Raw genomic sequence first — 62902 nt, forward strand, 5'->3', positions numbered from 1 at the left:
TGAGCTGGGAGGGGCTCAGGGCCTGGGGTGGAGCTGGGCCTGTGAGGGTGTTGAGGGTGCTGGCCAAGGGCCCAGCTGGGAAGGTCAGAGAAACTGAGGCAGTGTACTGACAATTTTTGTAGTTGTCACAGCAGACGGATGGGGGTGGCAGTTACCTTGATGAGGCTGGCCCTAGACCCTTACTCACTCATAGAAGGTCTATATTTTTTCACGAATTCAATCACTCATACAGGCACTCATTCACTTCTTTATTCAATGAACCAACATTTGCTGGGTGCCTTCTATATGCCAGATCTTGCGCTCTGCCCTGGGGATATGTGAGTGACCAAGACGCTTGCAGCCTAATTAAGGGAGAGAGAGGGACCACACAATCCAGCATGCTGCCTGCTGTGACCAGGGGTGGCATAGGAGTTTCCTCAGAGGACAGAAAGAGGAAGAGGTGTGTCAGAGGATGCTTCCCTGGGGACACAGAGCCGGGCCTTGAGCAATGAATGGACGTTCACCATTCTGAGGGTTAGGGAAACTCCCTGGATATGGAAGCTATAGGCTTTGGAGTAAAGGGACAGGGAAAGTGACCCTATGCTATGGCCTTTCCCAGGGCTGGGGCAAGGGCTGGCCCGGACCCCTCTCTGTGTATCTAGCTGCATGCAGACCCTGCCACTGAGAGAGACCAAACACAGTGAGTCCAAATTTTTTTTTTTTTTTTTTGCTGGTACGTGGGCCTCTCACTGTTGCGGCCTCTCCCGTTGCGGAGCACAGGCTCCGGACGCGCAGGCTCACCGGCCATGGCTCACGGGCCCAGCCAATCCGCAGCATGTGGGATCTTCCCGGACTGGGGCACGAACCCGTGTCGCCAGCATCGGCAGGCAGACTCTCAACCACTGCGCCACTAGGGAAGCCCGTGAGTCCAAATTCTAATGCCGCCTACCCCAGCCTCCGCCCCATCCCTCGTTCCCTCCCTGCGTATTATCGCCAGCATCAAGCCAGGAACCTAGGTGTCCTCCTGAACACCTCTTTTTCCCTGAAGCTCTAGTGCCAATCGGTCACCAGGCTCTTGCCACCATTTCTCTTGTCTTCCCCTCCCCCATACCCCCTCTTGGTGCGGTCCTGTGCCTGGGGGGCTGCACAGGCACCCTGTCTACCATCTTGCCTCTGGCCTTTCCTTCACTGCATCCTTTGCGAGATCTCCAGCACTGGTCACAGGGCCTGGCCACAGTGAGGGCTCAATCCCTCCATGCCTGTTCTCAGAAACCATCTGATTTGATCTTTACATTGTTCAAATGGGAAAGCAGAAGCCCAGAGGGGTGCAGACACTTGTCTGAGGTCAAACCGCGGGAGAGACTTGAACTTGGTCCTTCTGACTTGCAGGCTCTTTTTCTCAGTGCCAGGGCCACACAGGTGCTGTTCCTTTGAGTTCAGGAGGGTGGCTTGGGAGTGAGCAGTCAGCAGGAGGTACAGGCCTGGGAAATGGCTGGGCTCAGGGTCTGAAGGGAGGGAGGACCTGGGAGTGAAGATGGGGCCTCATTCAAACTCTTCTTTTTTCATCACCAGAAATCCCCCTTTAGTTTGAGTAACTGGACCCCCGAATCTCACCCTGCCCGCATCCCTCTGGCTGATAATCCATATGCCTTATGTTTCCTCGCCCTGCCGGGGTAGCCACCGGGGGCTCTGGATCTGGGTGGTGGGTCAGACTTCCCCAGCACCCCAGGGCCCCAGGCCCTCCACTTGCTCCACTCCCGCCCGCATCTGCCCTGGCTTGCTCTGTCTCCTTGGGGCAGCTGGCTTTTGTCCCAGCGGAGCATGTGAACAGCTAGGGTGGGGCCACAGGAGGGGCTCCCCAGTAGGCCTCACTTCTCCCATCTCACATGGTTCCCATTCTGTACCCAAGGATGTCTGGAAGCCCACATACGGACCTCTGAGCCCTCCTGCCTGCCCTTCCACTCTCTGGGGCCCACAGGATGGCTGGGTGTCGGGGGGAAACTGAGGGAGAAAATCTGTGGATGTGGGGACCAGGAGACCCTGTGTGACCCAGGGCGCATCCTCCTTCGAAGATCAGTTTCCCCAGCTACAAAAAAAAAGGAGCTGAGTGCTGGGATTCTATAAAGTAGGCAGATAGATGTGAGTCCAGCTGGAGCTTCCACCCTGGCCACCCTGGAATCTGAGTCAGGAGATCTTTGAAAAGAATACCTCCTGATAACGGATCACCTACTCTGTGCTAGGCACTGCATCAGGAAGTTTGTGTGCATTACCTTCTGGAATCTTACAACAGTTCTCTGGGATAGGTCTTATTAGCATCCACGTCTTATAGAAGAGAATACTGAGGACCAGAGAGGTTAAGTACCAGGTCCAAGGAGACACAGCTAGTAAGCTGTAGAGGCTGGATTTGAATTAGGTCTCCTGGACTTGGAGTCTGTGCTCTTCATTCTGGCAGTAGAGGCTCAGGCAGAGACGCGTGACCTTAGAGGGCAGAGCCTAGCCCTTGGCAGAAGCCCGTCCTCCCTGTTGGATCTGAGGGTAGTGGGTTTCCCACCCCGGAGACTGTGTGCAGGCCCGCCTGGACTGCTCCTTTTCCATCCTCCTTCCGCTTGGGGGTGGCGGTGGGGGTGGGGGTGGGGCTATGTGGTTCTGAGCGGACGTTTCTAGGCTGAGATACCAGCCGTTCTGCCCTGAAGCCCTGGGGGCCCTCGGCATGGCACATCATTTCCGGGCCTCAGTTTCTTATCAACCAAATGGACACACTTCTGGTGCTACTGGGTTTTAAAGGCTCCAGTGTCTCACGGATCTCGGGTGAAAAACCACCTTAGTGTCCATCATAGAATAATTAATAAAATGTCTTGGCTGGAGTGGGAGCAGAGGAAGTAAGTGGGCGGAGGCCGAGGTGACAGCTGGCTAGAGAGGTGGAGCCAGGGAATGGGTGGGGAGGGGCGGGCCAGGCGGGCCAGAGCTCCGGGGCACAGTTAGAGACGCACCCAAGGAGCAGGCAGTCCGCATCCCGCATCCATCAACCGCCCTGCACCATGAGCCGTAAGTCCAGCCCTGGTGGCCCCAGAATCCCCTTTGCCTCCTGGTGGAGCCTTGAATGCCAGGCTCAGCCCTTCATCTCTCTCCCTCTGCAGGGCGGAGTGTCTCACTCCGGTTCCTGCTGCTTCTGCTGCTGCTGCCGCCATCCCCTGTCCTGCCAGCGGCCCCCGGGTCACCCGCGCCGGGTAGGCGGCCCCTTTCCTGCCCCCGAAGAGCCCCAGGTCCTGCGTCCCTGGCCTGGCCCCCACCCGCCTCTTCCCTCCGGCCGGCCCAGCTTCCCCTTTTCGGCTCGCGGTGCCTGGGAGTGGGGAGGGGGCTGAGTCTGTCGGTGGGATGGGGGCTCTCTGCACACCCCCGGGGGGTGTGGCTTTGGCTAGGACGCCACTGGGTTCTTTTCGGGGGGGGAAAGGGCAGACTGGGATCTCGGGCCGGCTTTGGGAAAAGGGACAGCCTCTCTCCAGGCCCTCACCTGTTCTGGGCCCCCAGCGGTCCAAGCTCACCCCCAACGATCCCGCTGTTTCCCCTGCGGGCCACTTTCGGAGGAAGCAGCAGGCTTCAGGGGAAGGCGGGCTGGCGAGCTCTCTTGCTCCAGCCTCTAACTTTCTGGTGCCCTTCCGGATTCCCAGCCCCAGTGGGGAAGATCTCCCTCGGTGAGGACCTGGGACACACCAGCCGTTCCGGAGAGAGCGGAGGTGGAAATACACTTACAGGGCTGGGTTGCTTCCCCTGAGGTTTAAATCCTCACCTGTGAGGTCCCCACTGGGCGGATGAATTAACTGAGGCTCAGGTAGGGGCTATAACCCTCTCAAGCTCACACAGTGCATGGTGGGCTCAGGGTTGGAAGCTGGATCTACCTGACTATAGGCATTTTGCAGGGTCTTTCCTCAGAGTCCTCCCTGCCCTTCTCACCCCCTGCCAATGGACCCTGGTTTCATCACCCCGAAGAAGACGGGGAAAGTCAGATCCTGTAAAATTCACACCTTCCTCCCCCTCCACCATGCATGTACTAGGTTCCAGGTGAAGGACTGCAGTTCCTCCTTCGGACGGCCTCCCTCCCCCAGCTTACTGCTTGTGTGTGTGTGTGTCTGTGTTTGTGTGTGTGTGTGTGTGTGTGTGTGTGTCTGTGTATCTGTGTGTCTGTGTGTCTGTGCAGGGTCTGGACAGAGCTTCCTTCATCACATAGCTGTGTGAGCTCTGGGTCTCCATTTCCCATCTGCAAAATGGGGTCAACAGAGGATGGTGGGGAGGGGATCTGAGCCTTCTGTTGTGATGCTCAGAGGAGAGAGAAAGGGTACCTATGTGAACTGGGAATCAGACCAGGTTTCCTGGAGGAGAGGGTTTGAGAGGGTGGCATTTGGGGAGTCAAGGAAAGGATGGAGGATGCTGGGCACGAGCAAAGGTCTAGTTTGTGGGAAGAAGAGGAGGAAGACCCACGTGGCCAGCACTTTACAGTTTACAAAACCAGGCTGTGGGCACCTCTGTTGTTGGTGCTCACAACAGCCCTGCCAGGGAGATGTTAGTCCCATTCTACAGAAGGGAACTCTGAGGCCCAGAGGGGTGAGCCCATTTGTCTGACACCCCAGTAGCAGAGCCGAGGCTGACTAGGCTGACCCAGTGGCCCCTTTTGTTAGCCCCTGGATCAGCGCAGCACTTCCTCTGAAGCCCCATTCAGCCCCATCCAGGCCCCTAGGGTACCCAGGGCTCACCCTGCCTGTCCTCCTGTGTCTGTTCACCAGTACTTAGTGAGCCATGGTCTGTGCCATTTTGCTTTTAGCCTTTTCTACTTATCTTTATATTGCGTTTAAACAGAATTGTTTTCTTCACGCCACAGACATTCCCAGGGGATTGCTTTATGCCAGTCTTTGGCTGCAGCCTGGAGACAGAGCTGGGAGGAGCTCGCAGTCTGGTGGAGGAGATAGAAATGCCCACAGACTGTCATCCAAGGGGGTCAGGGCCATGACTGAGGGAAGCACAGGGGTGTGCGGGGCTCGGGGGTGGGGGGCAGTTATCTCTCGTCCCTTACATGTGAGGAATTTCGGGAGGCTTCTTGGAGGTGGTGACGTTTGACCGGGACCCCAAAGGAGGTGGTGAGTTGGTGGAAATCCTGTGAGGTTTTACTATGAAACTCTGGAAGGGGTCTTCCTGGCAGAAGCAAGGGCATGAGCTGAAGCCTAAAGGTCTGAACTGTGGGAGTGGAAGGGCACACAGGGAGCAGTAGGACAGAGGCAGCTGCTGGTGGACACGGGCCTTTGGATGCAGAATGAGGAGAGGGACTGGGGCCTCAGGGTAACTGGGAACAGAAGAGTGAGATTGGGCGGATGACTTGGAGGTGAGACTGGAGGCTGGGGAACCATTAAGGAGGCTGCTGCAAGGGTCAAGGAAAGAACAGAGGATCAGCTGGGTTTTGGGGCAGAAGGTTTGGGCTGCCTTCCTGTTTCCACATCTCTGGGTGAACTGAGGTCCAAGATGCCTGGACATTCAGGGGAGGCATCTGCCCTGGAAACCCAAAGCCTGTGTTTTGTCCCCAGAGCGGCAGCAAAGGCTGATTCCCCCAGGAGATGAGGGCTGCAAGCTTATGTGGGGGCAGGTGGCGGGAGAGAATGTTGCTTCTGCCTCTCTTGTGACGGACGAGGTGGAGTCCGGCTTGGAGGACAGGGATGTGCCAGGGCTTCCTTAATGCTCAAGTTCATCCCCTCCAGTTCCTGGACTGGGCTTAGTGCCCTCTCTTTGGCTAGGGATAGGGCATGACCTGGCAACCGGAGCTCCATGCCAGGCAGAGGGGCCTGAGGCCAGCTAACCCTGGAACGTGGGGCGGGAACCCCGCCTGTGCCAAACCTTCCTGCTGCCTGCAGCCTCCTATCTGCGGCACCAGAGGAGTCTGTGGGCTGGGAGAGGACTTCCTCTTCCAGCCATCGGGGCCTGCTGCGGTGGTGCCTGGCGGCTGGCTGCTGACCTGGTAGGGTGTAGGGCCTGGGGCCCAGGTCTGGCTGATCAGGGCCCCCCCTTTTTTTCTCTTTGGCTGCCAAGCTCCTGGAGCTTCTCTAAATATTATTCTTACGGAATTTCAGTCCAGCCTCTTTCTTTAACGGGCCCTCTTGCTGCCTGGTGCTTCCAAGTCCTGACGACTTGGTGTTCCCTCACTGTGCCTGGATCCCTGACTCCTGGGCTGGGGAACATTTCCTTGCCGGATCCTCAGAAAGTTCTGGAGCCGGGAAGTCCTAAACAGTTCCTCATCAGTGGGAATGTGTGCAGTGTGGGCTTGCTGATCAGCCCCACCTCTGGGCTGGCTTGAAGACGCAGTGAGAGCAAGCTGCAAGGTTCTCTGCTGGTGGGGCTAGGGAATCATATTGATGCAAATAACCCAGATATTTGGAGATAGATTGGCTTTGCCCAGAGTTGAGAAGAGAAGGGGAGGGAATCATATTGATGCAAATAACCCAGATATTTGGAGATAGATTGGCTTTGCCCAGAGTTGAGAAGAGAAGGGGAGGGAATCATATTGATGCAAATAACCCAGATATTTGGAGATAGATTGGCTTTGCCCAGAGTTGAGAAGAGAAGGGGAGGGAATCATATTGATGCAAATAACCCAGATATTTGGAGATAGATTGGCTTTGCCCAGAGTTGAGAAGAGAAGGGGAGGGAATCATATTGATGCAAATAACCCAGATATTTGGAGATAGATTGGCTTTGCCCAGAGTTGAGAAGAGAAGGGGAGGCAGAGAGGGAGGTTTTTCCTTAGAGCCTGTCTGTCCCCTCCCCTTCCTGGAAAACGCTGAAAAATAAGGCCCAGAGGGTACAGGGTACTTGCCCAAGGACACACAGCCAGTAAAGAGCAGTCATTCTCCCATAGATCTTCACCCAGCCCCTACTTGGTGCCTCGCCCTGTGCTGGGTGTGGGAACTCAAGACACTTTAGACTTTGTGTCTGCATCTCCCTAGTTCTCTTTCTTGATGTTTTATTATACAGGGTGTCCTCCGCTGGGCACATGAAAGCATGTGGGATTTAAGTTAGACTGAAGGAAGGCCTTCCTTTGTGACTAGTTCCCAGAGCTCTGGTCGCAGTAGGGGATGGCGCTCCCTCTGGGGTCCTGGTTTCATTCATTCTGGATTTTCAGGTCCACCTTGAAGGAAAGGTAACAAACCTATCTCACCTGGGGTCATCCCCAGCCTGTGGTACAAAGTGACTCTCCCTCTGCATCCCTTCCCCAAATCCAGGCCTGGGCACCTCCAGGAGGAGGAAGGGCAGGGAAGAGAAGGGAGTTCATCTTGGCTCTGCAACTTTCAAGCAGTGGGGCCTGGGCGAGTCTCCTCATCTGTGGCAGCGTTGGGGGTGGGTGGCAGGGGTAGCGGGGAGTCTCACCCAGCCACCAGGGAGTGCTGAGCAGATAAACGAGGTGGATATGCAAGGTTGCAGGGTCAGCCGGAGCCCTGGCTTCCGGGGCCGCCAGCGGCAGCTGCTATCCTTGCTGGGGAGAACTTTCCCCCCCCTGGGACCGCCGGTGTTTATGGAAAGATCGCAGAAGAGGAGGGAGGGAAAGTTGGGCAGCAGATCTGGGAGGGAGGGACCTTTGCCCGCGCCAGGCACACAGACTCTCCTGACAGGAGAGGGAGCGGGATGCGGGCAGGAGTTTCTGCGTCAGGGGCCGCAGCTCTGCTGCCTGCTGAAGCCCTCAAGCCAGACTTCAGAGCCAGCTGCGGGGGTGCTGGGGGAATCAGGGAGTCCCTTTGGCCAAGCTTGGGCTGGCTGGTCTCCTCGCTGCAGTTTAAATTCCACAAACATTTAAGCTCTGGCCACCTCATCTGGATTCCCTGGGTGGCTGGATCTCTCCAGGACATGGGTTGAGCCCCAGCTGTGTGCACGGCCTCTGTGAGGGAGGAGAAAGTCAGGGAAAGCCCTTTTCCTTGGAGGCTTGTGGTGGAGCAGAGCAGGTCGAGCTGGAACGTGGAGCAGGGGCGAGAGAGAGCGGCGGAGTGTGGACATTTAGGGGGCGGCTTTCTGGTGCATGCGCAGTGGGCAGGGTTAGGTAGATCCGGAGGGAATTTACTAGGGAGGAGCCGCAGCCTGGGTCAAGGAGGGAGCAGAGCAGAGCTTTCTGCTTTGGGGCCGCAGGATGGGCTGCCCCAGAACAGAGCTCCTTCTGGGATCCCTGCTGGGGGAGGGGTGGGGAAACAGCCCAGAGAAGGGCCGCACCTCAGCCCCTGTGCCCGCTGAGTGGTAGGGCGACCCGTTGGTGACAGAGGGCCTGGTGCGCCAGGGTCGGGAGCTGGGCAGTGTGGCGCCACTGGAGCTCCTGGGCGGAACGGCAGAGTGTCCTGAGCAGGAGGGATCGATGAGATCCCAGGTCCCTGAGCCCGCTGCACGGCTGAGCCTGAGCTCCCTGGCATTTCTGGGCCTGTGGCTGTAGGAGGGGAGGGGGTCCTGCCAGGCCCCTGCCCTGGGCCCCACCTGCCGGTCCGCCTGCGTTGGTCTGATAAGGCCTTTTTGTTCAGACTTCTTCCCATGGGTTCCTTCTTTTTATACCCTGCAAGGGTCACAGAGATGCTATCGTGGGGCTGTGGGGAGTTGCCAGGGCTTAAGCAAGACTGTTTGCATGATTCTGCGATGTGAGGAGCCCTAAACCAGAGGGTCCTGCCCTGTGACCACAGCAGGTGGTCAGCCTGCAGCGGCTTCTCAGCCTCCTACCGCCCGTTGCTATCCTCTTGACCCCCTATAATCAGATGCACAAAGAATCAGAGTTCCCTGTAACGTTGGCTCTGAGCCCAGTTAAGGAAGTGTGTTTGCAGGAGGGACCTGGTGTTTTCTGTGGAAGGCCAGGGAAGGAGCTGCTGCCAGGAGCCAGGAGCCCTGGGTTTGCAGGAGGCCTGGCTCTCTTCCTTGGTCTTGGCCAAGTCGCCACCTCTTCCCGAGCCTCGGTGTCCCTCGCTGAGCTGTGAAAGAGCACTGAGGGAGCTCCAAGGAGACTCTGACCTTGCTGTTGGAGAATCATTGAAGCTGTGGTTAGGGACATCTGGGTTAGACACAAGGAGGGACTTCCTGTGGGGGGGGGTTCTCCAGGGGGTTGGTGGGGGTGATGCTAGAGCTCCACTCACCCTCTGGAGAGAGTTTTCCGGCCATATCTCTCCTGTTCTCGTGGTGCCTGACCTCCCTCAAGATCCTAGAGCCCATACTCCACCCTGATGTGAGCCGGGGCTGGGTCTTTCAGGATGGGAGCTGAGACTCCCCTCAAACCCATTCTCTGTCTTCTGGGTTCTGGGAAACGTCTTACCTTGGACTTGACAGCTGAGTGTCTGGGGGTGGGGTGGAAGTGAAGGGATGGGCAGTTGGTCTGGTGCCACTTGCTGGGTGACCCATCTGGGTTTCCCCTTATTTGGCCTCAGTCACCCCACCCCATCTGCCTATAACTGGACGTTGTGATACCTGCTCTTCCTTCCCTTCTGCAAAAATAAAGGAATGGTAGGGCCTGGTGCCCAGAGGTTGGGGGTTGGTCTGAGAACCCCTATCCTTTTCCCTTTACCGAGCCCCACAAACTCTGCTCTTGGTGCTGAGCTCTGACCTGGCAGAAAGTGAATGCTCTAGAAAAGCCTGTGGCTGCAGTGTCTTATCAGCTGTTTCCTAGCCTTTGATGTCACAGCCTGGGGCCTGGACTCTTCTCCTGCCCCACTTTGGTGGCAGCAGGGAGGGAGGGGGGGACTTCCCCTGGTGGCCTGATGTGGGGAAGACTGGAAACCCAGAGCAAGGTCTGGAAACGGAAGGGCCAGGGGCTTTCTGTCCATAGCTGTGGGGACAGAGAGGACCCTTGGGGAACACAGGAGTCCAGTAAGTTAGGAGAGAGCTGTGACTGGACTCCATGCCTCTGGCCCCAACGAGAGGTCACCCCGGAGTGGTCTCTGATCTCTGTTTCTCCCCACAGTGAACCCCTGTTGTTACTATCCATGCCAGCACCGGGGTATCTGTGTCCGCTTCGGCCTTGACCGCTACCAGTGTGACTGCACCCGCACGGGCTATTCTGGCCCCAACTGCACCATCCGTGAGCTGGGCCTCCAGCCCCAATCCTTCTCCCCTGGTCTCATCCTTCAAGACCCCCATTTCCTACCCTCGCCTCTGGCCGTGGCCCTGTTCTCTTTTCTTGCCTGCCTTTGACCTCTGACACTGCCCCTGACCTGGCTCCAGCCCAAGCCCTCACTCCTGGCACACCCCACTCCCTGCTTCTGGGCTCTGTAGTGAGTTTTCACTGCCCAGCTCCGGCCTTACTGACCTCAGTCCCTGGTCCTGTCCCCTGTCCTCACGTCTGGTTCTGGCTCTGTCACGTGCCATCACTCCCAAGGTTCCATCCTTACCCCTGCCCCAGAGGTTCTACCCTGTTCCATCCTGGCCCTCGTCCCCCGTTCCCATCTTCCACTCTGGCTGCTTCTGGTCCTGCCAGGAGGGCCTGACTGAATGGCTCCCACTGCCCTCACAGCTGAGCTATGGACCTGGCTCCGGACTACTTTGCGGCCCAGCCCCTCTTTCCTCCACTTCCTGCTGACGCATGGCCGCTGGTTCTGGGAGTTTGTCAATGCCACCTACATCCGGGACATGCTCATGCGTCTGGTACTCATAGGTGGGTGGGGGCGGGGCCCTCCTAATCTAGGGGAGCAAGAAATCCTGCCACTTCCTGGAATTCTTGGCGTATGATAAGGGCAGGGGTTGGGGGCGGGGGGCTTCTAGGGTGCCAAATAAAAAAAGAACAACCCAAGGAATCCCCTGGCCGTCCAGTGGGTAGAACTCCGTGCTTTCACTGCCGAGGTGCGGGTTCAATCCCTGGTCGGGGAAGTAAGATTTTGGCCGCATGGGGGGACCAAAAATAGAATAACCCAAGAAGAGGCGGGGAAGGGGGTGTGTAACTGGGGGCAGGAACCCCTGGTCACTATTATTTTCACCCTCTGCAGCGCGTTCCAACCTCATCCCCAGCCCCCACACCTACAACGCAGCGCATGACTACATCAGCTGGGAGTCCTTCTCCAACGTGAGCTACTATACGCGTATTCTGCCCTCTGTGCCCCGAGACTGTCCCACGCCCATGGGGACCAAAGGTAATGGCGATGGGGTGAGGGGGCTGGGCCTGGGCTGTGTCACAGGAGATGCTTAGTTCTTCTGTTTGGGAAAAAACAAGTAGAAAAGCAGTTACTGACCCATTTCACAGATGGGTGGACCAAGGCAAGACATATGCATATGCAGAGCCAGGGATGAGGACAGGAAGAGGTTGTGGAGGGGTCTTGCCTGAGGTCAGTGGCAGAGTCAGACTAGTGCTTCCATATTTCCAGGGTGCCTCTTTGCCTGAACCTTGTCTACTAAATGGGTGGGATCCTGCTGGGATGGGGGTGACTTTAAAGTTGAAATGGAGGAAGGAAAGAATCGTGAGCTATTTACTGGGTGCTAACTCTGAGTTTGGGTCTTTACTAATGTAAACAGTCTTATGTGCTTCATCGGCGCAGTTTACACATAAAGTCAAATTTTTTCTTTAGTTGTTCAAGACCCCCACTTGGTCTCATTGGCAGGGGTCTTCTTCCCAAGACCTTATCCACTCCTGTGATTGTCTTCAAACAGGGGGCTTTGAGCCATCAATTTAGAGCCATCAGTTCAGTTTCAAGTACACAAAGGACAATACAGTCACATTCCTTAGGTATCACCTGTGGCCGCTTTCCTGCCGCATCAGCCAAGCTGAGCAGGTGCGACAGAGACCACATGTTGGCAGAGCCTAAGATATTGACTATCTGGACTTGGACAGAAAAAGTTTGCTGACCCTTGGTCTAAAAGATTCCATCTCACCAGTTTTCTGCCAGTTACATTGGCACTCCTCAAATCCACTGCATAAAATAGATATCATTTGCCCTATACTATAGAAGAAGAAATTGAGGGTCAGAAAGATGGGATGACTTCTCCACGTTCACACAGTTAGTAATGGCATAACCCATTTCTCCAGGGCTGGGGAGTCCAAATCCTTCTGTTTGTTTGTTTTCTCTTTCTTCTCTGGGGGGAGAAGGGTTAACTTGTACAAAGCAGCAAACATACACAAAAGTTGAGAGAAAAGTAGACGGAAGTCCTATGCATCCATCTCTGGGTTTCAAGATTTGTCCACAATTTGCCAATGTTATTTCCTCCGTCCCCTCTCACCTTACTTTTTATGGAGTTTTTAAAAACAGATTCCAGATATCATGCCATTTCACCCATAAGTACTTCTGGAGTCTTTTGGTAGAGAAAGTGCAAGGGGCCATCAGGTGGGAGGGAGGTGGTCCTTGCGGAGGCCGCTCTGGGCTTCCTGCGTGGACCAGTTCGGTCTGGCGAGCCTGGAAAGCCCTGAGGCAGGAAGATCCAGACAGGAAGCAGCTACTGCTCTGTCCCACCTCCCCGACCAGGGAAGAAGCATTTGCCAGATGCCGAGCTCCTGAGCCGTCACTTCCTGCTCAGAAGGCAGTTCATCCCCGACCCCCAAGGCAGCAACCTCATGTTCGCCTTCTTTGCACAACACTTCACACATCAGTTCTTCAAAACTTCTGGCAAGATGGGTCCTGGCTTCACCAAGGCTTTGGGCCATGGGGTGAGTACCTGGGAAGGGCTCGGGACTTCTCTGGGCTGCACTTGGCACATGGAGGTTGTTACAGGTGGGGCAGGACCCAGAGGTCTGAGTGGACCATCTCTCTGTCTTCAGGTCGACCTTGGCCACATTTATGGAGACAATCTGGAACGTCAGTATCACCTGCGGCTCTTTAAGGATGGGAAACTCAAGTACCAGGTAGCACTGGGTCTTGGGATGGGGCGTTGGGAAGAACCTTCCATGGTCTTCCCTGGCAGAAGCTGTTGGTGGGGGCCTCCAGGGTGTCCTGAGATGGCCAGCTGCAGAAGCTGGAGGTGTGTGGTCGGAGGAGAGACAGCAAACCCTGGGAAAGGGTGCCAAGCAAGAGAAGCAGACAAGGAGCAGACGTAGCCTCTCGTGTTCTCCTGGGAGGTGGGTTTTGGGGCTCCACAGGAGATGAACATTTCCAGCCTGCATTTATTCATTTAATTATTCTACAATATTAATTGGGCACTATGACGTGCCTGGCACAGGGGAGCAGTGGCCGTGATAGTTATGGGCCCTACCCTCAAGCTCCTCAGGGACCACAGACACAAACAGTAGGGTGCTAGTTCCATGAGGACTTTTCACCTGAACTCACACTGTTCAGTGGTGCTAGAGCCACATAGGTAATTGTCTCATGCACTTCTCAAATCCACTGCATAAAATAGGCATCATTTGCCCTGTTTCATTGCTGTGAGCCACATCTAAGTTATCTGAAGTTTTCTAGTGGCCACATTAAAAAAGGTAAAAAGCAACAGGCAAAATTGATTTTAATAATATAATTTTTAATTTAACCCAATATATCCAGAATCTTATCATTTCAACATGTAATCAACACAAAAATTGTCAATAAAATATCTCACTGTTTGTGCTAAATCTTCAAAATCTGACCTGTATCTTACACTTATAGCACATCTCAATTTGGGTGCCAGATTTTTGTTGGAGATTCTGATCTGAATTTAGATTTCATAAAATTTACAGTTGAGAAAGTAGATTCACATGTCCAAGTTGTTCTAAGCATAAAGACTTCCCAATAGCTGAGGTATCTGTTTTAAAATTTAAATCTAAAGAAAAAAATTAAAAATCCAGTTCCTCATTCACACCGACCACGTTTCTAGAGCTTAGTAGCTGCACGTAGCTAGTGGCTACCATACTGGACCATACAAATCTAAACAAACAAAAACCAAGACAGAAAGTTCATTGCTGAATCTTTTGGGCTAAGAAGAGTATTTGGCATATGGTAGGTCCTCGGTGGATATTTATTGAGTGAATGATGACACTGCCATATAATTAATTACACTTGTGACAGCTGCCACCAGGGAGAAGCCACGAGAGTGTGCAAAGGATGAGGAAGGCTTCCTTAGGAAGTACGAATAAACCAAGAGTTGCATGAATGATGATGAGAAGTTAGGGAGGCCAAGAAGGGCACAGGACAGGCCAGGTTAATCAGGCATCAAGGCTGGAGAAGGGAAGTCAGCTTGAGTGAATTCAAGGGAGGAAAATGAGGGAGATGCTGCTGGACACCTGAGTGATTCCCGATGAGCGAGGGTCGCGTTAAGGATTTCTGATTTCTGCCAAGAGCAGAGAGAGGACTTGGAAGGGTTTTAAGTCAGGGTGTGATGCTCGATTTGGGTGTTTTAAAGGATTGCTCTGGCTGCAGAGCCGAGAATGGACTGTCTGAGGGGATGGAGCCACTTATGAGGGGAGTCAGGGTGGAAGATGAGGGTGGGTTGGAAGAGGGTGGCGGCAGAGCGGAGAGAGAAAGGATCTCACTTTAGGAGGTAGAATCCACAGGCCTTGGTCAGGGAGGCCGGGCGGCCACCCTGCGTGTTACAGGCAGCTGTCAGTAGGAGTGGAAGGCTGTCAGCTGCGCAGGTGCAGGCACCCGGCCCCTCCCCAGGTTACCAGGTGGCCCCATCCTGCAGGTGCTGGACGGAGAGATGTACCCGCCATCGGTGGAAGAGGCGCCTGTGCTGATGCACTACCCCCGGGGCATCCCGCCCCAGAGCCAGATGGCAGTGGGCCAGGAGGTGTTCGGGCTGCTTCCTGGGCTCATGCTCTACGCCACACTCTGGCTGCGTGAGCACAACCGAGTGTGTGACCTGCTGAAGGCTGAGCACCCCACCTGGGGCGATGAGCAACTCTTCCAGACGGCCCGCCTCATCCTCATCGGTGAGGACTCCAAGCCAGCCTTGTCCTGGAAGGTCATGCCCTCTGTCCTGAGAAGCGGAGTGGAGGGTTTGGGGACAGAGAGATTCGAATTCTGAACAGGGTCCTTCCCCTGTGTGAGCCTCACTTTCCAAATCTATACATTGGGAATAATGATGGTGGTAAGGATTTGTTGAGATGATGAATGGGAAAGTACTTAGCACATAGTAGGCCTTCGGAAAACGGAGGGCTGCGGTAGCTGATTATTAGCTGGGTGACTAGCAGCAAATCTGATTAGCCACCCCAAATCTCAGTTTCCCCATCATCCCAGGAGAACTCAGGGACATCCTCAGCAAATACCCCAGCTTGCCTGGGCTTCGGGAATCCTTATGTTCCCTGCCCTGCGTGCATCTGCCTTCCTGGAGGTTGGTAGCTTCTGGGTGCCTCAGGGACAAGATATTTTTGTGTCCCCTACAGGGGTGAGCCTGCAGCCTAAAATGTCAGATGGTTTTTGGCCTGGGAGCTTGGCCCCCGACACCCCTGTCCAGACCGTATTCACTCTGTGTCACCAGTGAGCCTCTGCCCCTGCCTCAGCATCACTGGGCGTGACTGTTCCCAATTATAGTGCCTGATTCATTGGTTCCTGGAAGAGCCATGCACTGGGGTTAGGAACGGCCTAAAGAACGAGAAGGGGCTGGTTCAGAAGTCCCAGTATTTTTTTTTTTTTCTTAACATCTTTATTGGAGTATAATTGCTTTACAATGGGGAAGTCCCAGTATTATAGAGACTTTGATCAGAGAGGGCAAGTCTGTGTCTGCAGCCTGCCCAGCATACTGACTGGTGATGAAGCTGTGGCCAGAGGCGGGACTCCTAGGGCCCTGCACCTCCAGTGCTTGATTCAACCCTCCCCGACAGCCTTATGACCCAGATAGGATTACCCTTTGTTGTGAAGATTAAGTGGCAGAGAGGGTAAGTGACTTCTCCAAGGCCATTCAGTGAAGAGAGACTTGAACCAGGTCTGGCTGCCACCACAGTTTATGCTGCTTCCACCACATCTTGAGGGGAGTGCTTTCCTGAGTGGGGAGGGGGTGTGAGCCTTAATCTACTCTTTTGTGACGTGTGCGTATGGGGAGGGGATTCTCCCCTCACACCTCCACGTAGTGTTCCCACTTCCACACATATTGACCCTCTGTGTCATGCCAGGCCCTGTACCAAGAGGTTCAGATGCATCCATCGTCTACTCCTCTTAGCAACCCTGTGAATATTGTTATACTGGTATGATTCTAGTACACATTTTACAGATAAGGAGAGTGAACTTCAGCGAGAGTAAGTAGCACAGCCCCAGCTCGGGTGGCTAGAAACGGTGAAGCCAAGATTTAAACCCAGGTCTGCTGATTGCAGTTCCAGTGGCTCCAGATCAATTTGCTACAAGTCAGTTTGTCTAGTGGTTAGTTGGCCAAAATATCAGTTTCTTCTAATTCTAGTTGACCAGTTTTCATTGTGTTATGCAATGTTCCTTTTGTGTCTTCCCTGGCTCTTTGCTCTGTAGCTTGTTCCCGAGGGGGCAGAGGAATTTGATACATAGGAAGACAGGAGGGTTATATTTGGGACGAGATTCACTTATGTCTCCAGTGTCCCTTGTTTGCTGCTGCAGCTCTTAGAATGGTCTCTTGGGAGCTCCCCTCACCCCCCATCATCTTAGGCACGCTGAGATTCCCTCACTAAGTTAATCTCTACGTGCCCACCTTTTGTGGTGTCTCCAGCCTCTTTTAATGGGCTGTGGGAAGGTGGCCACCAGAGGGTCACAAAACCCATCCTCAGACACTTCCTTTGCGTGTCCTGCTCAGCCCGGCCTGTGACCTCCCCGGGGAACATGGGACTAGCAGATGGCTCCTGTCTTGGGACATCAGTGCGGCCTGAGACAGAAAGTTCCATTTTCACGCCCCGTGACAAAAAGGCAGTGAAAGTGGCCAAATAAAATCAAACAACCATTACAATGATAAAGAGGCCAAATCAAGCCCTTTGCATGAACTGGCCCACTTCCCAAGCCTGGTGGCTAAGTCCCTGTGCTCTGTTGACCCCATTCCCCATCCTTCGTCCCAGGGGAGACCATCAAGATTGTGATCGAGGAGTACGTGCAGCAGCTGAGTGGCTACTTCCTGAAGCTCAAGTTCGACCCGGAGCTGCTGTTAGGCACACAGTTCCAGTACCGTAACCGAATTGCCATGGAGTTCAATCACCTCTACCACTGGCACCCGCTCATGCCCGACTCCTTCTGGGTGGGCCCCCAGAACTACAGCTATGAGCAGTTCCTGTTCAACACCTCCATGCTGGTGGACTATGGGGTCGAGGCCCTGGTGGACGCCTTCTCTCGCCAGCCCGCGGGACAGGTGAGCCTCAGAGGAGCGCTGGGGAGGGCCGCTGGGCTCTGGGATCCAAACCCCTGTTTTCTGTGAAAGGGGGAGAGTGTCACCCCTACTGAGAGGTCGTGATCATTCCTTCATTCATTCTGTCATTCTTTCGTTCATTCAACGATACCAGGCATTACTGCAGGTGCTGGGGATACAGTGGTGAACCAGGTCAATGTGATTCTTGGGTCCTTGTATTTTTGGTGCGTACACCCTAGAAAGGAACGACAGTCATGTGACAGCTAACATCGTTTGAGCACTTACTACATGTTAGGCACTGTACCAAGGGCTTTTCTGATGTTTTCAGAATTATAAGAGCATGTTAAGAACCACAATATGGAAAGCCCACCATGCTCTGGGAACTCAGAGAGGGGCTTCTGGCCCAGAGTTGGGGATTGTGGATAAGGAAGTGATGTTTGAGCAGAGATCCAAACAATGGATAGGGGTCTCCCAGGGCAAGAGGTAGCGTTCGTGGCCCGGGGTCTCTGTGTTCCAGATGGAGGGGACAGTGTGGCAAAGGCCCAGAGGTCAGAGGGCATGGCAATTTGAGGACCAGGAAGACATTCAGGGTATGGCAATATATACAAAAATGCCTGCACATAGTAGGTCTTTATTACATTAGAGGCCTCTGTTATGGGCTGAACTGCCCCCTGCCCCAAATTCCCATGCTGAAGTCCTAACCTCCAATACCTCAGAATGTGACTGTATTTGGAGCTAGGGTCTTTAAAGAGTTAATTAAGGTAAATGGGGTCATTGGGTGAGCCCTGCTATGACTGGCGTCCTTATAAGAAGAGGAGATTACGATATAGGTGTGCATAGAGGGAAAACAAAGGGGAAAGTTGGCCATCTCTAAGCCAAGGAGAGAGGCCTCAGAATGAAACCAACCCTGCCCACACCTTGATCTTGGACTTCTAGCCTTCAGAACCGTGAGGAAATAAATTTCTGCTGTTTAAGCCACCTAGGCACTTTGGTATGGCAGCCCTAGCAAAATAATACTGCCTTTCCCTCTGGAATTTCTAACTAATTTCCTCCTAAATCTTCCCTTCCCCCTGTTTGGAAGCTCCCATCTCCTTCCCTAGCCCCCCTCAGCCCCTGCTTCTCTCTCATACTTACCCCTCAGCCCTACCATGAAGTTGTGGCACCATATGGATTTACGTTTCCCCCTGGTAATTTGACTGCAATTAGCATATGCTGCCGCCAATGCGCAGCTGCTGGCTGGTTTACGGCCTCTGTTCTTTGTGGGGACACAGACATGAACAGAGACAATAACTCGTGTGCGGGGGCTTCATGGTTTCCAAAGAATTTTCCAGCAATGTCCCTGGTGACGTTGTGAAAAGCCCTGGTATTTCCTGGTACCAGGCAGAAGGGTCACAGAAGTGTGTGGATTCTCAGGATATCAAAGAGAGTGTGAGAAGTGATAAAACAGGGCCTCCCCTGATAATCCCCACCCATGGTTCCATCTCGGGGTTACCGTGTGACCAACGCTGTGATAACTGCTTTGTATTCTTTATCTCGATTATTTCACCACGTGCTTATTTCACAAGCATATCAGACTGATGCTCCTACCTTCCTCATTGTTGCATATGAAGAAACAGAGGGCTAGCGTAAGTCATTTGCCTACAGTCCCTGTATTTGTTTCCTAGGGCTGCAAAAGGAACACAAACCAGGGGGCTTTAAGCAGCAGACATTTATTCTTTTTCTTTTTTATTTTTTTGGAAGTTCAAAATATCACCTCTATTACTGATAAAGCTGATTCTAGAAAACCTAAAGCAGGCTTTTGAATAATAAACCCCCAAATAGACAAACTTGGCTACCAAGACATGGAAGCATGGAAACAAGGAAAGTCTCTCTCAACATCCTCCTGATCCCCCAGAACAAGGAGTATGAGAGAAAACATACTCCCTGGTGTCAACTGAATTCAAGAGCGGCAGAGAGGACAGCTTGAACAACGCATGCCTAGTTACTGTGCTCAAACTCACCAATAATACTAAGTTACTCCTCGTCTTCTAATAAGGAGCGAAGGGGAGAGGTTGGAAAAAGATGCTAAGAGTGTTAGGCTACTGGGGTTTCCTCCATAAACAAAGAACCATCCAGAAAAGGAAAGAAATATTCCCATCTTACATCTGAGAAGCATCACCTTTTATTCATTTATTCATTGATCCATCCAAGCATCCATTAAACATTTACTACACGTTACTAACATCTAGGCCATGAAAAAGATCAATCCTCAAACATTTCTCTAGAAAGCCCTTGTAGTTAACTCCCCCAGATGGTATTAATACCAATCAGAAATTTATCGTTGCACAGTTCTGGAGGCTAGAAGTCCAAAATCAAGGTGTCGGCGGGGCGGTACTCTTGCTGAAGGCTCCAGGGGAGAATGTGTTCCCTCCCTTTCTCTCTGCTTCTGGTGACGGCTGACAATCCTTGGGGTTCCTTGGCTTGTAGCAGCATCACTCCAACATGGTGCTCTCCCTGTGTCTCTCTTTCCCCTTTTTATCAGGACGCCAGTCATTGAATCTGGGGCCACTCTAGTGGAGTATGACCTTGATTACATTTATTTGCGAATAAGGTCACATTCACAGGTGCTGAGGGTTAGGACTCCAACTCGGATGCAGGCAAGTCAATCCACAATGACCCCACAGCTTGTAAATGGTTCAGCTGAGATTGGCACCAGCCTCCTCTGGCTTTGCCCCAGGGTGTATAACTTCACCCAACTATGCTTTTCCTCTTTCTCACCCAATTGTCCTTGTTCTACCCAAAAAGAACTCTTTCTTTAGCATTATCATTATCAATTCACCCTGAGCAATAGATCTTTCTTTAGATGTATGCTCCTTTTTTTTTTTGACAATTCTTTTGCATTAAGAATATCTTTTTAAACTTTTTATTTTATATTGGAGTAGAGTCGATTAACAATGTTCTGATAGTTTCAGGGGTACAGCGCAGTGATTCAGTTATACATATACATGTATCTATTCTTTTTCAAATGCTTTTCCCATTCAGGTTGTTGCATAATATTGAGCAGAGTTCCCTGTGCTATACAGTAGTAGACCTATGCTCCTTAACAGTTATGAATCAGATTTTTTTTTTTTTCTGGCGCCTTTTTTTTTTTTTTTTTTTGGCACGCCGCACAGCACGCTTAGTTCCCCAACCTGCAGTGGGAGTGCGGAGTATTAACCACTGGGCCACCAGGGAAGTCCCTCCTTAGATTTTTTTTTTTTTTGGGCTGTGCTGTGCGGCTTGTGAGATCTTAGTTCCCCGACCAGGGATTGAACCCGGGCCCTTGGCAGTGAAGGCTCAGAGTCCTAACCACCGAGATACCAGGGAATTCCCTCTGGAGCCTTCATCTCAACAGGTTACTTGGGCTTTGAACCCTATTTCCCTCCCTTCACAGGAAATATTACGCCACCCCCTTGGTCTTGAAGTAAAACTACAAGTTTAGTTAAACTAAATGTGTTTATATATTACACTTTTCATGGCAAGATTTTAGTTACCTCCCTGCTAGCTCACGACAATTCCTCTCCCAGGAGGCTTGGCAGAAAGAAGGAGAAACAGATGTAATCACCTGTCCCTGTGTGTAGCTTTATCTGGTCTGAATGGAGTAACTTGATACTCTGTGTTCCTACCTTCTAGCTCAGTTTCTCTTTTCTAGTGGTGGCCTGTTACTAGGGGTTCACTTTTTTTTTTTTAATTTGTTTATTTACTTATTTTTGGCTGTGTTGGGTCTTTGTTGCTGCGCGCGGGCTTTATCTAGTTGAGACGAGTGGGGGCTACTCTTCGTTGCGGAGCGCAGGCTTCTTTTTGCGGTGGCTTCTCTTGTGCAGCATGGGCTCTAGGCACATGGGCTTCAGTAGCTGTGGCACGTGGGCTCAGTAGTTGTGGCTTGCGGGCTCTAAAGCGCAGGCTCAGTAGTTGTGGCGCAAGGGTTTAGCTGCTCCGCGGCATGTGGGATCTTCCCGGACCAGGGCTCGAACCCACGTTCCCTGCATTGGCAGGAGGTTTCTTAACCACTGCGCCACCAGGGAAGTCCCTGGGGTTCACTTTTTAATACTAGATGCTCAGTAAATTTTATTTAATCTCAATTCTGTGATATAGAGAATGGAAAGCAATAGAAATAGGTTCCTTAGCAGAATCTATTAAAAGATTAAACATCTTTGTTCTATGATAAAAACTGATTTGGAGAGTGACAGACACATGTCAGTTCTGCCAGGTAGAGTTTAAAAAATATCCTAGGAAAGCCATAAAGTTTTGGCTCCTCAAACTAACATTTGTCCATCCGTCTCTTTCCATCACTTGAAAGCTCAGAAAACTTTCTGCCTTTTATTTCCAGATCTGAAATGCCAGTCCCCTCTGCTTGAGCTCTGGACTGTGGCCGTGCTGGCCATCCCCTCTGCAGAGTCCTAGTTGCTGAACCTAATATTTCCAGAACCTTCCTTAACAGAATGTTGTGGGTTCTCACCTAAATTCAAAGGGCTGGGGAACAGTATGTCTGGTGAGTGACTAGAGAAGTCCTCCTGGCCCACTCCACACTCTACAGATGAGGAAGCTGAGCCTCAGAGGGGGTCCCTGAGGAAGCGTGGCAGTGCAGACCTAGGGCCGGGTTCCCAGCTTGGTGGCTGCTAGGCTGAGCCATCCTTTCTGCTCAGAAAGGACTCCTGACCTGAATTTCTTCTCCAGGACAATGTGGACTGGCTCTCAGACCACAGCTGTGTTTATCTCTTGGCAGATCGGCGGGGGTAGGAACATAGACCACCATGTCCTATACGTGGCTGTGGAAGTCATCAAGGAATCGAGAGAGTTGCGGCTGCAGCCCTTCAATGAGTACCGTAAGAGGTTTGGCATGAAGCCCTACACGTCTTTCCAAGAGCTCACAGGTAAGCAGCTGTTTCCTGGACACGGCTCCTGCCCTTGAGGGGCTTGAGCTGAAGTGAAGGAGACATTGAGGAAACAGAACAGGGTGATCCGTATGGCCAGCACTGTGACTGTGGGATTTGAGGGGTGTGGGAGCACGGTGCCAGGGGTGGCGAGGGATGGTAGATGACTCTGCTTGGGGAGGGAAGGTGGCTTCTCAGCTGGGTTTGAAGGATAAAAAGGGATTTTCCGGGACTTCCCTGGCGGTCCAGTGGTTAAGACTCTGCTCTTTCACTGCAGGGGGCACAGACATGGCACAGCCAAAAAAGAAAAAAAAAAAGGGGGGATTTTCCAGGTGAAGGATAGAGGGAAGAACATTCTAGGTGGAGGAACAGAAAGTACAAAGGCACAGGGGTTAAAAAGGATGAGCCTAAAAAAAAAAGGAAAAAAAAAAAGAGCCTGTTCAGGAGAACAGTCCTAGGTGTGGCTGTGTGGAGGTTAGTGATAGGAGGCTGGCTCAGATTGTGTAGAATCTTGGATTCTACGCTAAGATTTTGGGTTTTATTCTGTCTAGTGGTTCCTAAGTCCCGTTTATGGGCCAGCTACCTGAGAATCACTTAGAAAACTAATTAAAAATACCAAATCTGAGATGTCTCTTCCAGAGATTCTGATTCAGTAGACCTAGGTGGTACCCAAGACTCTGTATGTGTGTGTGTGTATATATATATATATATATATATATATATATCTCCATACATATATGTATGTGTATGTATATGTAAGTGTATATATATATATAAAACAAAATTGTATAATATATATATAATAAATATATGTAACATATATGTCTATATGTCATATATACATATATTTGTTGTTCAAGATCCCCAGTTGTTGCGCAGCCAAGTTTGGGGACCCCTGTCCCAGACAATGGGGGTGCCACTGAAAGGTTTTGACCAGGGTGTGACATGACACCTGACTGTGTACTGGTACCCTGTGGAGGGTGGACTTGAGGAGACAGGTAGGGACACTCCATGTCTGTCTCCCATGAAAGTCCAGAGAGACAGAAAGAACATTGTCGCTAAGTCTCTATGTTATCTTAGACAAGTGACATTGCATCTCTGAGCTCCGGTAGAGCACAGGGGCTTGGACCAGGATAAGGCCTTGAAACCTGCCTGTGAAGGAAACAAGATGGGTAGCTTCTGCCTGTTGTAATGATCAGGTAATTAGGGCACAGAGAAGTGGGGTGAGTTGCTCAAGGTCACACGCTGTTTGGTGGCAGATCCAGGCTCTTGACTCCATCTGCAGTAGCAAATTCCTTCCCTAGATGCAGCCCTGGAGCAGGGTCAGTCAGCCGGGCCAGATTTTAGGACATGTGCTCATTTGCTCAAGGTGCTCTTCTGAAGTCCATTCTCCTCCCCAGAAAAAGGTGGACCTAGAATATTCTCTCCCCAGATGAACCATAATGGATGGCATCATGATTCTGACTTTGGCTTCTCGCCCTTGTAGGAGAGAAGGAGATGGCAGCTGAGCTGGAGGAGCTGTATGGAGACATTGATGCCTTGGAGTTCTACCCAGGGCTGCTTCTTGAGAAGTGCCCTCCAAACTCCATCTTTGGGGAGAGTATGATAGAAATTGGGGCTCCTTTTTCCCTTAAGGGCCTCTTAGGGAATCCTATCTGTTCTCCAGAGTACTGGAAGTCGAGCACGTTTGGCGGTGAGATGGGTTTCAACCTTGTCAAGACGGCCACGCTGAGGAAGCTGGTTTGCCTCAACACCAAGACTTGTCCCTACGTCTCCTTCCACGTGCCGGACCCCTGCCAGGAGAATGGGCCTGGAGTGGGGCGGCCATCCACAGAGCTCTGAGGGGGCAGGGCAGCAGCATTCTGGAGGGTAGAGCTTACTGCTCATCATTCCAGATGCTGAGGCCAGGGTTGATAGTCTTCAGTGCTGGGTTTCTGATTTGGTGTTGAGAGCATCAGGGTGGACATTTAGAACCCTGGGTCTCTCACCACGATCTGGAATACTGTGGTCTTGTTTGTCGATCTAGAATGCTGAATTCCTGGTGAACCATCTAGAATGTTAGGAGTGGTTCTCCTTCGGAATGCCGGAACACTGGTTTCCTGGTTGATCACCTAGAATGTCAGATTTCTGGCTGATCCAGAATACAGGCATTCTAAAATATGGGACTCCTGATGGAATCATCTAGAAAGTTAAGGGGTTCTTATTTTGCATTCTAGACTTCTGGGTGGTCCTCCAGAGTGCTGACTTTCTGATTGGTTATTCAGAACATGGTGTTCCTGGTTGCTGATCCAGAACAGTAGCTGGTGTGCTAGATCTGTCCTGTCCTGAATGTCTGGAGCATTGATGATTCATTTCCCTGTTCAGTGAGACATCCACAGAGCAGGGGAATCTAATGTCTAATGAGAATGCATTGCCTGAATCTGTGCCTGCACAGAGGAGGCAAGGAGGTGGGGTGTTCTTCTTGGGACCCCAACTGAGACCCTGGTCTGAGGCTATAGAGAGAACAGGTGGCTTTTTCCAGGCCATTGACTGGAAGCCACCAGAGCTCTGTCTTTGTCCAGATCTTGACTCACGGCAGCTGTTTTTCATGAAGTTAATAAAGTTCTTTTTCCAAATTGCCTGCTATGCTTTTGATACCATCCCCAGAAGCAGAGGTAACACGGAAGTGACCTTTCTCCTAGCCACAGGTTAGATGTGCTGGAGGTTTGCAGCAGGAGACTTTCCACTGGGATCCCTGGGCCTGTCATGGTCTAGATCTTTCACCGCTGATGTTTCATTCCCTCCTCCCCCGCTCGATCCTGTGGGTTAGGAATTGCTTTTTCCAGGCTGCTCTCCTAAAATGCACAACTCCCCAGCCCCAGGAAATGTAGTGTTCAGTTCCCACCATCTGATTAAAACAACTTCCTTCCTTACTGAGCATACAACAGAGATGAAAGGCATCTGGGGCGGAGAGCATTTACTCTGTGCCAATTTTACACATTTCATTCTCATTTATTTTCAACCCAACAGTGTGAAATAGGTGGTAAATCCACGTTTCAAAACCAAGGATAAGTGGGCGGTTAAGTGACGTGCTCCACACGTGCCAAAGCCAGGTTAGGACCCAGGTCTGGCTGAATCTAGAGCTGTGCACTTTCCTCCATCCAGCTTCCTCTTGCTTCCTGGTTTGACTCACTTCCAGGCCTAATCTTGCTTGTCTGGCTCAGGGTCAAAGGCGGAGGTGGGCTGTAGCCTCCGCCTTACTTGCAAGCTATTTGTTCAGTCACAAATATTTATATTCCTAACTGCCTACTACATGCCAGTTACTGTCATATGCTTGGGGCTACAGCAGGGAGCGATCAAGACCAATAAGGCTGCACAACAGATCGTTGTAGTTTATTTCATACATTGTACAGCATGGGGAATGTAGCCAATATTTTATAATAACTTCAAATATAGTATAATCTATAAAAATAATGAATCACTATGTTGTACACCTGAAACGAATATTGTAAATCAACTATACCTCAATAAAAAAAAATCTTCAATAGAGTTCAAACTCAAAAAAGACAGATGGGCTTCTGCCCACATGGAGCTCACATTCCAGTAGGGGTAGAGCAGACAATGAAGAAGAAAACAATGAAAGGAGAGAAACTCAGGTAAGTGTGATCTCCCTTCTGACTCATGCTGCTCTGTCCTCTGCTGCTTGACTGCAGAGCCCTGAGACACTTTGCCCAGCCACACAGATCCCAATAGCCAGCTACGAGAGAGGAGAGGACAGAGGGATAAGGTAAGACGTTGGGAAAGGTTCTTTATGCTCCCATTTGGGGCTTAGAGTTCCTTGTGAAGAACCATGGCACAGAAACAGTGGGGGACATTGGGGTCCATGCTGAGGGTCCCTGGCTGTGTCTACTGTCTTATGGTCCAGAAAGCCCTTGTTTCTCCTTAGTTGGCTGGGGACTACTTCCATCATTCCTTCCTGGCCCTGTTGAATTCAGAGAATGCAATCCTTTCTTGCTCCCCTAGCTGTGCTGATGTGGAGGGATCCTTCCGGTGACAGAAGTGGGTATGGCGTGGCTGTGTCTTGTCCTTGCTGGACCAGTCTCTATTTCCTCTCTTCTGCTAATTGTCAGAGCTCTCTTCTGATTTGCTGAGAATCCTTCCCTCTTTTGTTAATTTTAGTCTTGGTGGTTCCATCAGTGGCCCTTTCCTGGCCAAGAGGTGGGCCTGTGAATCAATCCTGGCCAATAAAACACCCTCTTCTTTTTTTTTTTTTTTTTTTGACATCTTTATTGGAGTATAATTGCTTTACAATGGTGTGTTAGTTTCTGCTGTCTAACAAAGTGAATCAGTTATACATATACATATATCCCCATATCTCTTCCCTCTTGCATCTCCCTCCCTCCCACCCTCCCTATCCCACCCCTCTAGGTGGTCACCAAGCACCGAGCTGATCCCTGTACTATGCGAATTCTTCCCACTACCTATCTGTTTTATGTTTGGTAGTGTATATATGTCCATGCCACTCTCCCACTTTGTCCCAGCTTACCCTTCCCCCTCCCCATGTCCTCAAATCCATTCTCTAGTGGTCTGTGTCTTTATCCTCGTCTTGCCCCTAGGCTCTTCATGACCTTTTTTTTTTTTTTTTTAGATTCCATATATATGTGTTAGTATACGGTATTTGTTTTTCTCTTTCTGACTTACTTCACTCCGTATGACAGACTGTAGGTTTCTTTTTATGGCTGAGTAATATTCCATTGTATATATATGCCACATCTTCTTTATCCATTCATCGGTTGATGGACACTTAGGTTGCTTCCATGTCCTGGCTATTGAAAACAGAGCTACAGTGAACATTGTGGTACATGACTCATTTTGAATTATGGTTTTCTCAGGGTATATGCCCAGTAGTGGGATTGCTGGGTCGTATGGTAGTTTTACTTTTAGTTCTTCAAGGAACCTCCATACTGTTCTCCATAGTGGCTGTATCAATTTACATCCGCACCAACAGTGCAAGAGGGTTCCTTTTCTCCACACCCTCTCCAGCATTTATTGTTTGTAGATTTTTTGATGATGGCCATTCTGACCGGTGTGAGATGATATCTCATTGTAGTTTTGATTTGCATTTCTCTAATGATTAATGATGTTGAGCATTCTTTCATGTGTATGTTGGCAATCTGTATATGTTCTTTGGAGAAATGTCTGTTTAGGTCTTCTGCCCATTTTTGGATTGGGTTGTTTGTTTTTTTGATATTGAGCTGCATGAGCTGCTTGTAAATTTTGGAGATTAACCCTTTGTCAATTGCTTCACTTGCTAATATTTTCTCCCATTCTGAGGGTTGTCTTTTCGTCTTGTTTATCGTTTCCTTTGCTATGCAAAAGCTTTTAAGTTTCATTAGGTCCCATTTGTTTATTTTTGTTTTTATTTCCATTACTCTAGGAGGTGGGTCCAAAAGGATCTTGCTGTGATTTATGTCATAGGGTGTTCTGCCTATGTTTTCCTCTAAGAGTTTGATAGTGTCTGACCTTACATTTAGGTCTTTAATACATTTTGAGTTTATTTTTTGTGTATGGTGTTAGGGAGTGTTCTAATTTCATTCTTTAACATGTAGCTGTCCAGTTTTCCCAGCACCACTTATTGAAGAGGCTGTCTTTTCTCCATTGTATATTCTTGCCTCCTTTATCGAAGATAAGGTGACCATATGTGCGTGGGTTTATCTCTGGGCTTTCTATCCTGTTCCATTGATCTATCTTTCTGTTTTTGTGCCAGTACCATACTGTCTTGATTACTGTAGCTTTGTAGTATAGTCTGAAGTCAGGGAGCCTGATTCCTCCAGCTCCGTTTTTTTCCTCAAGATTGCTTTTGCTATTCGGGGTCTTCTGTGTTTCTATACAAATTGTGAAATTTTTTGTTCTAATTCTGTGAAAAATGCCATTGGTAGTTTGATAGGGATTGCATTGAATCTGTAGATTGCTTTGGGTAGTAGAGTCACTTTCACAATGTTGATTCTTCCAATCCAAGAACATGGTATATCTCTCCATCTATTTGTATCATCTTTAATTTCTTTCATCAGTGTCTTATAATTTTCTGCATACAGGTCTTTTGTCTCCTTAGGTAGGTTTATTCCTAGATATTTTATTCTTTTTGTTGCAATGGTAAATGGGAGTGTTTTCTTGATTTCACTTTCAGATTTTTCATCATTAGTATATAGGAATGCCAGAGATTTCTGTGCATTAATTTTGTATCCTGCTACTTTACCAAATTCATTGATTAGCTCTAGTAGTTTTCTGGTAGCATCTTTAGGATTCTCTATGTATAGTATCATGTCATCTGCAAACAGTGACTTTTTACTTCTTCTTTTCTGATTTGGATTCCTTTTATTTCTTTTTCTTCTCTGATTGCTGTGGCTAAAACTTCCAAAACTATGTTGAATAAGAGTGGTGAGAGTGGGCAACCTTGTCTTGTTCCTGATCTTACTGGAAATTGTTTCAGTTTTTCACCATTGAGGACGATGTTGGCTGTGGGTTTGTCATATATGGCCTTTATTATGTTGAGGAAAGTTACCTCTATGCCTACTTTCTGGAGGGTTTTTTTAATCATAAATGGGTGTTGAATTTTGTCAAAAGCTTTCTCTGCATCTATTGAGATGATCATATGGTTTTTCTCCTTCAATTTGTTAATATGGTTAAACACCCTCTTCTTATACACTGCTCCCCGAGTAGAGTTGCATGGAGATTGAGATGACTGACTCTGATTTATTCCCACAGCTGGGCTCTGAAAACACTGTCCATTAGTTCTAGCTTCCAAGATCACCAGGGAAAGCTGGATTCCTGACCTTCTTAATCAAGACTTTAACTCTTACTTCCATCCTGGAGGGATGCTCCATGAATTCCCCTGTCACTTAAATTGGTCAGATTTTGGGGTCTGCTGCTTGCCACCAAACCTTAACAGCTGCTCACCTGTGGTGACAGATGCAGTAGGATGGCTCTGGAAGGAATTTGAATCAGCAGAGACACAATCAGTTTAGAGACTTAGAAAGAGTACCCTCGGGTAGGGTGGATGACAGAGTAGAGCAGGAAGATCTGGAGGGTGACAGAACAGTGATGAGGCTGTGGCTGTGGTCCAGGTGAGAGAGGATAGCAGCTGGGTGCCAGGTGAAGGGTTGTGGGGATGGGGGGATGGGATGGATTCTAGAGGTAGTCTCCTCTTGAATGCAGGTTCCTAGATTAGGTGGACTTTGTTTTGTATGGACAACTGTGTGTGAAACTTTTGTACATAGAAACTATGTCAAATGTGCCATGAAGGCTTCTTCAGAGTGAAGCATCTTAATGCTCATCATATGAATGCTCATTTCTGGAATTTGGTGGGTGTGATGGTTCGTTTTCTGGGTCAGCCTGGCTGGGCTACAGTTAATTAAACACTAATCTGGGTGTGGCCGTGAAGGTATTTTGCAAACATGGTTAACACTGCAGTCAGTTGACTTTTAGAAAAGGAGATAACCCTTAATAATGTGGCTGTGCCTCATCTAATCAGTTGAAAGGCCTTAAGAACAAAGACTGAGGTTTCCGAGAGAAGAAGAAATTTTTTTTTAAATCTTAAAAATTGTAGTATAGTTGACTTGCAATGTTATGTTAGTTTCAGGTGTACAGCAAAGTGATTCAGTTATATATATATATATATACATATATATATATATATATATATATATTCTTTTTCAGATTCTTTTCCATTATAGGTTATTGCAAGATATTGAATATAGTTCCCTGTGCTATACAGTAGGCCCTAGTTGTTTATCTATTTTATATATAGTAGTGTGTATCAGTTAATCCCAAACTCCTAAATTCTGCTTCAAGACTACAGTATCAACGCCTATTGGAGTTGCCAGCCTGCCGGCAGGCCCTACCAACTTTACACTTTCCAACCCTGACAATGGTGGGAGCGAACACCTAAAACTAAAGCTATTTGTATCTTTATCTATATCTATCTCCCCCATATACATATGTGCATACATAAACACATGTCCTATTGTGCTAAGAGCCCTGAGTGGATCACCCACTGTATCAGTCAGGGTTCTCCAGAGAAACAGAATAGGTTCCTCTAGCCCATTTCAGCAAGAAGGAATTTATTAAAGAACATTGTGTAGCTCATGGAAACACTGGCTGGACCAGAGACTCAGGCTCAGAGGCTTCACGCCCAGGAGCAGCAGCTGTTGCTCCAGTGAGGTGTCACTGCTGCAGCCATCAGACACAGGCGTCTCATATTGCACCTCGGCTAAGAAAACCCCATCACTGCTGCCCCTGAAAGCTGGCAGGTTCTACAGCCACGCTTGCCAGAAAATGGATTCATTCTGCATAGTGCCTGCTTGCCCAGTTTTCTCTACTTAGAATTGAAGTCACTTTTTCTTTTTTAATTTATTTTTGGCTGCGTTGGGTCTTCATTGCTGCATGCGGGCTTTCTCTAGTTGCGGCGAACGGAGGCTACTCTTCGTTGTGGTGCTCAGGCTGCTCATCGCGGTGGCTTCTCTTGTTGCAGAGCACGGGCTCTAGGCGCACGGGCTTCAGTAGTTGTGGCATGCGGGCTTCAGTAGTTGTGACTCGCAGGCTCTAGAGCGCAGGCTCAGTAGTTGTGGTACACGGGCTTAGTTGCTCCGCGGCATGTGGGATCTTCCCGGACCAGGGCTTGAACCCGTGTCCCCTGCATTGGCAGGTGGACTCTCGACCACTGCGCCACCAGAGAAGTCCTGAAGTCACTTTTATTTCACGTCTGATGCATAGAGCCTAGCTCACACGCCTGCACTCCAGCTCCAAGAGAGGGTGGGTAAGTAAGCTTTCTGGCTTGTACCTTGGGTAGGAGGGACCCATAATGTGTGGGATATTCTCCGTACACGGGAAGGGTGTTCAAAAGGGCTGGGAAGCAGGAACAGTCCACCTCGGTGGATCTGAGTTTTTAGTTCTGTTTTGTCCCTGAGGGCCCTAGCCCTAGAACTCTGCAAAGAACATCACACTGGCACAACTGTTGACCTGGCAACATCTCAATATAACTGCAAGCAAAGAACTTAACAAGTGAAATTATGGAAGTACAGAAGAGCAGAGATATGGCACACAGTATACAGAATATTGCTATGATACAGAATGTACTTTTTTGTGTCTGGCTTCTTTGTTCACCATGTCTGCTGACATCCATGTTGCTGTGTGTATCAGCTGTTTTATATTCTTTATTGCTGTGTAAATATTTAATGTATACCCCACTTGACTTATGTAGTCAATTGTCCATGGACATTTGGGTTGTTTCTTTTCTTTTTTCTTCTTCTTTTTTTTTTTTTTTGACTACTGTGAATAAAGCTGCCTCTAGGGCTGATTTTAACCCTTACACAAGGGCTCTCTTTAAAAAATGTCATTTTTTAAACACATATATTACAGGAAATGGTTCCTGTTCTCTATTTAAAATCCCCTGCTGTTCCTTCTTTTGCTTTATGGCCTGATGGAAAGACAGAATTGATTCATGAGTGTGACTTGCACCATTAGAGAAGGGGAAAGGGAATAAATAAATATTTATTAAGAGCCGACTCTGTGGCATGTACTTTACCTATTTCATGAACTCTTACCAACAACCTATGAGTAGATTTTCCTGTTTCATAAACAAGGAAACTAAGATGCAGAAAAATCAGGTTACTTGTCCAGAGTGGTACAGCTAGAAAGTGATGGGAGGCAACAGTGAAATTCCAATGTGTGGTCAATTTCCATCACATGCCCCAAGGCTCAAGACCTCCATAACCAGGATCCCAGCAGGGAAGGTGGCGGGGATGGAGGGTGTAGGGTGCGGTGGTGTGGTGAGCGTTGGCGATGGTAATATACTTCCAGATGATTCTGTTAATAAGCCTTGGATGGAGACCTCTGCACCTGCCTCTTGGTCATTCAGTTCCTCTTTAGATGAGTGACGTTTTCTTTCTTCTCCCCATGACTCACATTTCCCAGGATTGCTATCTCCTTTCTGATCTGTAACTTGCCCTCTGCACACCATGATAATATTCACTGAAAACTGGTTCCCTGAAGTCTGAAAAGCTGTGCCCACATATCTCCCATTTGCTGCTGACTTCCCTCCTCCCCACCTCTGGCCACATTGGGTGAAGCTCCAGCCCCTCCCTCCTCCCTCCCCCCACTACAGGGATACTCAAGTGCCTGCTCTTGTCTTGGTTCTCAGTTCTTGCCTCTGTAGGAGGGACTCAGGGCAGATCCTGGTTTCTACTTCCTCCCCACTCACTCTATGAGGTGGAGAAGGATGTCGGGCAGTGTTTTGTTTTGTTTTTTTAAAGAAGATGCGGCACATATATGCAATGGAATATTGCTCAGCCATAAAAAGAAACGAAATTGAGCTATTTGTAATGAGGTGGATAGACCTAGAGTCTGTCATACAGAGTGAAGGAAGTCAGAAAGAGAAAGACAAATCCCGTATGCTAACACATATATATGGAATTTAAGGGGAAAAAAATGTTATGAAGAACCTAGGGGTAAAACAGGAATAAAGACACAGACCTACTGGAGAACGGGCTTGAGGATATGGGGAGGGGGAAGGGTGAGCTGTGATAGGGCGAGAGAGAGACATGGACATATATATACTAACAAACGTAAGGTAGATAGCCAGTGGGAAGCAGCCGCGTGGCACAGGGATACCGGCTCGGTTCTTTGTGGCTGCCTGGAGGGGTGGGATAGGGAGGGTGGGAGGGAGGGAGACAAAGAGGGAAGAGATATGGGAACACATGTATATGTATAACTGATTCACTCTGTTATAAAGCAGAAACTAACACACCATTGTAAAGCAATTATACTCCAATAAAGATTAAAAAAAACCCATTAAGCTGACCACTTTAACCATTTCAAAGTGTACTACTGAGTGGCATTTAGTGCATTCACAATGTTGTGCAATATTTACCTCCAGAACATTTTCATCATTCCAGAGGAAACCCTGTGCCCATTAAGTAGTCCCTCTCCATTCCCTACTCTTCCGCCCCACCCCACCCTGACAAATGTTAATCAGCTTCCTGTTTTGTTTTGTTTTTTAATACAGCAGGTTTTTATTAGTTATCTGTTTCATACATATTAGTGTATACATGTCAATCCCAATCTCCCAATTCATCCCACCCCCACCCCCTCCGCTTTCCCTCCTTGGTGTCCGTACGTTTGTTCTCTATATCTGTGTCTCTGTTTCTGCCTTGCAAATCTGCTCCCTGTTTGACAGTGTTTTGTGCACTCACTACATGCCTGGCATTGTGCTAATCCCATCATACACAGTATCTTATTAATTATCATGAAAGCAGCTCTGTGAAATTGGGGTTCTTCCTTGCGTTTCCAGATGAAATGATTGAGGCTCAGAAAGAAGAGATTTCCGTGAGGTCATAAAGCCTGTGAATGGCAGAACCAGGACCAGAACCCACAGCCAAGTGCTGTGTCCAACCCCTGCTAACTGATGACCAAGGTCTGAGGCCTTTCCTCTGACGAACGTGGATAGGTCTGAGTGACGCCTAAACCCATATTCTTTGCATTCTGAAGGTCAGCGGTCACAAAAAAATGCAGTAAAAGCACATGTTCAAATAAATGACTTATGATTTAGGAATTTTCCAGGATCTGGGTTGCTCGCTTAAGGGAACTAGCTCGGTGGCAAGATCCCAGATAATGTGACCCAAGACATTATTGGTTGCCTTTGCAAATCTTGGGACGGCACACAAGGCAGCAGAATAAGAAGAAATGGAGGGACTCCAAATGTGCCCCAGGCTGAGTGGTTCCATGAAGGGAAAGGCTCTAACAAGTGCCTGATCCCTAGTTCTTGTCTGTTGGTCACTTAGGAATCTCTCTTCAAGAGCTTGGGCTCCTGGTTCCCAGGACAACGTAGATTGACTTCTCCTGTGGTTCCGGAAATGGAAGAAGAAATTGTAATCTCCTTGTGCACAAAAAGAATGGGGGGCTTTATTAGATTTAACAAAAAAGTTATAATTGACATGTAATCAACATTTTCCTGGCCTCTGTGCTATTAAGGCAGATACTTTTTGGATACTTATACCAATATCCTACCAAACATATTAAAATGCATTCATATACCACATCTAATATAATTTACATAAGTATAGTTTTCATATATGGGTTTTAATTGTCTGGTTAACATATTACATTTTATAGACATTTAAACATTTATAATTTCAATTTTACATTTTATTTTAGCATTTTGGACAATAAAATTCCATAAGCCCTTCAAGTCAGGCACTGTGCCCATGGGTTTACTGACTACCCTGGTGTGTGGACCTCTCTGGATAATCCTGCATCAACATTGTTGGGTAACATTCTTGTCACTGGTCTGAATCTGACCATCCTTATCATTCAGCCAGGCAGAGGGGTCCCTTTTCTCCACATCCTTGATGATACTTGTTTCTTGTCTTTTTGATCATAGACATTCTGACAGGCATGAGGTGATATCTCATTGTGGTTTTGATTTGCACTTCCCTGCTGATTAGTGATGTTGAGCAATCTTTTCATATGCCTGTTGGCCATCTGTATGCCTTGTTTGGAAAAATGTCTATTCTTGTCCTCTGCCCATTTTTCTGAACTTCGTATGAATGGCATCATAGTATATGTACTCTTTTGTTTCTTGTTTTCTTTGCTCAGTGTAATGTCTTGTAAGATTACCCATGTTGTTGTGTTTATCAGTAGTTTGTTCTTTTAAAATCCTGGGTAGCATCCCACTATGTAAATACACAGCTGTTTGTTTATCCTTTTATTTGTTGATGAACATTCAGATTGTTTTTAGTTTTGGCTATTATGAACACAACTATTATGAACATTTGATACAAGTCATTTGTGGATATATGGCTTCATTCCTTTTAGATAAATATTTGGAATAGAATTTCTGAATCATATGATAAATACATGTTCACCTTTATAAGAAACTGCTAAATAGTTTTCCAATGTGGTTGTACTTTGTTGCACTCCCATCAGCAAAGTATGAGAGTTCTCATGGTTGTACATTTCTGGCAACACTTGGTTATTATAAGTCATCTTAATTCTAGCCATTCTGGGGACTTCACTGGTGGCGCAGTTTTTAGGAATCCACCTGCCAGTGCAGGGGACACGGGTTCGAGAAGATCCCACATGCCACGGAGCAAATAAGCCCATGTGTCACAACTACTGAGCCCACTAGCCACAGCTGATGAAGCCCGTGCACTGTAGAGCCTGTGCCCCACAATAAGAGAAGCCCCCACAATGAGAAGCCTGCACATCTCAACGAAGAGTAGCTCCCGCTCACCACAACTAGAGAACACCTGCATGCAACAATGAACACCCAGTGCAGCCAAAAGTAAAAATAAATAAATAAATAAATAAAATAAATTCTAGCCATTCTCCTGGTGGGTATTAATTAAAACTGTGGTTTTAATTTTCATTTTCCTGATGACTAATAATGTTGAGGATGGTTGGTCATTTTCATATCTTCTTTTACGACGCATCTGGTCAAATCTTTTACCCACTTTTTATTAGGTTGTTTGTCTTCTAATGACAAAAGTATAGGTGTTGCAAATATTTTCCCCTCATCTGTGGTTTGCCTTTTCATTTTCTTAATATAATTTTGAAGCACATATTTTAAAACATTTGGATAAAATCCAACTTACCATTTTTTCCCCTTATGGTTAGTGTTTATTTTTTTCCTAGCCAAGAAATTTTGCTTACTGCAAAGTCACAAAGATATTCTCCAATTTTTTTTCTAGAAGCATTATAGATTTTGTCAAAATTCCATTTTAACTAATGTTTGTGTATCATGTGAGGGTCAAGGTTTATTTTTTGCATTTAGACATATGGTTGCTCCAGCAACATTTGTTGAATAAACTATTCTTTCCCCTACTGAATTGCACTGGCACCTTTGTAAATAGTTAAGCCGCTGCATGTGTGTGGGTCTATTTCTGGACTCTGCTATGTTTCACTGATTTATTTAACCTTATGACAAGACCACACTGGCTTGCAGTTTTTAATAAGTCTTGAAATTGTTTAGGGCAAGTCCTCCAACTTTGTTTTTCTTTTTAAGATTATTTTTTGCTTTTTCTAGGTCCTTTCCATTTCCATCTGAATCTTAGAATCACCTTGTCCATGTCTATAAAAACACCTGCTAGGCTTTTGACAGGGACGGTGTTGAATCTACAGATCAAGTTGGGAAGAACCGACATCTTAATATTGAGCCTTGCAGTTCAGGATCTTGCTGGAGCTCTTCATTTATTTTGATCTTCTTTAATTTCTCTCACACTGTTTTGTAGTTTCCAGTGTGCAGGTCTTGCGTGATTTTGTTAAATTCATTCAGAAGCATTTAAAGGTTTTGGATGTTCTAGTAAATAGAATTGTTTTTTAAATTTAATTTGGCTTGGATTTTTTTCCTATGCGTATATGTTTTATTCATGACAAAGGTGATACTACAGAGTAGTGGTAAGAAGACAGTATTTTTTATAAGTGATACTGAGGCAAATATACAATTGTATATTCATGTGGAAAAAATGAAACTTTTCCCCTGCCTTACACCACATACAAACAATAAACCCAGGTAGATTGTAGATCTAACCAGGACAGGTAAATCGATACAGCTTTGAATTAGAAAAGCTATCTTAAATATAATATCAAAAACATTAACCACAATACACATATACAATGGAATATTACTCAGCCATGTAAAGGAATGAAATTGGGTCATTTGTAGAGACGTGCATGGACCTAGAGACTGTCATACAGAGTGAAGTAAGTCAGAAAGAGAAAAACAAATATCGTATGTTAACGCATATATGGGGAATCAAGAAAAATGGTACAGATGAACCAGTTTGCATGGCAGAAATAGAGACACAGATGTAGAGAACAGACGTATGGACACCAAAGGGGGAAAGCCGGGCGGTGGGGGTGATGGTGGTGGGATGAATTGGGAGATTGGGGGTGACATGTATACACTAATATGTATAAAATAGATAACTAATAAGAACCTGCTGTATAAATAAATAAATAAAGATTAAAAAGAACATTAGGGCTTCCCTGGTGGCGCAGTGGTTGAGAGTCCGCCTGCTGATGCAGGGGACGTGGGTTCGTGCCCCGGTCCGGGAAGATCCCACATGCCGCGGAGCGGCTGGGCCCGTGAGCCATGGCCGCTGGGCCTGCGTGTCCGGAGCCTGTGCTCCGCAACCCCCGGTACCGAAAAAAAAAAAAAAAAAAGAAAAAAAGAACATTAACCACAAAACAAGGATTGATGAATTGGACTGCATTAAAATTCAGAATTTCTGTCTGTCAAACGACACCATTAAGAGAATGAAAAGGAATGGCTTGATTTTTTTTCCTAGTATATAGCAATACAATTGATTTTTGGATCCTATAATCTTGCTAAATTCACATATTGGTTTTAGGAGATATTTTTGCAGATTCCTTAGGCCTTTCCATGTAGCTAATAGTGTTATCCTCACACAGAAACAATTTTACTTCTTCCTTTTCAATATATTTGCCTTTTACTTCTTTTTCTTGCCATGTTGCATTACTAGAACTTCTAGTACAATATTTAATAGAGTTGGCAAATGATGGCATCCTTCCCCTTTTCCCATCTTAGAGTGATGGCATTTAGTCTTTTACCATTTTTTTTTTTTTTTGCGGTACGCGGGCCTCTCACTGTTGTGGCCTCTCCCGTTGCAGAGCACAGGCTCCGGACGCACAGGCTCAGCGTCCATGGCTCACGGGCCCAGCCGCTCCGCGGCATGTGGGATCTTCCCGGACCGGTGCACGAACCCGTGTCCCCTGCATCAGCAGGCGGACTCTCAACCACTGCGCCACCAGGGAAGCCCGGGAATTTCACATTCTTAATCATGCAACTTCCATAACAGGATCTCTGTTGATAGTTCATGGTTGTATCTTAATTTTAGATTGCTCCTTTTACATTTTTGCGAAATTATTCTTTACTCCTATTATGTTGCCATATATAATATCTTGAGTGAAATGACTATTGCAACATTAGCTTTCTTTTGTTTATAATTTGATTAAATGCTGTTATTGGATAGGCCTTCACTAACTAACTTAATAAAACAGTATTCCCAGTTTAAAAAAGAAAAAGGAAATTGAAGTTAGATGTGTTAAGTGCTTTCCTCAAGATCATGCAGCCCAGAAGGGCCAGAGCCTGGATCCCAATCAGGATGGTTTGAAACACAAAATGCTTTCGTAAAGCTTCAAAAGTTTATGCCAGAAAGAAATGTGCAGGGGTGTTGTTTTTCACTGTGGAATTTTGCACCGTAACATCTTTATTCCAGTGATGACAGGCTTGCAAAATCAATGTTACATGTAGTCTCTTACCATAAGTGCTAGACATAGGAAGTCTCTCAAGCCTTATGTGGACTGGAAGATGTGTATCTGTGGAGCTGTGTATCTGTGGCAGGGCAGAGGGAAATATTCAGGATATAGAGACAGAAGATGTGGGTTCAAATCTTGGCTCCACTATCTATTCACAATGTGTCTTTGGCAAAATCCCTTCACAGTTCTGAGTTTCACTTTCCACATCCATAAGACAAAATAAAACCTGCTCTCAAGAGAAAAGCAAGGAACATGGGTGTGAAACCAGTTTGTAAACCAGAAACACGATATGTTAGCAGGATGACTGGGAAATGTTTGATAAAGAAGAAACTAGCAGCAGGGGAAGGAGAGGCGGAGCTAGACTCAATGCAGAGAAGGGAAAGGACTTTGGCTATGAAAACAGAGGAGGCTAAAGCTAGAAGCATGGTGGGTAGGTGTTGCTGGAATCAATGATTTTCCCATTTTTTTCCATTCTATATAGTACCCATCATGTGGGCTTTGTGTCTTCAAGGATCTCCATGGGTTTGCCTCCTAAATATCTCTTGAATCTTGCAATTCTTTTCCTCTCCCCCGCCAGCACTCTGTTGAAAGCGATCATTTCCCACCTAGATTTTTGCCGTGTCATCAAAATGATATACATGGTTCCTATGTCTCCTCTTGATGCACCATCGCCCCCATCATTCTCTGCCCTGCAGCCACAATGATCTTTTAACAATAAAAATTTGATCACCTAACTTTTTAGGTTAAAGTCTGTGTTTGTCTCCTAGGGCTGATGTAACAAAGTACCACAAACCGGTGGCTTAAAACAATAAAAATGCATTTTCTCACAGTTCTGGAGGCTAGAAATTCAAAATCGAGTTGTTGGCAGGGTTGGTTCCTTCTGCAGACTCTGAGGGAGATTTTGCACCAGATCTCTTGCCTAGCTTCTGGTGGTTGCGGGCAATCCTTGGTGCTCCTTGGCTTGAAGATGCATCACGTCAATCTCTCTGTCTTCATATGGCCATCTTTCCTCCGTGTCTTCACACAGCCTTCTCCTCTCTGTGTCTGTGTCCAAATTTCTCTCTTTTTAGAAAGGTACCAGCCTTTGGGTGCCTGACTCCAGTATAACCTCATCTTAACTTGATTACCTCTACAAAGACCCTAGTGTCAAATTAGGTCCTATTCTGAAGTTTTGGGTGAATATAAATTTTGGGGAGAGGCTTCTCAATCCAGCACAAAGCCTCCCTTCATTTAATATGTATTGAGTTCCTATTCCCCTCCAGCCTCATCTCATGCCTCTTTTCCCCAAGGGCTTCATCCTATTCCTCAAATGTGTTAAGATCCTTCCTACATTGGCCTTTTATGGTCCTTGCGCAGCACGCTTTTCCTCTCTATCTTCCTTTGGATAGCAGCTCAGCCAATACTTTTTCTAGGTCAAGTCACCCTGTTTTATGCTCCCATGGCATTCCTTTCCCTTCCTCTATGGCACTTATCACAGTCTGTAATTATTCATTTATTAATGTGATTGATGTTTGTCTTCTTCTTGACTTAATACACAGGAAGCTGTTTCCTTTCCCTCACCATTCTATCCCCAGAGCTTAGTGCAGTGTCTGGCACATCGTGAGTGGTCAAGGAATGTTTGTGGGGACTTCTGTGGTGGCGCAGTGGTTAAGAATCCGCCTGCCACTACAGGGAACACGGGTTTGAGCCCTGGTCCGGGAAGATCCCACATGCCGCGGAGGAACTAAGCCCGTGCGCCACAGCTACTGAGCCTGAGCTCTAGAGCCCTCGAGCCACAACTACTGAGCCCTCGTGCCACATCTACTGAGGCCCGCGCGCCTAGAGCCCGTGCTCCGCAACAAGAGGAGACACCGCAATGAGAAGCCTGCGCACCACAACCAAGAGTAGCCCCCACTCGCCACAACTAGAGAAAGCCTGCGTGCAGCAACGAAGACCCAACGCAGCCAAAATAAAAAAAGAAATGTTTGTGGAGGAAATGAAGTCATTCCTGGCATTGATGAGGCTGGGGGTACCTCAAGATAAAAGTCAGAATTGGGTGTTAAGATGATGGAGGTGACAATGACATGTATCCCCAAGTTGCCTGTCTGTGTAGAACTTTTGCCTGTGATTCTTGATGGGGTGGTTGACTAGGCTTGGCTCTGGCCACGTGTTCACCTGAGCTACAAACCTGGACCAGACACTGCCCTTGATTCCTCATTTCCTCTCGTTTCCCACACGCAACCTATGAGCACATCCTGGGGATGCTGCCTGTCAGCGTCTCTGGGTCTCTGCCATCACTGCCCAGATGGAGACCTTTATCATCTCCTGCCTCCGAAATAGCCTCGTTGCAGCCATTCTTGTCTCCGTTCAATTTCTTCTCAACACTGTAAGCAGATCAATTATTTTAAAATGCAAATTTGGATAAGTCGCTATATTAGTTTGCTGGGGCTACTGTAAAAAAGTACCACGCCTTGAGTGGCATAAACAATGGAAGTTTATTTTCTCCCAGTTCTGGAGGCTAGAAGTCAGCAGTCAAAGTGTCAGCAGGGTTAGCTGCTTCTGAGGGCTTTGAGGGAAGGGTCTGCTCCATGCCTCTCTACTTGGCTTGTAGATGGTGGTCTTTTCCCTGTGTACCTTCCCATCCTCTTCCATTTTGCACGTGTGTTTGTGTTCAAATTTCCCCTTTTAATGAGGATGCCAGTCATGTTGGATTAGGACCCACCCTGACGACCTCATTTTAACTTGATTACCTCTGTAAAGACCCTATCTCCGAATAAGGTCACATTCTGAGGCCTGGGGACTAGGGCTCCAATATATCTTTTTTGGGGGGACACAGTTCAACCCATTAACAGTCACTTTCTGCTGCATAAGCCTCCCCGTTACCCACAAACTAAAGGGCAACTCCTTCCTAAGCTTACTGAGCATCCTGTGGCTTGGCTCCTGGTGGGCTGTGCATCTCATCTCTTGCCTCCTTCCCTGTTCTCTTTCATGCCAGCATTTTTTCCTTCTTCTTGCCTTGGGGACTTACTGTTCCATCTGTTTGAAACGTTCATTCTCCCTGTTTGTTAGCTCTGGTGGTTGGCGGTCACTCGGAATAGACACGCTATCCTTTCAGAAGCCTGCCCTGTCCTTTCTCCACCAGTTCCGGGTCAGGCACCCCTTTGGCACACATAACACAGAACTGAATCTCAGTACTTGCAAGGCTGTCTTCCCCATTTGAGCTGTGCAAGGATGTGGACTGCATCTGGATCTTTGCTACACCACCCAACCTGGCGCGGTGCCTGGAACAGAAAAGTCCCCTGATAAATATTTGAAAAAGGGAAGAATGCCTGGATGATTTTGAACAGATGTAAGGAAGAATTGCAGTGGACATCAAGTCGCTGTCTTAAGAGCAGCATTCCATGTCATTAACCACGTGTGGGTGGGGCAGAGTCCACACAGGAATAGCACGAGCCTTCTCTCCTGGAAGGTGCTTTTTGATTTCTCATTGCTTCAACTTTAAAACAGATGCAGAGGGGCTCTGAGCTGAAGAAACTCTTAGAGATCATGTAGTCGAATTCCCTCATCTTAAAGAAGGGGGAAATTGAGACCTGGTGGGTGGAAGGACCTTATTATAGTGGCATTTTTATTGTTAGAGCCAAGACTGGAAGCCAGGCATCTTGGCTTCTCACTGAAGCGAGGTTATGCCTTGCCTGTTGCGGAGGCTGAGAACATGGTCTCTGGCCCACTTTCTAGGTACGGGGTCCTGTCTTCACCAGGGAAGTGGTCGAGGCCAAGTTACTTAACCTCTCTGGGGATACAGTTTCTCCACCCATAAAGTGGGCGAACAAGCCAAAGTGTTGATAGTGATAAAGGACAACTCTACGTTATGTAGAGGTGAGATTGCTTCATGCAGGGAGTGTTTCCTCTTTATCTAGTTTCTCTCCAAAATGAGAATGAGGATATTCAATGGAGGGTCCCTTTGCTGATCTGACCTCCGTTATATCACCTCTTTCTTATCATGACACGATATTATTGCTGTTTAAACAAAACTCAGTGATGGTGAGTTTTGATGAACACCAGAGCAATAGATTTTATTACACTTTTCTTAGTGATTAGTGTTTTAATAATACAAAAATGTATGTCCCCTTTTTAAAAATTCAGATATTACAACTATGCACAAACTGAAAAGCATACATTATTTCTTTCTTCTCCAGTCCATTGTTCTTTCCTAGAATTAACTATTTTATTTTATTTATTTATTTTTTTTTTCTTGCGTTATGCGGGCCTCTCACTGTTGTGGCCTCTCCCATTTGCGGAGCACAGGCTCCGGACGCGCAGGCTCAGCGGCCACGGCTCACGGGCCCAGCCGCTCCGCGGCATGTGGGATCCTCCCGAAACGGGGCACGAACCCGCGTCTCCTGCAACGGCAGGCGGACTCTCAAGCACTGCGCCACCAGGGAAGCCCGAATTAACTATTTTAAATGGGAGGTTTTCTTTCTGGGTATGTAATCTCACCAGATTCACAAACATATATACTTGTCTATATACACATTCATATATATATATATATGTTTACCTTAACAGGCTTACTCTTAAACATTTTGCCCTTTATTCATAATGGCTTTTCAGGTCAGTGATAGAGATATAGAGATATACCTCATTATTTGTAACTATTACATGTTATTTCTTTCTATGGAAAAATTGCACCATTATTTATCTAATTCCCTGTTGATGGACATTTAGATTGTTTCTAATTTTTCTAATTTTTTACTATTACAAACAATGCTGCAATCAGTGAGTGTCTGTATACAGGTAGCTTTATACAGCTCATATAGTATTACTATAGGCATGAATCCAAGAAATACAAACAATAGGACATAAGGAGTGATCAGAAAATTTCAATCATGCAGCTTCTCACATAAAGACCAGGTTGGTTTTCTCTAGGGGGTGCTTATTAAAATGCAGATTCACAGGCTTCACATAAGACCTACTGAATAACACCTCCTGAAATAATGTAGGAGAATAGTAAATGGTAAAATATTAATATATAAAATAAAGTCTAAAATCACGGAGTGAATAATAGAGAATAAAGGATGAAACAAAAGTAACGGAATAAAGTCCTTGTCTGGAGCACAGGATGACTCTTTACTTCCCAGAGCAGCCCAGTACGTCTCTGTCTGGTTCTGGAAGCCCCTAGTTATATCCACCTTCAATGTTCACATATGAGTTTTAATTCTCTCCTCAAAAGCTACTGAGAATAATTCTAAGTACATACAATAAATCTTTCCCTGGGAAGCAGACAGATCTGAATGGTAGTGATGGTGACAACCGGGGAATCCCTAAGGGGAATTCTTTTTTTTTTTAATTTTTTTTTATTTTTTAGTGGTACGCGGGCCTCCCACTGCTCCGGCCTCTCCCGTTGCGGAGCACAGGCTCCGGACGCGCACGCTCAGCGGCCATGGCTCACGGGCCCAGCCACTCCGCGGCACGTGGGGTCCTCCCGGACCGGGGCAAGAACCCGCGTCCCCCGCATCGGCAGGCGGACTCCCCAACCACTGCGCCACCAGGGAAGCCCCCCTAAGGGGAATTGAAGCTAAGCGAGGGGACAAGAGGAGCCAATGCCTGTGAGGCACACATACCAGATGACCAGGGTAGAGACCCAGAGGCAACTCAGCCCTGTGCACACTGGCCTGATCATCGGGGCAGTTGTGTGCTGAGCTACTAGGTCACTTGGCTAAGCAGGGCTAAGCCTTGGACTTTTATTCACTACAGAGCCCGGAACATTCTGCTGTCAAAGATATGGAAGAAGGAAGAGGCATGATCCCCGCATAACTGCTGGACCAGACACATCCCTTGTTTGGTGGAAGTTTCATTTTTATAAGAGTCTCATCTTGTCACTGTCTCTGTCTCTCTGCTTCTCTCTTTTCCTAAATCATTGCAGTGACTTTCAAAAAGCCAGTTCATCACAGAAATTTCATTGAAATCAGAAGGATATTAAGGGAATCAAAAGTCACCAGTCAAATATAAATTAGTTCCGGGAAATTTTGTGGGAAAACAGAGGTTTCAATAGCACTTAGAGAGAATAAAAACGATGTGGTTTCCTGGAGAAGAGGAAGATGAGAAGAGAGAGGCAGATATATGAAAACTGGAAGTCATGATTTTGGTAGATCTTGAGCCAATTACTGAATCATAATAAACTCTTCTTTAAAAATAAATTTATTTATTTTTGGCTGCGTTGGGTCTTCGTTGCTGCGCGTGGGCTTTTTCTGGTTGTGGCAAGCGGGGGCTACTCTTCATTGCGGTGTGTGGGCTTCTCATTGCGGTGGCTTCTCTTATGGCAGAGCACAGGCTCCAGGTGCGTGGGCTTCAGTAGTTGTGGCTTGCGGGCTCTAGAGCGCAGGCTCAGTAGTTGCGGCGGACGGGCTTAGTTGCTCCGTGGCACATGGGATCTTCCCGGACCAGGGCTCGAACCCATGTCCCCTTCATTGGCAGGTGGATTCTTAACCACTGCGCCACCAGGGAAGTCCTCATTTACTTCTTCTGATGTTAGTATAGATATATCAGCTTTCTTCTGGTTAATGTTTACACGTTACTTTTTTTCCATCACTTTAATTTTTTTATATCCTTATATCTGTAAAGTATTAGTTGTTAACAGTGTAAAGTTGGGTTTTGCTCTTTTTATGTCGATTGACAATCATTATATTTCTGGAAAATTTATCTCTTTACATCTAACATAGTCAGAATGTATTTGAATTTATATTTTCCATATTTCTATATGTTTTCTAATTGAGACATCTGATTTCATATTTATTGTCTCTACTCTGTCTCCCTTTTGATTAATTAAATATATATTTTGTTATTCCATTTCCCCCTCTATTAACCTATTAATCATATATTATTATTATTTTATAATTCTTTTTCTGTGCTTTATGTAGAGATTGTGTCTTGCTTTTTCTTTAAAAAATTTTTTATTGAAGTATAATGCATACAACATGACATTTACCATTTTAACCATTTGAGATATACAGTTAGATGGCATTTGGTACATTCATCACTGCTATCTTTTTTTTTTTTTTTTTTTTTTTTTTTTTTTTGTGGTACGCGGGCCTCTCACTGCTGTGGCCTCTCTCATTGCGGAGCACAGCCTCCGGACACGCAGGCTCAGCGGCCATGGCTCACGGGCCCAGCCTCTCCGCAGCACGTGGGATCTTCCCGGACCGGGGCACGAACCCGTGTTCTCTGCATCGGCAGGCGGACTCTCAGCCACTGCGCCACCAGGGAAGCCCTATCACTGCTGTCTTATTCTAGGACTTTAAAAGGAAGCTCTATGGAGCATCAATGCAATCGAGTACTTCACAGCTATGAAAAAATAATGACAAAGATTATCTATGAGTCAATGTGGAGGGATTTCCAAGCTATATTATTAAATGGAAAAAAGAAATGTGAAAAAGAGCATCTATAACATGCTACTTCTTGTGTAAAAATGAATGGAAAATAGTATATATATGTAACTTCCCACTGAGCAAGAAGCACACAAAGAATAAATCAGAAACAAATGAGACTTTACCTGCAGGAGGTGGGTGGGAATGGGATAGAAAACATGGGGGGATGAGTATATTTATTTGTATAGTTTTGACTATGTCATCTTTTACCTACTAAAAAAAATAAACAGAAGATGATGGAGAATAAAGCAAAGTAGAATAAAACAAAAAAAAAATGAGCCTAACTATACTTCTAATTAATATCATAATCAGACTAAAGGGTAAAATAGAATAATTAAGTAATTATCAAACACAGAATTTTGTCTATAAACTACTCTCACAGTAATGAAAAAACTAAGCAAAGTGTTTGAGCTGAAGTTATTTTGTCATTAACAGTAGTTTGAGTTCAAGATTCTGAAATTACTTGTATTCAAAGATTTAGGAAATAATAAACTTATTCTGGAAAAGGGAATGACTCCTCACTTGGGGAAAGGTGGCATGTACATGGAAAAGGAGAGGCTGGAAAGAACTCTATGGTGTCAAACTAGAATTGGATATATATCAACTTGAACTCATGGGTTTTAATATGTATAAACAGATTGAAATTTATATATTATATATCAATATTGGTTCCCATCCCATATTCTTTCTGTCCCACTCCTGACCCATCTCCTATGGGCAACCATTCCTAGTTTCTATGTCCTGTGTTTCTTTCATATATACTTCCTAGCTGCATCCTCTAAGATCACTTAGATGCCTTTGTAAGCAACAAACTCACCTAACACCAAATTTGTTCTTTGAATATCAGTCTCCTCTAAAAAGAGGCAAAGTTACTTAGAAAAATGGCTGATTCTAGGGCTGGGGCTATGAATCAAGGCCAGACCAGAGAAATTTTGACAAGACCAGAGAAATTTTGCCGAGCCAGAAAGTAAAACATGCTCCGTGAATCACAGGAACACAGGAGCCAGCTTGAAGGGGCTCCCATTGGCCAAATCTGGAATAATTTGAGCTTCAAAATGAATAACATTGGTAATAGATTACAACTCAGAGAATAAGTAAGAATTCATGAGTCCATAATGAAATCAATGAAAAAACAAATTAATGGGGAACAAGGGGAAGTTCCTTCTTGTAGGAGAATACAACTAATATCGGAGAAAACGACAGAATTATAAAATCACCACTTGGCCACCACATTTGCAATAGTTTTCTCGTATAAGAGTCACCAATGGATTTTAGATATAGTGGGTGAAATTGTAATAAGAGAAGCGTTGTGATTACATAATCTCAAAATATCTACCCAAATGATACTTTTTAACTACAAAGGCTAAAATAGTAGCTTACTGTAGAGAAGCTGGCAGACAACACCTTAACAAATTGATCAAGGTTAAAATCACTAGTAATTGGAAAACTTGATATCATGAGTCTTCTGATGACACGTACTGCGGCATATCCGCTAAAAATCTAAGCCTGAAATATACACACATGCATATATACATACATAAAATAAACATAGTAAAATATTAACCATTGGGCAATCTGGATGAAGTGGATACGGGAATTCCTTGTATCATTCTTACAACTTTTCTGTATGTCTGAAATCATTTCAAAATAGAAAGTTAACAAATCCTTTGTCTCAGCTGTAACAATGTCCCAGAGGAGGGGAGTCTAGGGCAACCCTGGTATCCGGGATACCATCTTCTGGGACTCCAGTCCCTCTGGCTCCTCAAAGGACAGCAAGAAATTGGCCAGAAACTTGGGGACTTTGTTTCAGCTCTCTCATTGGTAATTAAAATGTTACCTTTTGATTCATTTATCTCGAGCTGCTTAAGGAACATCAAAGTCTGTAGAAGCCCTGAGGCCACAGATATTTCTTCCATTTGTCTGGATACCAAGTCTCCTGCGGAGAAGCTGAGGATTTCAGCAACAGTCTTGAAGTGTCTGAAGTCCCCAACGTTGAGCAGAGGTCAGAGTAGAAATCTGCACTTGGCAGTGAATCTGCCTGTGTGTTTGTGGGTTTGTGTATGAGTATCTCTGTTCATAAGTGTGTGTGTCTGGGTGTATTGTGTATGCTTGTGTACGTGTTGTTTGGTAGTTGTGTGTGTATGTGTGTGTGTACTATGTACCTGATTCTTTTCCTGAGTTAGACCCAGCCCAGGCTCTGTTTTAGCACATGTAGATCAAGTTATCAGCTTCCTAACATGTGATTAGGGACTCCTGAGTCATGCCCGTGATCTTAATATTTGCCTCCTGTTGTTATGACAGGAGGATGTTCCCCACCGGCTGGGCATCACAGGATGAGCCTCACCAAGGAACCGAGGTCAGAGAGGGCTCAACCGCTGCTCGGCAGTAAGTGCTAGCATGTGTGCGAGCTGTGTTTGTGGGTGACACAGTTGTGTGTGAGAGCAGGAACCTGTGTTGCTTGCTTTTGTCTGTTACCATGTGCATGGGTTGTTGTTGTTGGTTTAATGCCTGTGCCATTGACTTAATAGGCTTAACTGCCCCACGCTGACTGCCTTCACCCCAGAAGGGTTTGGGTCAGAAGGGGTTGAAGCACGCCTCCCAGTAATGGGAGTGTGTGTGCTGCTTGTAGTGAGTGTGTGGCTAGGTGTGATGTGCGTTTGTGAGCATCTGATTAGCATTCATGACCCCAAATATTTCCTTAAGTGATCTCCTTCTGGGGCACCACTGGATAAAATAACCAAGCTCCAAGTGAGTCCCTGTTTCCTAAAAAGGATCTGCTATCACTTTCATATACCTGAGTGTAACTGAGTCACTCAGATTTTGTAACCCTTTACTTTTATCAAGAAACATACCACACAGAGAAACTCCAGGCATCATGCTGTGTGAATTTACAGTGCAGAATCACCATCAATCAAATAGTGGTGAGATCTTGGGAAAATTACTTAACTCCTTGGCCTTAGTTTCCACATCTATAAAATGGAAAGAATTGGACTTCTTGTGAAACTTACAGGCCTTCAGTAAATATTTACTGTTTAAATAGAAGTTAATGTATGTGAGAAATTTTGGCAGTTGTGAAGTATATGAATATGAATGAATGCAATTACTTAGGCAGGGAACTAAGAAAATTTCGGACAACTGTGGCTTCCCTGCATCTCTAAAATATTATAGAGTGCTTGGCTCCCCTAACAGATAAAAGGGGAAGTTTTCATGTGTAATGATTAAGAGCATGGGCTCTCATGACACAGTCATATTAGATTGAATCACATTAAGTAGCTACTACTTGATAAATTTTAAATTACAGAAAATGGTGATACATATATATAAAGTAATATATATTATATATCGTGTATATTATAGATACATATATACACACACACGTGTGTGTGCCATCTCTGTCCTCTACTGTACTGTTTTGTACCTATGGAATTTGTATCTCTATGTTTCTATTTTTTAAAAGCTAAAATGGGTGAAAGAACACAAATTCTTGATGAAGCTGTGCAATTTTTTAAAAATCTGGGAATGTAAGGTTGATGTGTGGTATTAATTAGGAAACATGGGTAAAGCGCTTAGCCTAGTACCCAAATGTTCACCAAAATGTTCACCCTTATTATGAACAATAGTTTGTGGACTGTTCTGGTTTGGGAGCTATTCTGGCATCAAGCAGCTTTACTTTTTACTGAAATATAGTTCACATACAATATTGTGTTAGTTTCAGGTGTATTACATGGTGATTTGACATTTGCATATATTACAAAATGATCACGGCAAATGAGTCTAGTAACTATCTGTCCCCAAAGTTATTATAATTTCATTGACCATAATGCTATGCTGTATATTACATCCTCATGGTTTGTTTATTTGATAACTGGAGATTTATACCTCTTCACCCTCTTCACCTATTTCAGCCCCCCTCCCTGCAATGCCTTCCCCTCTGTCAACCACTGGTTTCTTCTCTGTATCTGTGAGTCTGTTTTCATTTTATTTTGTTTGTTTGTTTTGTTCTTTAGACTCCACATATGAGTGAGATAATATGGTATTTATCGTTCTCTGTCTGACTTATTTCACATAGCATAGTGCCCGCTAGATCCATCAATGTCCTTGGAACTCAGCTGTGAACAGCTTCGAGATGCACTTAACAGTTCCTGGATGGCCACACTGTCGCCAATGAAGGTGGCAAACGTGTTTAGCCCCCAGGGTGGGATGTCACAGATAGTTTTCACTATTGGGGGTCCACTTTCATTCTTTGACATGTGGATATCCAGTTTGCCAACACTGTTTATTGAAGAGACTGTCCTTTCCCCATTGTGTGTCCTTAGCTCCCTTGTCAAAGATTAGGTGATGGTATACGTGTGGGTTTATTTCTGGGCTCCATATTCTGTTCCATTTTCTATATGCCTGTTTTCACACTGTTAACATTTTGTGTTGATTACTGAAGTTTTGTAGAATAGTTTGAAATTAGGTGATGCCTACAGCTTTGTTCATTTTTATCAAGATTGCTTTGTTGGTCTTTTGTGGTTCTATGTGGATGGAATAAATGGTGGCAGTGGAACGTGTGTTCCAATACATTTTGGGGTCAGTGGTGTGGGAATCTCAAGGGTTAGTACTGGTCTGTCTGGACCTTACTGCAATGTATGGAGAGGCAGTTTCCATTGCTGGCTTCTTCAAAAGTTAAGGGTGTTCACGGCCTCTCCTCCTCCTCATGACCAAGCAGAGGGGCGGCCAACATGTCACTGACATTAGGGACACCTTCTCCTGGGACCAGTGGTTCAGCCCCTTTGCCCTCTGCACAAGATCCATCTCAAGAGGAAGGCAAGAAATTGGGCAGTTAGCTCAGCTAGCTTCTTCTCTAACCAGAATCTTGGGGCTGTGTTCCCTGGGGTCTTAGTCCTGTTGGTAAATGTGGCTCTTCCCTCTCATTGTTCTAGTTCTTGTAAACAGGTGTGGAAGGTACTAAAGATCCTTAGGCCATGGAGGCATAAGAGATGAGCGTTCAGGTAGCTGCCTGGACCAGCAAGAATTGACCTCGATCTGAGCAAGGTGGGGAACCATCACTTTTCCTAGATACGTGCGTTGATATGAGGACTAGAAGAAAGAGAGAGAAAAGTTGTGTTTACGTTGCTTGTATAACCATGTGTTTTTAGTGACCGATTCACACACTGACCCACATGGCGCTACAGCCACAAGTGGCCATAGAAATAAAATTAATTAAAATTACCTAAAATTAAAATTTTGGTTCCTCAGTTGCACTAGCTATATTTCAAGTCTTCAGTAGTCACATGAGGCTAGTGCTACTGTATTGGACAAAGAAGATACAGAATATTTCCATCACTGTAGAAAGTCCTGTAAAGTGTTGATAATAGACCATGGAGGGCTGGAAATCTCCTGCAGTGCATGTGTGTGTGCTTGTGTTGATGTATGTTGCTTCTTTTTATGTTATTTGTGTGTTGGGTTTGACTACATGTGATTCTTAATGTGTGTAGTGGAGTTTCTGTGTGTGTGTGTGCGTGTGTGTGTGTGTGTATGGTTTGTGAGTTGTCTGGGTGACTGGATGTGGTCTTGGTATGTTTTGGTTTTTTTTGCAGTACGCGGGCCTCTCACTGTTGTGGCCTCTCCCGTTGCGAAGCACAGGCTCCAGACGCACAGGCCCAGCGGCCGTGGCTCACAGGCCCAGCCGCTCCACGGCATGTGAGATCTTCCCAGACCGGGGCAAGAACCCATGTCCCCTGCATCAGCAGGCAGACTCTCAACCACTGCGCCACCAGGGAAGCCCTTGGTATGTTTTTTTAAAACAGCTTTTGAGGTGTAATTGTTATACAAAACTGTACATATTGAATGTATACAATTTGAGGAGTTTGGACATGTGCACACACATGTGAAGCCGTCACCACAGTCGAGGTCACTGAAATGTCTATCTTCCCCAAAAATTTCCTTGTGTCCATTTTTTGTGGTAAGAAAACTTAACAAGGACTCTACTCTTTTAATTAAATTTTAAGTGCACAGTATATTATTTTTGACTCTATGCTGTATAACAGGTCTCTAGAACTAATTCATCTTGTATAACTGAAACTTCATATCAGTTGAATAACAACACTGCATTTCCCTCTCCCCGCAGCCCTTGGTAACCTCCATTTATTCTCTGCTTCTATGAATTTCTTAAAGTGAAATCATGCACTATTTGTCCTTGTAAGACTGGCTTTTTCACTCCAGTTTCATCCATGTTGTCACAGATGGCAGAATTTCCCTTTTTTTAAAAGGCAAAAAATATTCCACTGTATGTATGTGCCATATTTTCTTTGTCCATTTATCTGTCAATGGATATGTGGGCTGTTTCCATAACTTAACTATTGTAAATAATACTGCAATACACATGGGAGTGTAGATGTATCTTTGAGATGCTGATTTCAATTCTTTCTTGTATATACCCAGAAGTGGGACCAGAAGTGGGATTGCCAGATTATACGGTAGTTCTGTTTTTAATGTTTTGGGGGGAACTCCATGCTGTTTTCCATAGCAGCTGCACCATTTTACATCCACACCAACAGTGTAGCAAAGTTTTTGTTTGCATGTTTTTAAAAAGTTGTGTGTGGGGCTTCCCTGGTGGCGCACTGGTTGAGAGTCCGCCTGCCAATGCAGGGGACATAGGTTCGTGCCCCGGTCCGGGAAGATCCCACATGCCGTGGAGCAGCTGGGCCCGTGAGCCATGGCCGCTGAGCCTGCGCGTCGGAGCCTGTGCTCTGCAACGGGAGAGGCCACAACAGTGAGAGGCCCGCGTACCGCAAAAAAAAAAAAAGAGAGACATTAACAAAAAATAAATAAATAAAAATAAAATAAAATATGACAAATTTGGAAAAGACCCCAAAAAAATGACTAGAAAATTAAAATATTGACATTCAAATTAAAAACTCAATGGATGGATTGGACAGTGGCTGAAGAGAGAAGCTAGTTCTGAGAAAAATACCCCGAAGACAGTCCAAAGTGACCAAGATGTGCAAAGAATAGTTAGGACTTGTGGAAGAAAAAAATGAGAAGATCCAGCACACACCCAATAAGTCCAAGAAGATGAATATTGAGAAAACAGAGGAAAGGCAATATTGGAGAGATAGACTAGAGAATTTTCCAGACTAAATGAAAGAAATGAATCCTTAGATTGAAGAATCACACTAACTCCCAAACAAGGCAAATTGTTAAAAATCCACACACAGACACTATGTTAGGGAAGCTGATAAACAGCAAATACAAAGAAAAGATTAAAATCAACCAGAGAGAAAGGAAAGATTACCGACAAAGGAAAGATAATTAGGCTCTCTGACAGAAGATTTCTCAGCAACAGAAGACTCTACAAAAGAAGAAAATATGTTCTAAGTGCTGAGAGAAAATACTGAACCCACATTTTATAGCCCTTTATCCAAAAATAAAAACGTTTTGACATAGGCAATTCTCTCTTCCATGGAATGTCATCTCATCACCTCAGGGCCCAAATTCAACCCCACAAGCTAATTGGTGAAAGGCTACTCATCTTGAGGGCTCAGTCAAGTTTCATTTCTGTTTCAAGTTTTCATTGAATCCCTGCACAGTTTATCGCTAGACAACTTTTCACTCTTCAATTCACTTTGTAACTGCTGTTTTTACCTGTCTCCCAAAGTAGACTGTTAGGACACTTGAATATTTATGTTTACGTGTATACACACACAGATGTATATATCCATACACACGTATGTACATATATACACATATATACATATACTAATCATTGGCTTCTTTATACCTAGCATAGAGCCTGGCAATTAGTGAGTAGATACTAACTATTTGTTAAATAAATGAAACAGATTTTCTATTAAAGGGCAATAGGCCTTTAAGTTAATAGCAAAGCTTTTGGAGTCAGACTTACATGGAATGTAACTCCATTTCTGCCACTTATTAGCTATGGATATTAGACAAGTTATGTTTTCTCATCTGTCAAATAGTAATAAAATGGTATCTACCTCAAAAGGGAGTGAAGATTTAAGGAGAAAAATCTCCTGCCAAAACAATGATTTTGGAAGAAACTGAACCTTGTGGAAACAAAGCAGGAAGTAACTTTTTTCATGTCACTGCTTTTGAAAAATTTGTATTAAGTACTAAAAACCCCAATTCAATTGAATATCAAAACTTTACATCTCAAGTAATTTAAACTTTTCTTCCTTTCCCAAGACGAATACTCTTATTTATAAACCTGTATTAGGGAAGGAGGGATGTGGCTGACTTCATTACTGCAGCATCTTATCCATCCTACCTCTAAGTTGTCTCTGGCTATTGCAGTGTCAGAGAAAAAAGGAAAGGAAAGGTAAGGTCTCATTGAGTGGTGCCATTGGTACAGATTGCAAATACAGAATCTTTCCCTCAGAGCATCACATGAACCTACTAGAGAGCACCCACAGGTAACGATTGCTGCATTCTTCCCAGATTCCCAGACAAGACTAATTCAAACACTGGCTGATCACTTAGATCCCTCCTTCAGGACTGGCATCTGACTGTACCCCTCTAGACTTCGTCTTCTAAGATTGCCTCACCCTAACAAGAAGACTTCTTGGAAGGGGTGCCTTTCAAGATGACACAGCTCATGCACCCTCCTTGGATCCAGTTAGCCCAAGGAAAAACCCATACATCTTATTCCAACAAATTCTGGAAATACAGCCTTCTCAAACTGTTCTCCATACACTGGCAAGAATTGCACCTGGACCCTCCTCAAATGTTCATTAAGGCCTTAAATAATGTTTTTAGATACATTTTAGTTTTCAAACTTGTTTCTTAAACTATTTTTTCATTATTGATTTCTAAGGTAATAACATTGTGGCCAAATAATTAAATCTCTATGAGATTAGTTCTCTGAAGTTTTTTGAGACTCACTTTGTGGCCTAATATGTGGCTAAATGGACCTGTGGAATACAGAAAATCGCAGCCCCAAAGCAAACTGACAATTTTTAGAATTGAGATGGCATTCTTGGTGAATGAGGATGTGTTATTCACTTAAATATTGTACCATAACTATATACAGATATTTTAACTTGTGAGATACTCGTATTACAAAGTAGTTGAAAGCAGAACCCCATGCATCAATAAGCTTAAGTCTTCAAGACATCATGCTAACTGAAAACTGCCAGTTCAGGATGTTAGAAAAGTATGACAGATTTGAAATTTTAAGACATGAAAATACTGTATTATTTTTGTAAAGCAGATATAGTATATATTATGACTACTTTATTTAGGACAGTGGGTACCTTCTTCGGGGAAGGAGGAAGGATAAAGAATAGGCTAGAAAAGTAGTTTGGATTTTAATTGTATCAGTAGCAGTTTATTTTTCCAAAATAAGAATTGAAACAAAAAGGGAAAAAGTTAAGTTTTGTTAAAGTTGACTATTACATATATGTGTTTCATTGTCTTGGTCTCTATATCTACATTATGAAAATTTCCTATTAAAAACATAAACAGTGGGCTTCCCTGGTGGCGCAGTGCTTGAGAGTCCGCCTGCCGATGCAGGAGACGCGGGTTCGTGCCCCGTTTCGGGAGGATCCCACGTGCCGCGGAGCGGCTGGGCCCGTGAGCCATGGCCGCTGAGCCTGCGCGTCCGGAGCCTGTGCTCCGCAAATGGGAGAGGCCACAACAGTGAGAGGCCCGCATAACGCAAGAAAAAAAAAAAAAACATAAACAGTAAAGGCAAGGATAACTACTGAAATATAAGAGCATTTTCTTATATTTTCTTTATTCTTTCATAAGGCTAAGCACACCTTTCTAGCTCAAAGTAACATCCACCACAGTTAATTCAATCACACACTCAGCATCAGGACATTCAAGCCATTATATCATGGAGAATCCAAAATTAGGTCACATTTACCTTAGAATGGGGAGAACCAGAGATTTAGCTTCAAAACAATTTTCCAAAACCTTATGGAAAAAAGAAAGATGTCACAATACATGTGCACTATAACTGTCAGACCTACAAGAAACCAATGAGCCAAGAAGTTTCCCTAAATTGTTTTTCCCTAATCTCAGGTATATCCCATGTTTCCAATTACTGTTCCTATTTCTCTCTCACTCTAGTAAGTTCTATAGTGAGTTTCTGATGGAAGCTCTTTCTTTGGGGGCTGATTCTAGAGATCTAGAGCCAGAAAAATATTTTAGACAGGACTCTGGAATAGGAGGGAGAAATCTTCAGCAAGACTGTAAAAGACAAAGGTGGAGGATTCATAGTTGCCTGTATTCCTCCAGCCTCAGGAGCCCAGGACTGGATTAATCATAATCCTTGGTTTATGCTACATTTTCTTTGTTGGTCTGAGCATCACCTTCTTGCTTGCTCCCTTGGCTTTGAATATGATTATAAACAACCATTAACTTACTGTTCAATACAGAAACTAGAACTTTGATTATAATTCATATCTACTTCTGTGAACATTCTCCATCACCTCTCCCCGTCACTCCTTGCCTAAGGTAACCAACCTTCTGAATCTCGGGGTAGTCATTCTCTTTCCTTTGTTAATATATATTTATATTTGATATGTATCTGCTATTGGTATTCCAAGAAGAATATTAATTTGAAGATGACACGACATTTATAAAAGGTTAACAAATTTTAAGTAATTTGTGGTGACCTGATTTTATGCCTCAATGTTATATTATTTAGATTCACTGATATTATTGGTGATAGCTGTTGTTCATTTATTTTTCATTGCTATATAATAGCCTTTTGTGTGGATATACCACAATGTATTTATCCACTCTCTGTGATGTGTCTTTGGGTTGTCTACTTATGTCTGCTACACAGAGTATGGACATAAGTTTATATTTCTGTGCTCCAAGTTACTAACTCTTTTACATGGGCAAGTGTCTTGACTTGTCTGAGCCTCAGATTCCTCCACCACAGAATAGACTTAGAAACTACTCTTGCAGAGTTGTTAGAAGAATAAAATAAAATGCCAATTAGTGTTTTAAAAAATATAATTCATATCTTATACTCTATCAACTATTTGCTCCAGTTCATACACTTAGTATAATTAAATATAGTTTACTTATAAAATAATCAATTCAAAGTTTTGCTTCCAAGGTTACCAACGAACAGTCTTCACCATTTGCAATGGTATGTAACAATGTTGGTAGTTTTAACAATAGTAGTAGTAATAAGTAACAGTTTTGGAGCCCTTGCTATATGCCAAACACAGTACAAAGCACTCTGTATGCGTGATTTTATTAAACCTTACTATTTTATTCTCATTTTACAGATGAGGAAACTGAGGCCCAGAGAAATTAAGAAGCTTGCTTTAATGCTGCGCAGCTAGTCAATGGCAGAGCTAGAATTCTAACACAGAGACTTGGACATTGTTATGACTTTCTCTCAACCCTTCTTAATTTTCCTTCTCTAATGACAGCTTTATTAACCACTATCCCCCACATTCTTGACATTTGTTTTTTTTCTAATCTCCTTAATGCTGCAAAATCATGAATTTCTTCTTCCTTCTCTCAGCGGTTAGCTCTTCTCTATCTACAGTTTTTCTCTTCTCTCTTTTCCTTCACCATGCAAGGTCCACAAGAGCAAACCTGAAAAACCTATTTAGTTTTAGAGCCTCACTGACCAACTTAATACTGATTATTCATAAATCCACATCTCCAAACCTTGCTGACCTCACTGCTACAATAAAGGGCTGAAGGATCCATGCTATAGTTCTGGTAAAAAATTAAGTACATAGTGAGGCAGAGTAGATAGGGAGGGTTGATAATATAGATGAAGGACCCAGAGAGAATAATGAGGATTGGAAGAGAGACACAAGGACCGTCATCAGAAAAGCAGGAAAGGTGGTGGAGTATGGAGCAGGGAAGAAAATGTAGATCTAATTACTACAAATCAGTCACAATGGAGATTTTTGATAATTTATAAAAGCAACTGCAAAGACTATTTTTCTCACAAAGCACAATTGTTACTTTGAATAGTGATGCACAACTGTAATCTGTGCCTCTGGAAATATATGAGCGGAGAGAGAAGAGAAGGGTTAGGTTTTAAAAAATTTATCTGAATACCTGAATCTGCCTATGGCTCCCAGGAAATAATTTTGGCTAGATAAAGGGCAGAAGGTAATCACATGATCCAGAAGATCGTTTATTTATTGTCCACTTATTGATTAATTTATCTGTTCTATAATGGGACATTAAGACACACTACACAAAGACTCTGCCATGAAGAAACCACAGTATGGAAGAAAGGAAGATCAACATTGGATGAAAAGCAGCATGATAAGTGATGCAACAAATATAAGCAAAGGGGCTGGTGGAACTTACTTGGAGCAGGCCCCATCTCAACCTTAGGTGAGGTCAAGGATGGGCTGAGGTCATGAAGAGATTTCTAGGTGATAACAAAATCACAGCAGGGTGTAACACATAAAAACTCTTCTAGCTGATACCAAACTGCCCTCTATTTTACTTAGAGAACAGCTGGCATTCTGAATGAAGTGAATGTGATATAACTGTCTGTGTGCCTGTGTGTGCATGTGTGTGTGCGTGTGTGTGCATATGTGTGTATGTTGATTATAAGCTGCATGTATGTGACAAAAATTCAGAAAATAATTATTGGAAAGCAGAATTTACTCTCAAATGGGAGTTTCTTCTAAACTTTCATTCTGGATGTTCCATATTTCTAAAAATAATTGTGTGGTTTCCATGAAGAGATGATTGAATGGAACACTGAGCAGCGACACAGAAATGAAGACACAGTGGAGAAAAGAATAAATGGGAAGGGAAAACAAAGAAAGAATGCAAAGTGGTGGGAATGAGAGAATGGAAATGTAGGATGGAAAGAGAGTACAGAGTGAATGGATGAATGGAAAGAAAATAAGGAAATAAGAGGAAGAACTTTTGAAATGAGAAGAGGAGCATAATTGAAGATGGAAAACTTAATGACTGGGGCAGAGATAATGAGCAGAAATAAAGATTTGGGGGAGAAAGGAGGAAGGCATGTGAATGATGACTAGGAGAAAGGTGGGAATGTAGAAAGGGAAGAAGGGGGGTTTCCCTGGTGGCGCAGTGGTTGAGAGTCCGCCTGCCGACGCAGGGGACACGGGTTCGTGCCCCGGTCTGGGAAGATCCCACATGCCGCGGAGCGGCTGGGCCCGTGAGCCATGGCCGCTGAGCCTGCGCGCCCGGAGCCTGTGCTCCGCAACGGGAGAGGCCGCAACAGTGAGAGGCCCGCGTACCGCAAAAAAAAAAAAAAAAAAAAAAAATGGGAAAGGGAAGAAGGAGAGCAGAATGGGGGGGTCATGATATGGTGTAAATGAAAAATAACTGGTCAGGCGTGAAAAATGGAACATCAGAGTAGGAACAGAAAGAAAGGCTGGTGAGAGAGATTGTTAGGGTGAGGAAAGAGAGGGGAGAAAGGATGATGTTAAACAGGATGGATCCAGAGTGAGAGACAGGTCATTGATCAAGAAAGATAAAAATTGGTCAGGGGGAAACAGGATGTAGAATGAAGTCTAGTTTCCCTACCCACACACTCACCTGGCAAGAAAGGACTTCTCTGACCCTGGACTTTGTGAGACTCCAGCCTTCTGTCAGATTTCAGGGATCTGGCCATGGTGCTGAAGGACAACTCAGTGCATGGGGCTGGAAGTCAGGACTAGGGAGTCGAGGTGAGATTTAGAGATTGTGGGGTCCCTGAGATCTTTCCTCTAGAGCCACATGGGGGAAGTCAGGTACAGTGCCTGCCATTGCAGGAGCAAAAAAGTATGGACATACTCTCAAGGGAAGTTTAAATGCACCTCGAGTCCCCGGCAACAACTTCATGCCACTGATACTGATAGGATGGGAGACTACTTTATCAGTGCCCAGACATTACAAATGGCAGACACTTATGTCTCATTACCCAGATCATTCACTCGGTCATCACTTTATTTTCTTCCTGTGGAATAATAAGCATGATGTAATGGCCCAAAATATAGCTCTGGAGCCAAATAAAAGTAAATATAATTCTGAGATCTACCACTTACAAATTCTGTGAATTTGGCAGTTATTTAACATCTCTGAGCTCTAGTCTATTTTTTTCTAGTCTGTTTATGTATAAAGTGCTAATAACACCAAATTTTAAAATAAATGATTGATTTAAGGATTAGAATATTATATATAAAGTTCTGATTATAGTAACTGGAGAAGAGCTGGTTGATGCTGTTGTACATTGACCAAGATGAAAAGGGGACACGTTTCTCAAGGACGGAAATGGCTCTGAGGTATATTCGAGGGTAGTGTTGACAAAATACTGGTTAATATATGTTGTGTGTTGACTGTGTGACAGACACCATGCTAAGTATTACATGCTTTGTTTATTTTGTGTTCACAATAGCACTTTGGGGTTAGTACTTTGAAAGGCAGAATAGCTTAGTGTTTAGGCTAATAGACTGGGAAGTTATAACCCCACCCCCACCCCTCACCAACTATGTGATCTTGGGCAAAACCCTTAACCTATATGCACCTCAGTTTTCTCATTGGTAAATGGGGGTAATAACAGTTTATACCTATAAATGAGATTTGTTAAAATGTTTAAAACAGGCCTTATACGTAGGAAAAAGCACACAAGAATTGCTATTCCTGTTGAAATATTTCAAAAGTAGATCACTGAGGTTCTCCACAGTCTTAATTTAACAAAGATTCAGAGCTGGACTTGAATTTAAAATCCCCAATATTAATGCCACCACTAAATGATTTAGTTTCATTTAAACAACATCATATATCTTTTAATTAGTGTTCTTACTTGAAATGTGTCTACAACACTGGCTAAGTATTACATGCTTATAGGGATGCCATGTAGTAAAAGGCTCAAATAATAATTGTTCTTGTTGCTGCCACCATTACTGCTACAATCACTGTGGGTATTACACAACCAAAGTGAATTCAGGTTTTTCAGATGTTGGTAGGATGCACTTTGAAAAGCTCAATTGCTCTATTTGACTATGTGCTCCTGGAGGGAAGAGGCTGTGGTTAATTCACCTCTGTAGCCAGTGCCTAGCATGGTGTCTGACACAAAGCAAGCACTCAAGAAAGAGTGGCTGGATAAATGGCCAACGAGCGACAATCCTTCTCTCGTTCAGCCTAATTCCTTACCCAATGAAATGTCCTAGCTTGCATATCATTCTCCAATGGAGTGTTTACCAAGAGTAAATATTGATGGGATTAAGGGTTTTTTTTTCTCATTATTTCCTTTGTTTTCACAATCAATTAGCTAACCCATTCTCCAATCTTATCACTAGGATAATTAAACACCCATAATCCATAAAAAAATAGGGATCAATGTGTTATTATCTTTTATAATAATAAAATATGCTTTCACACAATTTTATGGCGCTTTAATCCTATTCATGTGAGACAGAACAAACACAGTGATCAGCTGATTAAATCATGGGAGGCAGGGACTCAGGCCTATGTTTGATCTTTGGCAGCAAGTAATGTAATGGACTCTGGAGACCTCTTTTTAGAAGCCTAATTCATGAAATTCCAGAGCTTGTACTCGTATATTTATTTACCATGGCAATTGCAACAAAATAACATAAAAATGAGATCACCCAATTTTTATGTTGTTAAGGAATTCTACATACCATTAAAATGGCTTGTCCCAAAGCAACCATGAAATAATTGCCCAACACCTTTTAATATGTCTATTGAACAATTTACGTTTAAAGACTAAACTCTTCGAATTGAAACATATTTTATAAAATAAGTCCTTAGTGTCAACTTTTTTTAAGTCATTGAAACTTTGATACCGCATTAAGAAAACAATTTAGTGTGACAGAAATTAATTCACAACTTTTACTCTTCTGAATATATTAGCTTACTAGCAAGAAAAGATCTTTCCTAGTTTGTACATTCCAATTTAAAGAAAAATGGAAACAATTATAAGAACTTTGATTTGTTATGAGTTCTCTTTTTTTTTTTTTTGTCAGTACGTGGGCCTCTCACTGCTGTGGCCTCTCCCGCTGCACAGGCTCCGGACGCGCAGGCTCAGCGGCCATGGCCCACGGGCCCAGCCACTCCGCGGCATGCGGGATCCTCCCAGACTTGGGCATGAAACCACATCCCCTGCATTGGCACGCAGACTCCCAACCACTGCGCCACCAGGGAAGCGCCACTTTTTTTTTTAACAAGAGAAAAACAAATTCATTTACATGTGCATTGAGCATACACAAGGGAGAACTCAGAGATGAATACCTCAAAGGGATAGTTGGAATTTGGGGTCTATAGACCTAATTCACTAGGGGAGGGGGAAGGGGAGAAAGGGCATTTATAGAAAAACAAATGACATCTTGGGAAGATCAAAGGGACCTTAGAAGAACCAATGGGGGATATGCCGGTCTTGTGGCAAAGTCTGTTTGGGTGTGATGAGAAGATTACAGTTGCTTTGCAGAAGAAGATTTAGTGGCTTTTGAGATCTTTGGGGAGGCTCTGCTTTTAGGCAGATATGGGATTTCAGAAACTAGATGCATTCAGCTCAAAATCATTTTGATGCCCAATTCCAAAGTATTGACATATACACACTACTATATATAAAATAGATCATTAATAAGAACCTGCTGTACAGCACAGGAACTCTACTCAATACTCTGTAATGGCCTATATGGGGAAAAAAAAAATGGGTATATGTATATGTATAACTGACTCACTTTGCTGTATACCTGAAACTAACCCAACACTGTAAATCAACCACACTCCAATCAAAAAATTTTTAAATAAAAATAAAAAGTGGGGCTTCCCTGGTGGCGCAGTGGTTGAGAGTCCACCTGCCAATGCAGGGGACACGGGTTCGTGTCCCGGTCCGGGAAGATCCCACATGCCGCAGAGCGGCTGGGCCTGTGAGCCATGGCCGCTGAGCCTGCGCATCCGGAGCCTGTGCTCCGCAACGGGAGAGGCCACAACAGTGAGAGGCCCACGTACCACAAAAAAAAAAAAAAAAAGTGAAAAGAAACAAAAACTAGGGACAAAAAAAATCATTTTGTTGCCAAAGAAGCACATTTGGGGTGGCATATCTGGATCCTTCACAACATTTCCAGTTCTACTGCTCTCATTCCTGCCTCTTTTTTACTTTCATTAGACTTTCTTTAATTTGGCCATCCTTTTTTTTTTTTTTTTTTTTTTTTT

The 62902-nt window shown here is 45.4% G+C and overlaps 1 protein-coding gene across 5 annotated transcripts; it reads left to right on the forward strand.

Moving 5' to 3' along the window:
* Positions 1–2930: 2930 nt before the first annotated feature.
* Positions 2931–24661, forward strand: PTGS1 (prostaglandin-endoperoxide synthase 1). 5 transcript variants are annotated; one of them, XM_007468364.1, is made up of 12 exons: positions 3018–3024; positions 3117–3206; positions 3648–3713; positions 9935–10051; positions 10484–10624; positions 10953–11096; positions 12420–12601; positions 12713–12796; positions 14545–14791; positions 16871–17157; positions 21899–22046; positions 23533–23888. In XM_007468364.1, exons 1-12 carry the CDS (start codon positions 3018–3020, stop codon positions 23886–23888), a joined length of 1869 nt encoding a protein of 622 aa, XP_007468426.1. The 5 variants fall into 5 exon arrangements, with proteins under 5 accessions (XP_007468427.1, XP_007468426.1, XP_007468428.1 ...); XM_007468365.1 differs by lacking the exon at positions 3648–3713 and having other exon boundaries at positions 2931–3024; positions 23533–24661; XM_007468366.1 differs by lacking the exons at positions 3018–3024; positions 3648–3713 and having other exon boundaries at positions 3125–3206; positions 16871–17046.
* The last annotated feature ends 38241 nt before the right edge of the window (positions 24662–62902 follow it).

The sequence above is a fragment of the Lipotes vexillifer genome, unplaced genomic scaffold (genome assembly GCF_000442215.2).
Source record: "Lipotes vexillifer unplaced genomic scaffold, Lipotes_vexillifer_v1.1 scaffold1285, whole genome shotgun sequence".
In the NCBI taxonomy this organism is placed as follows: domain Eukaryota; kingdom Metazoa; phylum Chordata; class Mammalia; order Artiodactyla; family Lipotidae; genus Lipotes; species Lipotes vexillifer.

Bases quoted from the DNA above. Each gene is read 5' to 3' on its own strand.
- PTGS1 (XM_007468364.1), top strand. The intron at 14,792-16,870 runs GTGAGGACTCCA...CCTTCGTCCCAG, and splicing joins GGCCCGCCTCATCCTCATCG to GGGAGACCATCAAGATTGTG. The intron at 22,047-23,532 runs GTAAGCAGCTGT...TCGCCCTTGTAG, and splicing joins GTCTTTCCAAGAGCTCACAG to GAGAGAAGGAGATGGCAGCT.